At 38.8% G+C, this 72,089-nt stretch overlaps 1 long non-coding RNA gene across 1 annotated transcript; it reads left to right on the plus strand.

The window, feature by feature from the left end:
- The first annotated feature begins 4,615 nt into the window (after positions 1 to 4,615).
- Positions 4,616 to 58,075, plus strand: LOC144229864 (uncharacterized). The gene is made up of 3 exons (XR_013334639.1): positions 4,616 to 4,768; positions 6,104 to 6,246; positions 57,829 to 58,075. It is a non-coding gene; the product is annotated as an uncharacterized LOC144229864 (long non-coding RNA).
- The last annotated feature ends 14,014 nt before the right edge of the window (positions 58,076 to 72,089 follow it).

The following is a 72,089-nucleotide window of genomic DNA, read 5'->3' on the forward strand; positions in this document are numbered from 1 at the left end:
TTTTCTAAACAGTAATTCAGTATCTCTCACAACAATTTGAAAGAAATAGAAATTTTGTTGACATTTTCTTTAGTCGTAAGCGCTTTTTGAGGAAAATAATCAAAATGTTGAACAAGCACAGAGATGGGAACATCAGGTCTGTAACCAATGAATAAAAGGTTGGATGACATTACAGTCTGAGAGTTTAGCTGGAAAGAAAACACATAGCATAGGGAAATACCTTAGGGGCTGTTATATACTGGGCTCAATAGAGTAAGAGCATAGAGTACGTAATGGGCTTTGTCAAGCATTGTTAAGATTGTTTGGGGTCAGATTTTAAGGACCCTTAAGTTTCATGTTAAGAAGCTTGGGCTTATTCTCATGGGCAAAGAAAATGTAAGGTTTGGGCAAATATACGGGAACAGATGAAAGTCTCTGAAAGCCGAGTGATGGACAAGGATATTATTTTAAGTCCAGAACACCAGACATGTTGAATGCCATTGGCGTGGACAACGGGATAAGGAATGGATTTTAGCAGGAATGTTTTTTGGTACTATGCACTGTGGATACTTGTGGGGTTGGAAGTGGGCATATCAATCTTTTAAAATTTATTCTGCATGGCTGGTAAGAATATTAGCAATTGTTACCATTGATTAAATGCCTACTGTATGTCATATCAATAATTACCAGTGCTCACAACGCTGCAAGTCATTCTCCTGTTTTCTTAATAGATGCGGAGATAGGTGCTTAGAGCAGTTGAGGAAGTTGTCCAATTTTCCAAAACCATGACTACAGCCAGGTAGGTCTAGTGTCCTTTTTGGTTGGAGACTATGATTCCTAACTTCATCTCTGCTACTCCCCAGTACTGAAGTTTCTGAAACAAGTGAAAACAGGCTTACTAACTTAGATCTGTTCCTAACAAAAGCTGTGGTCAGGGAAGTGAGCTTGCGTTGTTACCTGATTGACTCTTAAGTACTATAAAAAATACACCCAGGAAGTTTATAAGTCTGTATACAGTTTGTATCCCATACTAGTGAAAACCACCACTGCAGGCCTGGTGGGAAAGACTGAAAGAGACATGATGGAGAAGCTGATCTGAGGCTCAAAACATGATCTCTGGTCACAATTTCTGGTTTTCTGCAAGTTGTTGATAGACAGTGCCTTAGCAGATGGGGGTGAGGGTTGAGGCTTAACAGTGGAAGAGCCTTTTGTTTGTTGCCAGTTGTGAGAATCATAGAAAAACACTGTTCTGCGAACATTCATCTCTACTCTTTTCCCTGGAAGAGTTTTGAAAACAGATCTAATTGTGCATTGAAACCACACTCATATTTTCTGGCCAAATACTGTACCATAAGAAACTGAGAACATAGAGGAAAATCAATTCAACTGCATACCAACTTTCTCTGAAGTCGCATCAGATAGACATTACTTCTTTATAAGTCTGGTACTTCCTCCACTGACTGACAGTGAGGTAAAATCTATCTGTAATCCATCAGTAACCCAACTGGTCATTAGGCTTCGCCGAGACTTCTACCTTCCACATTCTTACATGTCCTTATTTCATTGCATTTTATTTTTCTGCCCATGTCTTTCTTTTCTTTTAACTTTCTCCATTTTAGGGATGATTTTTAAAGTTTTATTTTCTGTTTTTTTGAAAAGGATCATCTCAAGAAGCCTGCATAGTTTCTCACACTTCATAAGTTATCCTAGTAGAAATGTTAATTGCTGGGGATGCTATTTATCTTCCATTCTGGGATGCTAAAATAAGTTTGTAATAACCATCATCAGAGCAAAAGGTGAAAAGTTATTTTGGCCCTCTTTCCCTCAAAACCTTGAGACAATAAGAATTAAGATATAAGGAATGTTAAAGTTTTTGGCATGACAAGTAGAGCTGAAAGGCACTTAGAAGTTGGATTTGAATATAGTTCTTCATCAGAGAAAATCAGATGTTGTCTTAGATAAAGAAGAATAAAGTAAGTGCAAGGTTATTTATTTTGTTGTAAAATACATTAAATTGCTTTTAATTGAATACAATTTCTAAATATACTTACCAAATTAGCTAGAATATAAGTTTAGAAGCAGATGAGGGTTTTCTTCTGTCAAAGTAATGGAATGAGGCTATAAGAGGAATAGTGTCAAAATATGTACAAACTCAATGGCCCACATAAATCAATTTTTGATCTATGTCCTTGGTCATAAGGCATTCTCCATTTTAGAAGATTGTTGCAATCTTCTTGGTGGGTATAGAAAATATTTTTCCTGCACAATAATTCAATATATATCACCAAAATTTGAAATAAATGGAAACTTGGTTGACATTTTCTTCAGACAGATGTAAAATTGTTCCTCCTAAACACTGCTAGCTTCTGCAACGAGAGAGTTCCTTAAAAATTCTTGTCAGCAAGGGCTCCTTTCTGCCTTCACAAACAATGTCCTTTCCATGCACATTCTACCAGAAGCACAGTTCAGCCACTGGACACCTGGGACCATCTCAAAGTTCAGCCCAGCCAACCTTAGTAAGGTCAGTCAATTACTGGAGGAGATTGGCAGAAGGTGGGGTGGTACCTGCCATTTGACCACAGTCCTGGCAAGCATGACTCAGTTTCTAATAGCAACAAGCTCAAAGTTCCTCTGTGGGGCAGCTTTATAATTAAATGTTAAAATAAAAGAGCTTTTCTAGGAAGGAGCACATTTCTTTCCCAAATCCCAATTTAATATTGGTTTTTAGAGCTCATAGCTTGGTAGAAAATGCAGCCTTAAGATTCTGCACATTTAAGCAGGTAGTATGTGATTAAGAAGCTGCCATGGAGGCACATCTTTTAAATCCAGTGCTTTTGTTTGCTGCATGTATGGCTTACGAACGTGGGCAATTGGATGTCGTATTCCCTCCATGTTAATACAATACTTTATCATCAGCATTTTGGTGAATTCACCCTGCAAGGATGGGGACGGAGTCTGAGGGTCCCTAGAGCTATAAGGTGATGATGTTAAGATCCCTGTGCACCGACCTGACCTCAGCATGATGGAGATGTCCCTCCTGAGAGACAGTGTGATGGAAATTCAAAATATGGGTGACCGTACAGCAGCAGGTGCAGGAAAGGATGTGGGAATAAGAAGTTCAAGGTGGGGGAGAAGCGAACCAAAGAATAGAAACGGACCAACCAGCCACAAATAAATAGAAAGGTAATAACAAAGGGATGATTTTCAGAAATTGAGGACCTTCATTATGGTTTCAGTTCTGTTCTTGAACGTTGTGTGACTTAGGACAAGGTGTTTAACGTCTCTGGGTCTCAGTTTCTCTGCTAAGCATGTTTGGACAGTATGATTCACATGGTACTTTATAATTCTAATATCCTATTCTTCTATTATCTCTACCACTAATATTTTTTTAAAGATTAAAAAAAATTTTAACATTATTTATTTTTGAGAGATGGAGAGAGACAGAGCATGAGTGGGAGAGGGGCAGAGAGAGAGGGAGACATAGAATCCAAAGCAGGGTCCAGGCTCTGAGCTGTCAGCACAGAACCTGATGTGGGGCCTGAATCCATGAACTGTGAGATCATGACCTGAGCTGAAGTAGGATGCTTAACCAACTGAGCCACCAGGCGCCCCTCCAACACTAATATTTTTATTTTAATATGTTCATAGATTTTATTTTATCAAAACACAAATGTATCTTGATTTTTGATGATATATGATAATGATTTAGCAAGAATATTAGTTAAAAAGTGGCCAAACAAAAAGACTTACAATTCACAAAGTTCTTCTTCCTTGAAAACTCACAATATGCACATATGTTCCCAACCTACCCAGTTGGAGATACTAGGGAAAATGTAGACTACAACCTGTATAGAAAAATCTGTTCCTGTAAATCAGCTAAGCTGGTTAGAAAGTGTTTTCCAAAAATTCAAGACTATGCTGTTACAATACTTACTATCTACTTTCAATGGTTACTTTATGAATATTCTAATATAAACCGGATGCTTTCCTTTGATTAATAAAATTACTAGGAAGACATTACTGGCATAGTCCAAAACTTAGGTGAAAGCCTCCTTGCTATTACCCACTGAGCCATAATTTGGAAAAGAGCAAAAAAGTAAAAATGCATATAAATCCAATGGAATAAGCCAAGAGTTTTGAATTAATAAATCACAAAAATCAATTCATCCAGACAAGGAGGCATAAACTAAAGATTCATATTGTGTTTCCATGTGGACCACTCCTTCACAGGTGTTTTAGTTTTTACTAATTAATAAGAGAGCATATGTTAATGGTATACTGAGCATTGGGCTAAATGTCAGGGGAATTTGGATTTTATTTTGGATTCTCCCATTTTTTTATTCCATGACTCTGCTCTCAAACCCTGTGCCTCTGTTTCCACATCTGTTAAAATAGAGATAATAATATTTACTTGACCAATGTGAGATTAAAATATGGACTTTATTTTATTTTTTTTAATGTTTTTATTTATTTCCAGGAGAGAGAGAGAGAGACAGCGTGAGCAGGGGAGGGCCAGAGAGAGAGGGAGTCACAGACTCTGAAACAGGCTCCAGGCTCTGAGCTGGCAGTCAGCACAGAGCCCGACGCGCGGCTCGAACCCACGAACCGCGAGATCATGACCTAAGCGAAAGTCGGACGCTTAACCGACTAAGCCACCCAGGCGTCCCTAAAATATGGACTTTAAAAGAACTAAAGCCCATGAATTTCCAGAAAATACAGGATTATTGCTATTTGACTAGGACTGAAGCTGTTGGGAAAAGTATCATCCATCAGCGTCTATAAAAGTCTTGTAAGTTTCTCAGAGCCCTTGAAAAGTTCCAGGTATGCCTATGATCTTGCAGTGGGTGGACTCACCCTTTATGCCCTCAGGCCATCCAGCTGCCCTGTGCCTTTTAGTCCCGCGGTGAGGCTGAATGCCAGGTACAAAATTGGGTTGGCAAATCCTTAAAACAGACTCTGAAACAAAATGTCTTAGAAGGACAAGTGAGAGTGTTGTTATTCCAAGTGTAACCTTCAGGCGCTGTTGAATAAGACCCTTTCTCACAGAACAAATGTAGTGTGATGATTCCCGTAGAACACAGGGCTCCCAGAGGTGAGTAAATTGGCCCACTCTGTTAAGGTGATCCCTTTGTTAGAGTGAGAGCTTCAGCCTCACCTTAAAGGCAAAGGAGACCACAATCTTCCTTCTCCATTTATGAAACAAGAATGTCAGAGGCCAAGGCTCAGCCTCTTTTGGCTGTGCTCAAGTTGCTTCTAATTCATCTCTCCCTGGCAAGGAGAGACTGGTCCCATGCCTGCAAGCCTGGCAGGTATTGGCAGCTCTCGACACCAGGGGAGTTCCCTTGAATGGGAATATTATTGAAGGAAGAACATGTGGAAGGAGGCTTTGCCCTGCACCCTTGTTCTTGGCTCTCAAACATACTATGCAGCCCATGAGAGTTATAAGCTTCAGAGTGAGTGTAGCCATTGTCATAGAATTAGGACGCTTATACTCCCAACAACTCAAACCCTTCTTGAATGTATAAATATGTTTTCACCCACTGCAAATAAGACCCTTTAGGCAAGCAAGAACTCCCTGAAATGTGAAGTAATATATTCATTCTATCATCATGGTATGAGATCAGAGGTTTATGAAAATTCCTCTCAACTCATCAAATTTCTCTGTATTTGGAGGATGCCAAGTTACTGCATATATCAGTCTTCATGGGGTTCATGGTTTTCCTTGTGGGCATGTGAAATTCACTCACAGCCCTAGGAACACTTTTGTAAGATCATATGCGTGAAGCCAGCCCTATCTGGTGTTTTTCACACCACAGAGAATTTGGCTTTTTGTTAATTGCATCTACTGTCTTAAAGCTCATTATAGACTCTTTCCTAAGTGATATTAATAGTAACGGTGGTCCTTTATTAATAATGTATAAGAACAATAGCTTTCATTAAAACAATATCAGTTAAGTGATAAGAGAAATGGTTAAGGTTGTGGTTAGGAAATGGGTCTGTGGATATCAACACTACTACATTCACTTATTCTTTCCTTTATAAAGCAGAAATAAATATAACGACTAAGATCTTCACAAAATTCTGTCACAGTTACAAAATTGCAGCCTGGTGTTTTCATTTGTAGGAGAGTTTCCTTAGTGGTATTGTGTGATGGGGCATCCCCAGGAGAAAAAACAAAGGATTATTTGCATGACGTCCCTGTGTACCCTGTGGACTTCTTTCATTCTTCCCAGGCTGGAGTCCCATCAGCAGCAAAAATGTGAGCAGGTACGCTGGTTCCTTGTCCTGATTTTGTTATGTAATGCCATGTGCCTAAATGACATCTCTGGCTCAGTTTTTCTTATCTGTGAGATGGGAAGGACTCTATCTATCTATCTATCTGAAATTTCATTTCCTTTGTAAGGTAAAACTGCACTCAGTGATGCTTTCTAAAGTGCTCTGAAAGATCACACCTCTGCTTCTGGCCTGTCTCCCACCTTATGGCTCCCACACCATTTCAATTTTTTAAAAATGTTTTTATTTATTTCTGAGACAGAGAGAGACAGCGTGAACAGGGGAGGGTCAGAGAGAGAGGAAGACACAGGCTCCAGGCTCTGAGCTAGCTGTTAGCACAGAGCCCAGTGTGGGTCTCGAACCCACGAACCGTGAGATCATGACCTGAGCCGAAGTCGGATGCTCAACCGACTGCGCCACCCAGGGGCCCCACCCCCACACCATTTCAGACACCCAGAGCCCCTCAGCTGTGTTCAGGGCATACACCTGCTCAGCGCCGCCCAGACCTCTACTCCCCGTCCTTCTTTCTACCTTCGAAAGGATAAGTCAAGATAAATGTTCTTAACGAATTCATCACAAGCTGTTTAGTGTTGTTAAAGAGTCATGGTATTCCCTCCTCTCTCCCTTCTTTCCTTTCTTCTCCTCCCTCACTTTCGTCTAAGTGGGTGTATCACACCAAAATGCACGTGAGGTAAGAGGCATAGCATAAATTACAGATACGTCACAACTATAAAATAAGTAAAACAAGGTAGGAAGCCATTATTTGAATAATGTAAGATGGATGGAGGGGAAATTATTCAAGAAAATTGAAGCTAGGGAAGCTCCTGAAATTTGGTGAAGTTTAATATTAAGCTTCCAGGCGGACAAGACAAAGAGGAAAACAGCAAAAAAGTATTTAAGGGAGACAGATTTTCCAGTCCTAATTCTTAGAAAAACTGATCATCTGCAAACTCCTAGGTGCCTAAATAAGAAAGTGGATAATGTCTTCAATTCAGGCTTTTGTTGTTACTGTTGTTAAAGTAGAGGCAGTCTCCAAACCGTAACTATATTTTGTTAAGACACATCACATATTAACCACTTAAAAAATACAAGCTGACTTCATTTATAAGGAGACTCCTGGGGCATTTGCATTTTTAGAGTAGGCTCTGATCTTGCTGAACTCTGAAGTTACTTACAAGACCGACATCTATGGTGTTAGGACATGAAAGCTGGTTTTGGAAGTAGGAATCTCTCCCATAATAACCGTTTGCTGCGCTCACTCTGGCTTTGCATTGTATATTTTCCCCATAGTGTCGGATTCAGCGTGCCTGCGAGAGTTTTATGTCCATGTCTGGTGTTTGGAATGGGGACTCAGTAATGGAGATAGAGCCTTGGAGAAAATGGCCCAGAAATCATTTACACCAAGCCGTAGCTATCATTTTCACTTCCCTTGGAAGGAGAACTCCCTGGAATTATTTCACATATAACCTCTCAAAAATATTTTAAAGCAAGCTTCATTAATCATTACTTGGCCCTTTCCTAGGCCTTGTCCCAAAGGTCTGGTGAGCTTTAAATCCCTAGTGACACCTGCTGGGCAGACCTCTGCTCACTGCGGCGGGCTTTCCATCAGCCCGCCTCTTCTTTAACATGCAAAGCTGCAGGCCTCGGGGTAAGGGGCTGGCTGCCGCCTCCTCCGCTCAAAGCCAGCCTGCTCATTTCTCATGCAGGTGACCTCTGCCAGAAAAACTCTGCACCAGAGTCTCCCCGATTGTCGCTCGGGGGTTGATTTCCACCCTGTCCAGCCCCCAGGAAACAAATGCGGACCTACCAAAGTTGGAGGGAGAGACGGCAAGGGCAGTGAGAGAGAGAAAAGACATCCAACAGCATCCGCCCCCACTCCCAGCCCCAAGTTACTCTAAGCTGCTTCTTTGTCTGAAAACTCCAAGGTGAAAGATGCTACTTGAGCCGTATGTTTTGTTCAAGCACAAACCAAATTATGCTATACTTGCTTATATCTGAACATATTGGTTTATCTTACATAGAGTTTAATTGATGCAAACTTGAACTTCAGTATGTTAGAATTTTAGAGAAAACACCATCCCTGTGATTTAGATTGCTGTGTTTTCCCTTTGAACAAAGCAAAGAGGAGCAAGGCAATTACACCTCAGCCTCTGTTTCTATCGTCCATATTCACCAGCCATTACAAAAATAGTGATTAACCTCTTGTAGTACTACCTCTGTGCCCTTTACTGTCCAACTGCAAAATTTCTTTCTGAGTCAACATCTGCATCCTTGGACAGATCAACTAGTGTGTAAAGTCCGGGTTAGCTGATCAAGCATGGCTTTGTTTGCATTTACTCACTGCGCATCCAGCACTGCGTAAGTGGTTTTGCATATTAACTAAGTGCACAGTAACCTTCCTTTACCTCCTCAGAGCTCCACCCCCTCCCACCCAGCCTCCTCGGGAAATCAGCGCTGTTACTCTCCGCGGAGGAAGCTGCCAAGAGGTTGCCATGGCAACTGTTCTGCTTTCAGCAGCTACTTTTCTGGTTTAAGGGGGGTGGGGGGGGGCGGTGGAGAAAAGAAAAAAAAAAAAAAACCTGAGGAGAACTAGGAGGCTTTCTGATCAGAGTTCAGATAAAGAGGGTCACAGTAATTTGCGGGCACTGCCTAAAATAACCCGATGGGTTAGAGAGCTCCAGCACCTGAAGCAAACTAAAAAGGTAAGCACAGTGGAAGGGCAATAATGAAATCATTTGGTAGTGGACTTAAGCTGAAGCATTTCAAATTGGTATCAGTCCATCTCATCCAGGATGCTGTTTTATGAATCTTTTCATTTTTGTCCAGAGCCAAACAAAGATGATGAGTTTTATGAGATTATAAACGGCAAGGGGGTAAAACAGCACCAGGATGGGAATCTCACATCTGAAAGTCATTTTCTAGAACTTCATTCAGCACCGGAACAATGCAGCATTCAGGCATAGTGAGCTGACAGTGCTCGGTGCGCCAGGTCAAGTCGGCCACCTCTGAGCTCCTCTCCAAGAGCGGTTTGCCAAGGTGGCCAGGGAACAGTCTCCTTTCAAAAGGAAGGTCTGGGCTGAGGCACGGAAAATTGCAACAAGTCCAAATACGGAAAGCTGGGCAAGTCAGACTGGTGGGTTTCATGGACATGCAGAGAGCGGTGCTAAAAACTCCAGGCACCTGGTTCCTGGGTTTCGGCAGCTGCCCATGAAGGAGCTGAGCAGGTCGGTGATTCCTGGCAGAAGGCGTGCAGGTCTTGGACAGGGCCAGGTGGTGAGTGATGGACCTGGGCAGCCCGTGCCTCGTCTTCCCTCTTTCTGCTACTCGCCCCCAGAGCACACCTGCTCCCCACCGCGAGCAGCTTCCCAGGGCTCCTCTGCAGTCCACCTCCTTCTGTATTATTTATTCACCAGTGATGAAAACCTACCGCCCTAACCGTCCTCACACAAGCTACTGTGTTCTGAATCTGTATAACTTTGTTCAGAACCTAGTAACAGTGCAACATCCAGATAAATCTAAAAAAGCATTATAAGGTAGGCAAAACAAGTCCAAAGAGACCAAATGGGAAAGTAACATGGAGTGTCATTCTGGTGACATTGCCATTCATGTTTGGTGACAAGATTATGAATATTCCTAGTGGAGTAGCGAGGGAAGCACTAAGATCTCAGAAGTTAACACCTCTTTGAGGACATAATGGTAGTGCAGCAAACAGTCTTGAGTCTGGAGCAAAGACAGCTGGCTCTTTGCATGTAATGAATCGTTTCTGACCTGAAATATAGCCAATCCTGCCTAACCCCCTGATATGTTCCGAAATGTGTGTCCTCCCCTCCCCATTCATATGTTGAAATCTTGACCCCCCCCAAAGATGATGATATCAGGAGGTAAGGTCTTTGGGAGGGAATATAGGCATGAGGGTGGAGCCCTAATAGGATTAGTGCCCTTGTAAAACACACTCCACAGAGGCCCCTACCTCCTTCTAGCTTGTGAGGGTACAAGAATAAATCTGCACCTGATGAGGATGCTTATCTCACCCTGGTCTCAGACTTCTAGCCTTCCAGAATTGTGTGAAAGAAATTTCTGTTGTTTATGAGCCACTCAGTCTCTGGTATTTTGTTATAGGAGCCCAACGAGATTCAGACACTCCATATTGTGGCAGAGATAATAGGTTTATTGTCAACTTTCTTTAGACTTTTCCATCTAGATCTAGCTATAGATGTAGACATAGATGTAGTCTCTGACAAGCAGAGGCATTTTTAAATAGGAAGAGGTGACAAGAGAAGGTAATAAAATATAAACCGCGGGAACAAGACATGACTAAAGCCAATTTCTCTAAAGCAGGATTCAAAATATTACACGGTTTATATCCTGAATGATCTTGGCAGATGACAAGAAAGAGTGAAACTGACGTTTGAAGACATAAAATAACATAAGGCCGAAGACCTGAAGCGTTTGATTGAAGCCAAGTAGTGCAAAGTGCTAGAAGGCACCCTGGCCGGGAACAGAGATGTGAGCTCCCGTCTCCATCGGGGCTCTCCTCAGTCGAAGCTGAGCGCTAAGAGTGAAAAAGGAGTGGGCTCTCCTGTGTATCGTTGATGTGGCTGGAGGCCCTATATTATGTAACAGTAACAGGATAGAGAATGACAGTTCCTCACAGACTACACTAAATGTGATTAAATTATCTCATCAGCTTTATACTCCTGAGTATTTGTACAATGCCAGAAAACCATCCGTTCATCTGACCTGTCTGCTAGACCCTTAGCACAGGCTCGAGGTGTGTGTTAGTGTTCAAAGAAATCCGTCCCTCAAACGGCTGATGGGACGGATACCAAGTCTGATCGATGCATCAAGTGAGTCCAAGAACGAGGCATGGAGAAATAATAGGAGAGTGGTGGAAGGTGGCATGAAAGCGAAGAGAAAATTCAGAAATTTGTTTTAGCTCTGCAACAGCTTCTATTCCATTCCTTTTTCACTGACCTGATCTAATTCAAGCAGCTCTTATCCCTGTGAAACACTGCCACCGCTGAATTTATTTTTATTTTGCCTGCTCGAAGGCAATGTAAAGCGAATTTGCGAGCACATCACCTTCAGGGAAAAGACTGCATTACTCCNCGGAACCGCCAATGAGAATGTTTTTCAGTGATGTCATACTTATACCTGCTCCTTATTATTTGCTGAGTTGTGACAATGTGGTCCTTGAGTCTCACGTTTTATTGGTTAAGAGACCTGTCATTCTGAGTGCTTCTGGAGAGTTTTAGACACTGCAGTTTCTTTACAAGCCCAGAATTTTTCAGCCTCTGCAGTTTAACAAACTGTTGGAGAATATAGAGTATTTTAAACACTGCTATCCTGAAAATGAATAAAAAAAAACAAACCCGTGATGATTTATAACTGACTTACATGCCCTCTGATATTTGGGACCATTTACAGTGTAACAGCAGCATATGCAAAGTGTGAGTTTTGGGGCACCTGGATGGCTCAGTCCATTAACCTTCTGACTTTGGCTCAGGTCATGATCTCACAGTTTGTGGGTTCGAGCCCTGCATCGGGCTCTGTGCTGACAGCTAGCTCAGAGCCTGGAGCCTGCTTCAGATTCTGTGTCTCCCTCTTCCTCTGACCCTTCCTTGATCACGCTGTCTCTGTCAGAAATAAATTTTAAAAAAAATTAAAAAGTGTGAGTTTTGTTTTAAAAAAGCCCACTTGAGCAGGACTTTTACTAATGTGTTCATACAAAGATCATGCTAAGGTTAATATTGTCATCAATGTGTAAAGGAAAACAAAATTATTCCATTTATCCTACAACAACTTATTGTCCCATTGAGAGGAACTTTCTTAAAAAGAACTAGCTCTAAAATGTACCAGTTTGTAGGACAGAAGGCATTAGAGCAAAGAAAAGCTACCTAGTTTATTTTTGTCCTAAGTGAATTTTATGTTTTAAATGAGGTTTTCATGCCATTAAAATGTGTGCCTCAGATCTCCCAGATTCCCGAGCTTTCCTGAGGAAACTCCTACAAACAGATTTGAAAACTATCCTACCTTATTTGAAGATGACAGATAAATCAGTTGTGCATGAGTTAGGAATTATTCAACCAACTGAAAAATTCTAAGAAATAGTGTGGTTCGTAGGAGATCCAAGTGTGCTCTGGAGGCCAGAACTCAGTTGGTGTTCTGATCGAAGGTGGCGAGTGGGCAAAGTCAGGTCCTCTGAGACTTGGAGAACAGAACAAAGCCATCCATGCTCAGTTGGTGAAGCAGAATGTGTACAAGGAGAGAAATAACCAGATTTTAACAGGCAGTGAGAGACTCGAAAGGATTCTTATGTGGGAAAACGGGATGAAAAAGGATGGGCATGTGTGTAACAGACCTCCTTGTGGGGATACATGTTATCATGAGATAATTTTAAAAAAGCAGGTGCACAAGTTAGCAGAGATGATGTAAATTGGGAAGAAATAGAAAGTACCAAATATTTTGAACATCCGTATCTCAAATTCTAATATGAAATATTTTTGAAATGGAAATGTCTTTGCAGCTGGACTGCATGTCTAATTGTCTGCTCAGTCGGATGAGGGGTTAACTAGATGTAAAAATTTAATTATTTAATACCTCAAATTCTTATACAAAATTGTTGTGAAACTTTGAACATTCAGTGAGAATCTTATTGTGTCAAGGACATGAAAAATATGGCCCAAAATAACATTTGGTTGTGATGAAGACTGGCGAATAAAATTCTGTCTACTAAAGTTAAAAGGACCTATAGCCATATCAATATACTTAAACTTCAACAATATCTTTACCAATAAACTGCATGCAAATTTTGATTCCAGGGATCTACCATAACATGATGATTAGTATAATGGCCTCTGATGTCGGACGGACCTGGGTTCAAATACCAGCTCCAACACTTTGTAGCTGTGCAACCTTGGTCATGTTAATTAATCTAAGTCTCAGTCTTCTTGAGGGCTAATGATGATAGCCATGTACAGGATTATTGTGCAGATTAGCCTGAGTAATGTATATGTTTTTTTAGTGTAGTGCTTGTTTCAGTAAAAATCGAGGTCCTTCGAGGACCTACCTGATCCACCACCAGGCTGACCATTTCCTTTTACTCCTGCTCATTTTCCCTCTGCTCCTGCGGTGTTGACCTTGCTACTTCCCAAACATGCCTAATGGGCTTCTGCCCTGTTGGGAGCCATTTCTGAACTCATAGGTTGAGAAAACTCCTTATGAGGTTAAAGTAAGTTGCATGGCCTCTTACCGTCAGATGGTGACCCCGATATCCACCTGTACCCAATTATTTCGGCTCAAGTACCAACCCCCAAGTCACCTTGTTAATTGGTATTAGGAGTGACTCATTCTGGCTTTGATATCTGGTTGCGCTTTGTGAAAGAATTTACTATAGGAACTTCTTCTTTTATGGTTATGGGAGTAACACTGTGTTCCTGAAAGACATGTTTTTCTTAATACCTCCCATTGAGCGATGAGTGTAACTTTTGCCTTTACTAAGCCTACGCCACCTCTGGGCTGTTTCCCATACTTTTGCATATCAATGTTCTGGAGAATCTTTACTGATCAAGGGATTTACCATCAGAATGCCATTTCTGGGCTGTTCCCCATCTTTTTGCACATCAATGTTCTGGATGGTCATTACTTATAAAAGGATTTTATCATCAGAATACCACTCCTGTGCCTTCTCCCAAACACTAAATCATAAAATAAAGTTGAGTCCCAGACAGTGCAGAGAGGCCTGGCTGGTGACCAGAAAGAATCTCACGCCTCTCTCATCCTTCCCTAGCCGACACCGTCCATCCTTCAGGGACCGCTGGACCCGGCCGGAGCGGGACTCAGGCACTGTCCCAAAGCTTTGCCTTTGCAGGTCCCGTTGGCTGGAACTCTTCTCCTCCCATGTCTAACCTCTTGACTCAGATCTCATCTTAGGTATCATCTCTCAGGAGAAATCTGACCTAACACCATATCGAAAACAGCATCCCTATGGCTCTTTCCTAATACACCGCACTGTTTCTCCATTGCTATGCATCACTACTAGATGTTACTTAATGATTGTATTTTTTATTTGTTCATCATCTCACGTAAAGGTCAGGTCCATGTGAACCGGTGGCTTTGTTCCCCTCTGTGCCCCAGAGGCTAGAACAGTGCCTGGACATAGCAGGTTTGCAAAACTCTTTGTTGACAAACACTGATAATGATGAAAACAGCACTGGGAACCATAAGTTCTTCAGGACAGTGTCATCGCAGGAATGTGGCTGTTCTGAGCAGAGAAGGGATCTGAACATTGCTGCCTCATACGACAATTTAAGATGTATACAAACTTTTCCTACTGAGCCGAGAAGTATTTCAGTTTTCCCATCACATGTAAGGGATCAAATTATAACACAATGAGAATGCATAGTCCCAGTGTTCTTTATGCAAAGGATGACAATGCTCATTAGAGTAGATGAAGTCAAGGGGAATCTGCTACAAATCACTGGGCCAGTGGACTAGAAGTTATTCGAGGGCACATCCCGGGTGGAGGGTTTTAGCTGGTATAGCTTTTCTGAGGTCTATCATTGCATTTCCCCTAAAGACTCCTGCAACCTACTTGTGTTGTTGCGTACAATCTTGGGACTTTGGATCAATAGCAATTAGAGAGCAGAATAGTAAATTCAGGACAGTGTTCAAGACATTACACAACTACACACACATTCATACACATACGAATATGTTAATACATATTAATTAATTAATACGTATTAATTAATACGTTCAGAAAATATTTTAAGATCTTTCTGTTCTGTCCCCTTCTCAGGCAATCATGATGAAAAAATAGACTCCCTTTTGGATTTCTATTTTCCTGGTAACTGAAGGACATTATGAGACAGCATAGAGCTTATGCAAGCATTAGCCCTGCTGACATTCCAAATGAGCAGATCAAATGCTACCTAATCATTCGGTTACAGCTTGGATTTGGCAGTCTTTTATAAAGTACTGAATTTGAAGGAGCATCTGCCTTTTACATCTTGGCTATGTCAGCACCTGTCGCTGCTTCTAGAAACTTCTTAACATAATAAGAGTAATATGGAATAAAATCATTGCTCACCAGAATGCTTTTTGAAAGATGATACATTTTAAAAACTACAGATTATAGAAAATTGCCTCTCTCCTCTGACACCTTCCTCTATTACTCTCAATTTTAGTTTTCCTACATTAGTTTTTCTTTAATCTGGAGACCTCACTAAAGCGCAGATTGTTTCAGAATGTCCTGAGTGGGGCATGAAATTTGGCTTTTCCTGGGTGAATCTATGTGCTGGTCTTGGACCATACTTGAATAGCACAGGTTTAGATGACATAATGCTATGTGTTTGGTTCTGGGCTTCCAAATTAGCATAAACAATTTTAATGAAGTAGTCCACTCCTCTCCCTCACATACATTCTATCATGTCTGGGTTCAGAGATTTTATTTCGAGGTAGATTCACATCCAATTGGTACCCAAGCCTTTCTGAATCTCTGTAAGAACTGTTTCTCTCTCCACCTGCACTGGGTTGGCTTGCTGGGTCCTTCCTCATCTTTCTCCCTCAAAGCTGCAATAACCTCTAATTTATCTCCCAACTCCCAAACTTATCTCCCTCTCGCCCATCTTTTATATTCTGTCACCATACTTTTCCTTTCAAAAGAATTTTTTGATGAAGTTACTTCCTTGATTGAAGACCCCTGCTGGTTCCCCATGCTTAAAATAGAGGTTGGCATGGGCTCTTGTCATCTGACAACCTGGGATGGAATCCAAGTTCCTTCCATTTCTTTTTATGTAACTTTGGGCAACTTGTTTAACTTCTGAGAGCCAAACTTTCCTCATCTGCACAACAGAGATAATACTACTTATCAGCAAAGGTGTAGATAAAGCATCTGGTACCATGTCAGCCATAATAAATGTTTAATAACCTAATTACTTTTTTCTTCATTTTCTTTCCAGTCTGACCAATTTTGCCTTCTTCAACCTCTTCTACAGATATTCTTGAACCTTATTCTTCCTGTCTTCTCTCCCTAAAGCCACACATGGACATCTCGCCCCACTGGAGATCTCATTTCCCAATACATCTGCTGAAATATCCTTCTCGTTCTCCTCCACCAGGCACATTCTCTTGGTCTTTCAGGGTACAAATCCTTTATTTTCCTCTCTAAAAGACCAAGCCACACTTGGTCTGAATTTGCCACTCCCTTCTTGTCTTCCTACACCACTGTGATAGTACCTCTTTCATAATACACTTCCTATGATGTGATGTTATGGTTTGTACCATGGATGCTTGAATATCATATTCTAGATATATATATATCTATATGATATATAGAATATGATATATAGATATATCTATCTATATATATGATATATATATCTATATGATATATAGAATATCATATTCTAGATCTAGATCTATCTATCTATCTATCTATCTATCTATCTATCTATCTATCTGAGAGAAATAATTTAGAAAGCTTTCCTAGGCCAAAGTAATAGCTTAGAGTAATAATCCCCATTTTCCAATATATTTTACTATCTTCAAGGCTCTGTTCTAAATGCTTTACATATACTTTCTTATTAGATTCCCTTGACAATCCTTTGGTGTAGGTACTATATCATCCATTTCATGGATGGAGAAAATGACATTCAGTAAATAGTCTCCCATGGTTACACAATTTAGAACTGTTAGAGTAGCAGTTTGAACCCATGTCTTTCTGACTCCAAAGTTCATCTTCTATACAGTACTATCTCACGCAATCTGCTGCCATAGCCTGGTTTCAACTTCTCAAATATAGATTAAAAACACAGCTAGAGATTTTTCCGGGAGAAGAATTTGTGATGCAGATAAAGGCACTCTCTCTGAGAGTCATATATTAACGTGGTTTGGAGACAGTAGTTATTAGGTAGATAAAACATATCTCAGAACTGTCAAATCCCCAAATCTGGACACCATTTAAATCCTTTCCTTTTTACTTATTATTTGTTTGGAAGAAGCCATTAAGTAATTCTGTTCCTGATGGAAAACTACTTTAATGATGCTTTTCTTTTTTTTTAAGCTTATTTTTATTTATTCTTTTAGAGAGAAAGAGAGAGCTAGTGGGGGAGGAGCAGAAAAAGAGGGAGGCAGAATCCCAAGTAGGCTTCGTGCTGTCAGTGCAGAGCCTAATATGGGGCTTGAACTCACAAACTGTGAGATCATGACCCGAGCTGCAAACCAGTCAGACGCTCAACTGACTGAGCCACACAGGCGCCCCATTTAATGATACTTCTCTAACTTTCAGAGATATGTTTCATTTTCACCACACAGTATTTTCATGGGCAGTCCTTACACAGATAATTTCCTTAGCTAAGTCATGTCAGAGAGTTCATTCCATAGCCTCTCGTCTCAAAGAAATCAAGCTAAAAACTAAGGCAAATCATGAAAAGTACTGTATACCCTCCAGATATTTTCAGTGGGGGAAATCTTGTCTACAAGAGCCTACTTAAAAGGAATAATTATAAAGCTAATTGCATCTGCAATTAATGACAAATTTCCAACTTGATGAGCAATTGTGATCCCAAATATGTTCAAAGCCTCTTGGTGAAGCAAATACAAACTGGTAGAAAAGTTTGGGGGCGGGGAACTCAAGGATTACACAGTGAAACATTATCTATCTATCTATCTATCTACCTACGTACCTACCTACCTATCTATCATCTTTCTACCTATCATCTATTTTACCAACCTTTTGGAAACCCTCTCAAATCTGGAGTCTGTAGAGTCTATAAGGTTTCTGAAACTGTTGAATGTACTTAGACCTGGAATACACCAGAATATTTGGAAACAAGAAATTGATAACTAGGAATATCTTACTGCTGAGACACGGTTTCCCAAAGTGTATTCTCTGGAATATTAATTCCATGGGCTAAGAGATATCAGGTGAGAAAACAAAATATTTTAAGGCCAAATTTACAGAGAAACACTGAGTCTAAAAATAGCCAACAAGTTTCTTTGCTACTGGGCTTCTCAGAATCTTTAATATGTCAATGGGTGTTAATACTCTCCCAGGATAATGTAGTTTCTGTCTTTTCAGTTTCTTTTATTTGGGTCAGGGAGTGTCTCAAAAATAGTGACCAGCAGAACAAACCCTGTAGAGCTGTGGGTAAGTGCATTTTCCCCCTAGGTTTTTGACATATTTTGTCAGGCTCTGGGCTAACATCCTACTCGCTGGTGTGCCACTATGGTAGCAGCTCTGAGAAGACATGATGTCTAGAGAGTAATTGAAGAGAAGTCCTACAATTGATCATTTACCCAAAGAAAATGAAAACACTAACTTGAAAAGATATCTGCACCCCTATGTTTAATGCAGCATTATTTGCAATAGGCTAGACATGGAAGCAACCTAAGTGTCCATCAATAGATGAGTGGATAAGGAAGATGTGGCGTGCGCGCGCACACACACACACACACACACACACACACACACACAGGAATATTACGTAACCATAAGAGCATGAGATTGTGCCATTTGAGACAACATGGATGGACTAGAGGGTATTATGCTAAGTGAAATAAGTCAGACTGAGAAAGACAAATACCATATGACTCTATTCATAACTGGAATCTAAGAAAAATACTACAAATGAATAAGGAAACGAAAAGCAGAATCAGACCTATAAATACAGGGAACAAATGGATGATTGCCAGAGAGGAGGGAGGGTAGGGGATTGCACAAAATGAATGAAAGGGAATGAGAGATACAGGCTTCCAGTTATGGAATGAATAAATTCCCAGGGATAAAAAGCACAGCATAGGGAATATAGTCAATGATATTGTAACAGCATCCTATGGTGACAGATGGTAGCTACACTTGTGGTGAACATAACGTAATGTATAAACTTGTTAAATTACAAAGCTGTATACCTGAAACTAATGTAACATTGTATGTCAACTATACTCAAATAAAAACATTAAACAACAAGTCCTACATGCCATACAAAGAGGCAAAGATAAGTAAACTTTGTTAACACCCATGGCATAGAGGGATTTCTATGATTATAAAGACTGAATATTTAAGAATTAAAGGAATCCTATATAATATCATAAACCTATTTTAAGTTAAGTGAGTTCATTTGGAGAAGCTTGAAAATTTCAAAATTTCTCCACAGTACTGCTAAGAATACTGTTAAATTTCAATTAATGTTAAATTATCACAAGGAATAATAACACATTGATGGAAATGGGGCAATTTAAATTTTATGTAATCAAACATTTATATTTCAGAAGTCAGGTTATCAAGGTCTCTATGTCACTTTCTCTTTCTTTTTGAATCTTTTCATCTCGAAATCATGACCTAAAAGTACCTTACATTGTCGGCAAAAGTAATGAAATTAAATATATTTTACTACTGTAGTAGCAGAATCACTGTATAAAGTTCTAAGCTCAAGGTTAACACGAAGCCCTAGTTTCATTACGATATTGATAAACATTACTCTCCCACTATAGGTACCTGAGAGTTGGTTGCTGTCAAAGTACTTTTTCAGTTTTATTTTTCTAGGGCATTTACCTGAAAAACTTTGGGAACAATAAAGCGTGTGACCAAGAGGAGATAAAGATATGAGTTTGGGATATAGATGTAGATCACACATAGATGTAGACTGAGTTCATCTACTCTTCCTGTTTTTGGTGGGCGAAATTTATCTTCATTGAAGATGTCCTTCTGAAAATTAACAACTTAGTTCCTCAGTTGCATTAGCCAGGTTTCAAATACTCGATAACTACATGTGTGTGGCTAATGGGTACTGCATCGGACAGTGGAGATATAAAACATTTCCATTGTTGCAGAAAATTCTACGGACAGGAATGTTTATGTTCAGATTTCAGATCCACACTGAAGTTAGGAATAGGGAAAAAGAAGAGAGGCTAACATGGCAGGATTTCATCAGCAAGTGGTGGTTTGTGAAATTATAGAAGATGGAAAAGATGTAATGTCCTAAATTCTTTTAAAGCTTAGTGATCTATAAAAAAAGAGTTTTATGCACAAGAGAGAAAAACCATAAACATGTAGAAACACAAGAAAAACTAGGTTAACCTTTAGCTCTGTATTCAACATACTTCTGCTTCTCAAATTATTATTACGGAGGAAGGGAACAAGCCCACCTGTTTCGAAGCACATCTTTTACATGACTCATCAAAATCAGAGACTCCTTTGCTCAAACTGTTTAATGCAAATCCAATTCCATAAGAGCTCTTAGGCCACTGGATTTGTCCAAAGATTATAGGTGGAGTAACCTCAAAAAGCATAGTTTCCAGCAGGGAAAGAGAAGGCAGCAAAGTAGTGGGTAAGGGGAGGACCATGGCAAATAGAAATTATAAAAATTTAAAAAATTAATTGCAAGTTCATAGTTTCCAGAGCTCCAGGGACACGACAAGAATGGGGAGAACATTACGACTGAAGAGAAGATGTAGAGAGCTTTCTGTGCTTTAGCCGAATGAAACACAGATTGAAACCAATCAAGGAAATAATTGTATAAGAGCTCACTGGAAAAACCAGTGAGCACTACTATTTTGGTTTTTAAGCAAGGGCTGAAGAGAGAAGGCAGTATAGAAAGAATGGAAGAGGGTTATATTTGAAAGAGTGTCACTAATATTCATGTATAATTTTCAATATGAAACAACTCTGAGTTTATATTTTAATGTTAACTATGTCTCATGTTAAATGTATCTAATTACAACTTCAGTGTTAAGAGATTCAGGGACAAAGATAAGTATAATTTTTCTGTGAAGACACAAAAATAAAGAGGTCTTAAAGATACAGAATTATGTTAGGATTTAAACATCAGAAGTTCATTAATTCTTCATTCATTTATTCAACAAAGATTTGCTGATCCCCTCTTTTTCTGTGATGGGCATTGTTCTAGATGCTGGGGAACAAAGCTAAGTCCATCCTCTAACGGAGTTTGCCTTCCTTTGAAGGAAGGCAGATAATAAACCAACAAATATACAGAGTGTCAGATGTTTATAAGTGCTTTGGAAAAAGTAAAGAGGGCTACAGGGGGCCAGAGATAATGGAGGCAGCAAGTACTGATGAGGGGCAGTGAAGGCTACTATTTTATATAATGTGGTCAGGGAAGGTCTCACTGAAACCATGGGGTTTGAGCAGACATCCAAAGCCAGCACGCACCCATCTAGAGGAATGTCGTTTTAAGCACAGGAATTCGTGAAGGTTCTGAAGTTGACTTTCTGTCTAATAAGCATTATGGAGTTTAGTGTGGCTGAACTTCAGTGAATGAGGTGAGAGGGGAGAAGTTCCGGTCAGACAGGAAGAAGCAGAGTGCAGAACCTTGGCCTTTGCAAAAGGATTGGGCTTTCTCTCAAAGAGATAGGAAGCCACTGCAAAGGTCTGAGCAGAAGGGCATCATTATTGGGCTCATGCTTTGCTGGTAATTTTCTGTCCTTGCATCCCATGCATGCCTTCCACAGAACCTTTAATTTGCTTGCTGCACAAATTGGAGTGGATATGTACAATTACGTCAGTGTTATGGGGTTCATTTCTACCAAATTTGGGCTATATTTAATTAATAGTAGAATTTCCATTGCATTTTTTTTTNTAGGCTCTTTCCATGTTTTAGCTATTCTGGAGAGTGCATTGCATTTTTGTAATAACATACATGTGTCTTAGTTTACATAGCAATTATCAGCAGAAGAAAATTGAATTTAGGTTTCTTTACATCTCTGAATATTGCCCTCCTCTTTCTTCAAATTAAACTCTAAGTTTTAGGTGCCTGTAGGACATTTTTTTTTGGAAAAAAAATTCCATGGACAGTTTTGGTATAAAGTGTTCAACATGTGCATGCCATGGAAAGAAATCAAAGTAAGTAGATCTTAGAAACTGTTTTGTAGTGTTCCTATTTTCTACTTTTTTTTTTTTTAAGGTTCAAGGAACTTTGGGCCAAGGGAGGGTCCAAGCAGCCACTACAAGCCCAAGCTTCTACTTCTGTTCCTCTGTTCCAACAGTTCAGGGAGGGGAAAGAAAAACAAAATAAGAAAAAAGAAGAAAGGCTTAAGAGAAATACTGGGAATTTCTCTCTTCTCCTTTTTCCAAACTGGGAAGTATTAATGCAGACTTCCAGGGATCCTGGGTGGCTCAATCAGTTAGGCGTCCGACTCTTGGTTTCAGCTCTGGTCATGATCTCACGGTTTCATGAGTTTGAGGCCTGCATTGGGCTCTGCACTATTAGTGCTGAATCTGCTTGGGATTCTCTATCTCCCTCTTTCTGCCCTTTCCCCATTTGTCTCTATCTCTCTCAAAATAAATTAACCTTAAAAAAAAAGCAGAATTCCTACATGTAAGAATTATTTCTAGTAGAAAGGAGTGGTTATAGCAAGAGGAAATCACATTTAGTTCCATAAGAAGACCTAGTTCAAAAAAAAAAAAAAAAAAAAAAGAAGTGGAAACAATTTTTTGAAGTGGAAACTATTTCAGATAATTGAATGGATAAAATTATGCAGAAAAGTATTCAGATTTTTTTCTTTCAGAACGAGAGGCAATTTTGAAGAACAGGGCAATGAAAATAAACAAATGGTATCATCCTTGATAATAAAGAAATGTTTATTTAATCAAATAGCCTTGCTTTTCCTGACTAGTAGACGTATCTTGATTTATTTTAGATACTGTTCTTGGTTGCTGGTATATTTCTTTGGGTCTACACAGTAGTATTTAATTCAAAGTGGCATGAACAGAAGTACGGGTTTCAAAGATGACCTCAAGGGTTTGAAGGTCAAATGAACTATTTAGAAACAGAGATGTAAAATTAATGTGGAAGGGGGATGGTAGGATGGACATATGGACTTGTTTCCTCATTTCTCTTTAAGATTATTTCTGGGCTGGTTTCATTTCAGACAGAAAAGCAGGCATTATCTTGCCTTTGCTTTCTTTCTTTCTTTTTTTTTTTTANAGCCACCCAGGCGCCCCTTGCCTTTGCTTTCTAACCATGTCACTGAGAATTTTAAGAGTGTATGGTTTTATGTGTGTAACTCAGTTTAGAAGATATTTGATATAGTTTAAAAACTTTTTTAAGTTTATTTATTTATTTTGAGAGACAGACAGATAGAGGAGAGAGAGAATATCCCAAGCAGGCTCCACATTGCCAGTGCAGAGCCTGATACAGGGCTGGAACTCACGAATGGTTAGATCGTGATCTGAGCCAGGATCCAGTCGGTCGCTCAACTGACTAAGCTACCCAGGGACCTCCTGGTATAGTACAGGGGGGAATTTTTAAAACAAAATTCATCCTTGCAGTTTGAAATTCCTTTTTGTTTGCTATCTAATATAATATTGAAGAAAAATGAGCTGAAAAGATTTTAATAGTCCATTCAATAACGAAAAGTGGTTTCCAGAATTAGCTTTGGAAACTCGATTTAGGAAGGTGAACAGTTAAATCTGGGATTTGGGGATAGGACTGAGAAAACCAAGTAGGCTTTGAGCCTCGGTGGGCCGTTACTGGTCTTGTCCACGCGCTTGCTCTTACAGGAGTGACATTTACAAATAAGGAACTTCCTGGGGCATCCTTCACCTAAGGACAGTGATTAAGCACATGTTTTCTCGATGAGAAAATTCCTCTCACATTTTGATATGTCCAAGATTCAAGATTGCATTTCCAGGTGTCTAGCTTCTTAAACAACATTTTCAAAGACAGCTAGATCTGCTGCATTAAAATAAAAACACTTTCGGATTCATGTATCTTTTATATTTTGTACAATTCTACATTGAGGAACAGCACATCTAGAACAGGATTTCAAAATAGCCCTTGATTGACCATCTTAACTACAACAGATCCCTGATTACTTTTGCAGTGAACGATGCAAACCCAGAAAAATCCCTAAATGGAAATCCTAGTCCTCCCGATCACCGACGCTTAACACTGTACGGTGAAGGCCACCCAAAATAAATCAGTGCCATAATTTCCATGATGACAGTCCCCAATACAGCATTTTGTTATTGTTTCCTTCAAATCACTAGGATTCTTCCCATGTGCTGTCATGTCTCTAGATAACAGCTTCATGGAGATTAAATGTGAGTTTAAATGAACTTTTACATGCCTCTATATTTTCTTCTCAGATTTTATTATTTTTAGAGGCAAGCGATGAAAGGTTATTCCCTGCAAGATTTAGCCAGTTAAACGTGCAGTATAAAAACCTGAAGCCCTGCAGTCAGACACATAAAGAGCAAAGGGGAAAATGGGAAAATGTTCCACCGAGGCTGCAGCTTTTCAGAGTATGCAGGAATGATGTCATTTGTTTTTTACAAAACCCAGTTTGAAGTTGTTCCTGCCTTTCAAGAACTGCAGCAGAGTGCATCTGTGGAGACTTCCTGCATACCGTATTTCAGGACGTTAGAGTATATGCTGCATCAAAATCCAACCAATCGCAGGGTGTAGTCTTGCCCTCCCCGGTTTTCCTCTGCTCCCCCTACCTGGAGCAAGCGTGTGGAGCCCTAGTCAGGTCCTCTGCTCAGCACCCTGTAGCTTCGTTTCAACCTCAGAGGCATCACTCTATGCCTCCAGGGGTTTAAAGGAGAACAATACCCAAATAAAAACTTCCGGTTTCACATGTGCATTCATTTCATTGACAAATAACCTAGCAAAGGTCTATCTGAGAAGTATGTTTTGATTTTGTTGTGTTTGTTTAAAAAAACTTTTTTTAATGTTTATTTACCTTTGAGAGAGAGAAAGAGACTGTGCCAGTGGGGGAGGAGCAGAGAGAGAGGGAGACAGAATCCAAGGCAGGTTCCAGGCTCTGAGCTGTCAGCACAGAGATGGGCAGAGGGCTCGAACTCACAAGCCATAAGATCATGACCTGAGCCAGAGTCAGCCGCTTAACAAACTGGGCCACCCAGGCACCCCGTGTTTGCTTTAAATTAAATGTTAGCTCTTTGCATTGGCAAGCCCTGGTATAGTACTGAACCATCGCAAGAGGTAAGGAAACAAATCCTGGGCTCTTGGACTCTCAGCGGCAGAAGCAAAACCTTCAAATTCAATATTAAGGATTGCCTTTTCACAAAGCAAACTCCATTGCTGTGTACATATTCACACGTGATGACTGGAAAATGAGCTGTGAAGTAGGTACTGCATTTTACCAGCTATATTCAAGGGATCTAAAGATTATGGTATGAAGCTGACTTACACACATAATGGTTAAGATACAGAGTGAGAAAGAGAAGTACTAGTTTAGTGAGTGTAGCACCTCGCTTTTCCTCCATATGTGTGTAGAGCATATTGACAACTATGGTATCTGTGTGGGGGTTCTTTGGTTGTGAGCGGCAGAAACAGAACTCTGGCTAATTGAAGCCAAAAAGATGTTTACTGGAAACTCACAGAATGGAAGGAAGGCTGAATTGCTGACCCAGAAATGACAGGGGCTGCCATGGGGTCTCTGTAGCAGGAACTGCTTCTGGGGACTCAGTGCCCTGCTTCTCTGCTGAATGATGTCCAAGCTTCCTCTCCTCTCCTCTCATCATTCTGCCTAAGGGACAAAGTTCCGGGAAAGACTGTCCTGTTGGCTCATTGTTCACATGCCTGTCTGTTGGCTTGTGAGGGCCCTTGCTTGACTGACACAGGGACACCTCACAAAGGGACAGGAGACAACTCCTTCAAAGGAGTTGGGGGTACTGTTTCTAAAAGGGGAAATGGACACTGCTCTTCCCTATCATCATGACCACTGCCTTGGGTCAGGGCCTCAGAATTCCTTTCCTGGCTGAACAATCCTCCTTTCACCTCATCTTTAAGGTCTTTTAATGGCTCACTATCTGTAAGTGACAAACCAGGAACTTTGGAAAATGAAGACAGGTTCAAATGATAATTACACCAATAAGAGGCATAAACCAGGACCATCTTTGGCAAACTGGGATGTGTGGCCATCCTCCTTTTATCACAAACTTCGACTTCTCTGTACTGGATGAATAACTACACTATTCTTTAAGACTTCACAACTTCAAGGAAAACTAGAGAACTCTTTAAGGATAGAAACTTTATTTTTCTAGGTTACCAGAATCTTATTTTCTGGGCTAACTAGACTTTGTGAACCTATAAATCCTGTGGGCAGTCTTTCGGTTAGATACAACCTTCTGATTTCAGGAAAGCTGGAATTGGGCTGTAACCTTCTGACCTTGTGCATACAGAGAGATATACCCTGGATTGTCTTTTCCAAGGTCTGCTCTGTCCACGGGAGAAATCACAAGGGTGTGTTATTGGTCCCCATTTGTGCTCAGATCATGTCCCAAGGTCCTTCCTTAAGCAATATCTTCCTCGTAAAACAGAGTTTTAAAAATTCCTGAATTTTTCTGCATAGTTGCATCACAGAATAAGGATCAAAGAGGTTTCCTAGATCAAGCAGAACCCCAAGCGGATTCCTTCTAGGTCTCTCTGAAGGCCTGGCTGACAGACTAATGACTTGTGCTTTAATCCACACGGATGCCCTTTCTGCTTCCAGCTGGGTGCTGTGAGAACGGGGAACCCGAGCCTAATGAGCCACAATGGGCTACACGAGAGCTCTGTGATCAAGGCCCAGGCTTTCAGGGTAGACCAGTGCCCCAAAGCCAAATACATCCCGTACCAGAAACCAGGTCATCTGTCCTGTTGTTCTTATCATTCTGTTTCCCTCTCTCCGAAATGTTTTATCTTTCTATCAGTCATTCTAGAGCACCACTCAGTCATCGTTTCAGTTCTGGAGCAGGACTTTTAGCCCTTCTTGTAACCCTGTTGGCTCCCTGTGCATAACTTATGGTGCAGAAAACAAAGCATAGGATGCGACTGAAATAGGAGATTTTATCTAAGTCGCAAGCATCATCACAAGTACTGCACCAGAGCAATGTTATGGAAAATTGTGGTGAAAAAGGAAAATGAGTAATTTTTATATTATGTGGACAGATATGGCTTTTTATTTCTATAATGTTTCATTTATAATACTCAATTGTTTGAGAGAAAAATGAATGAACTGTGGAAGAAAAGAGAGGAAGATAATTTTATGCAAGGGGTGAGCAACTATTAGCCATCTAGGAAGTATGGTAGAGAGATGACCTCACTCTTTGGAAGTAACATAAATGAAAATGCAGTGGGAAGTGATGTGTAATTGAGAAACCCAGCTGAGGGCAGAGGAGAGTAGTTCTTAAGCTAGAAAGTTGAAAAGTTTTTGGTAAAAGAATACATGCATCAGCACCCATCAGACATCAAGTTCTACTAAAGAAGAAAAAAATATATTTTCCTATTAGAAATTCTATAATATTTCACATTTTCTGTTGTTCCTGTTGTTGCTGAAGATCATTGTTTCCACACTCTTACTTGAACCGTTATTCTCAGAGTCTGTGTCTATATGATCAGAGGTAAGGTGAAAGATGACTAATTGTCTGCATAATTCAATCAGTGTCATTGGCAACACGTTTTTCAACTCCTCCCCTCCCGGTGTCTTCCTCCCCCTGACTCTTTTCCCTAGTAGCATTCTTGATTTTTTTTTTTTTAAATCTTGAATTATTTGACTAATTGTTTTCTGTAACTCATGTTACCTGTATATACAGGGCTGGACTGACTCAGTAAGAGTTCCTTAAAAATCTCCACATCTGCAGAGGGTATCATGGAGAAAAAAGAAAGAGACACCTATCCATTGGTTGTGCTGGTTACTTAGCTCAAATTTTTGAAATACTTAATATTTTAAAATGGTGCTTACATATAAAAGCATCTGCACATTCATGTATTAGAACTAGCTTATTTATATGTATTTAATTTTTCTCTATTTAACTTCATATAACCATAAGGCCACTAAAGATCATCAAATGTTTAGGTTTTCTTCCCCCCTTTATATTTTTTGACTTAATTAAAAACAGAAAACAAATAATGTGCTGTCTCTTTCTCTTTCTCTCTTTTAGGGTTTAACTTCTGTGAGGGCAGGATCTGTATACATTCTGTACTTAAAATAAATATTGAAACTTAGTTCCCTGTTTACAGTTCAGTAGGGCTCACTTAATAGGTCAAATCCAGTGTTGAATCCTTAAAAAGAAATCTTTCCATCTCCCTGAAAATGTCTTTCTAGTAAAACTTGTTTGTTAAATAACTAGAACTCCCTTAACACATAAAACATAACCCTGATCGTTGCTCTTTCCCTCTGAGGTGATGATAAATTGCTGAGGAATAAAAGCCTTCATACTAACAACAGAGGAAAGTTATATCCCATCATTTTGTTTACCAGCTGTCTTTACAATTCTATAATAACCCTAGCCCACAGTAAAAAATTTTTTTTTTGTTCAGAGATAGCAAACTAGATGAGAAACAAATGATCTCTGCTGAAATTAATTTAAGCAGGGGGACAGGCTGGAAAGAAGGATTTGAGCCAGAAACTTACCTATATCTCAGGCATGATATCCGGTGACCACATACTCGGTGCTGAAACACAACTCAGGAGCATTACATCATCATGACAAACTTTCATTGGCTGAAGAAACCCCAAGGATAAGACAGGCTTTTAAGGTGCTGTGTGAAAACTCCTGTTGGTTCCTTATCGAGCTATTGCCAAAATATTGAAAGACAGACTTTTTTGCACTAATATTGTCATGGCTGAACTTACAAAACATTGTTAACCATTTCTTGTGCATGTTCATCTCCCCTTTAGTCAATAGTTTTATATTTAACTCTAACCTGTTGGGAGACTTTTTGTTTCTCTAAAATTTTTTTTTAAAAAAATCTTTGTTTTTATGCAGCTTGTTTTTATTGAAGGTATACAGTATCACTCTGTGACTGCCTCTTGTTTCCCCTGTTACTCTTCAGGCCACTTTTCCTATTTTGAAACTACATTTGAATCAATAAATCCAGTTTCCTCTCTATTACTTACTCAGTCTTTATTCTCTGTAGGCAAAGAAGGCCAGCACCCACAGATTCAAGACAGCATAAGTGTATTTATTTATTGTGAGCAATTTAATTGGAACTAGTGCACAAAGCCCTTACTTCCTCATTATTCATTTTCATTGTTAGTTGTTTTTTTTTTCTATTGAACTCTATGAGTTATTTATGTAGTGCTCATTACCATGGTGATTTAGAGACCTAAACCATGTGTGAGATTTCAGTCACTGAGTAAAAGCGAGGGAGCAATGGTCAGAGTCCGTGCACCACTTCTGTGTCCAACCCTGCTGCCTGGGGTGACTGCTGATGGAGGGGCAAGTCCTCTCTTTGTAAAAAGGGGAACATTTTAACAATTAGATTGGTGATTCAGGAAATGACAATATCATATTACTTGTAAGTGTCAACCTCTCTCTCTTTCCCTCTCTGTCTTTGTCTGTTTGTCCATCTGTCTATGGCCCTCTTTTTATCCCCTTCTCTTAAATTTTGGAGTGCAGAGAAGGACCAGGATGATGACAAGGGTCATCTGAATTAGTGTCTTCTCAAGAGTCTCTTGCTTGCTCTCTTTTAAAAACTTGACTCTTAAGACAGGTAAATACACACACAAACTAATGCCCTATAAAATTCCCAAAGCTGGGAACTGAAAAATATGTTATTAGAGCTTGTCTGGCCTGCTCAGCTCTATTGTGAATATTTTCCTCCTCCTCTCATACTGTCCACAGCCACGTGACTTCGAGGTGGCCAATCTATCTGTTTCAAGAGGAGTGGCTGCAGAGAATCTGAACTCCAGGCTGATCCTTTCACTACTCCTCCTCAGACTCCTGTGTGGCAAGAATAACTAATGATCATTTTCCCATAATGTAGAATAATACTAAACACTCAAGAACCTAGATTAGCGTTCTGAGATAGTTAGGAACATTTCTAACAGTGTTCAGAAGGACAGAGAGAAAAGAGAACTCTTTCTAATTTTGTCCCTGCTAAGAAGAAGGAAGAGAAGTACCAGTCAAGGGCTCTCATTGTAGCTAGGATCAACAAATTCAAATGAGTCACGTTCCTTGCCCTCAAGATGTTTCATACAAGTGGGGGTACAACATTAATCCACAATTACTGCTACAGTCTGATAAAAATATGATAGGTAGATATAGATTGGTGGGCATCTAAATGAGACTGGAAGATTCTAGAAGAGGCATTTGAGTTGAATTTTGAAGTAGGACTTAGTTATCTGAAAAAAGAAAGCGAAGAATCCCATTGAGAAAACAGAATGGCAAGGAAAGGAAGAATGGATAGCATGAAATGACAGCAAATGGTTTTTGGTGTATGGAAGAAAAGAGCAGTGTGGAAAATAAGACTACTCAAATCATGGAGGGCTTTGCAAGCTAAACTAAGGGATATGGACTTTAACTTGAGAGCCACTGAAGGCCGTTGAGGATCTATAGTCAGATTTGCCACTAAGCTGTATTAGTCTAGTGGTAGTATGGAACAGGTGGGGATGGAATGGAACCAGGAATATGAGTTAGCTTGTATATCAGTTGCAGGGAACAGATGGCACTTTCAAAGGGCTTAACTGAAGAGAGATTACTAACGGGCTATTTACAGGGTATAGACAGGGTTAAGGGAATCGACAAAGGATGGTAGAGCACCCAGAGAATCACAACAGCAGGAAGCTGTTACTACCCTATGCCTATTACCAGAGAACGACTCCAATGGGAAGCCAGAGAGAAGGAAAGCTAGAAGTTACAGTAATTATAGGTTGGTCTCTTGGGGCATAGAGATGGGTAAAGAAACAGAAAGTATCTTGCAATGGGAGGATGATGGAAATAAAGAGTAACTAGTGTGGCTGCCTAGCATAGTAGTCCAAGAGAGAAACCATCAAGATCTCAACCAAGGCTGTGGAGCTGGAGAAAGTAAACCGATATGAGACCTTTTAAGGAGATGGACTCAATAGTACTGGTGAGTGTGTGTGGAAGGGGGAGGGGAAGGATGGGAGAGAAAGACACAGAGAGAGAGAGAGAGAGAGAGACAGAGAGAGAATATGGAAACTTCTAGGTAGGACAATTTGTGGATTGTTTTTTTTAGTCCTGACAAATGGATGAACAGTTGTTTGCTCACTGGTGAAAAAGACTTCATAGATATATGCTAGCTGCAGTCTAAGAAAAGTTACATTTGAATGCTTCTGGGATCTCTAGATAGAAATGTCTAGAGCTGAGAAGGGAAATTGAGGATCAGAGATGGGCTGGCACGCTGAGAAGACATGGGTATGTTGAGACCCAGGCTGTGGATGAGGTCACCCAGTGAGAACGTGCATAATGTACAGAGAAAGGAGGTGCTGTGTGAGCCTGGGGACACTGACATTTAAGGGGCAGCTGTAGTAGAGAAGCTCAGGAAGGAAAATAGAAAAAAAAAAATGTTCAGACAGGAGAAAAATGAAACACAGAAAAGAGCAGTGTTGTCTGGAGGACAATTCAGGAAAGAAGTCTAGTGAGCTAAAGATAGTAAAAATACCCATTGCTCTGAATGTAATATAGAGATCACAGGTAATGCTGGGAAGAAGAGGTTTGGTACATGAGTTTGAAAACTGCCCATGGGCCAAATCTGGCCTGCCACCTGTTTGTGTACGGTTGGTAACTTAAGAATGTTGTTGTATTTTTAAATGGTTGAAAAAATAAAAACAATACAATAATATTTTGCCATCCATAAGCATTATATTACATTCAAATTTAAGTGTCCATAAGAAGTTCCATTGGAATGCATCTAATATCACCTGTTCATAGATGTATTGTCTGCGTTGGTTTTCATGCTGTAACAGCAAAGCTGAGTAGTTGCAACACAAACTGTATGGCCTGCAAAACCGAACACATTTGCCATCTGGGCCTTTGAGGAAAAAGTTTGCTGACCCCTGCTTAGCAGAAGGGTAGTGCTGAGACCCAGTTATGGTGGAAGGCGTGATGAATACATGATGAGAAATCAAAGAGCTCAAGCACAGAGGTCTTCTGCGGAACTTGGCTATGAAAGAAAGGAAAGAATTAGAACGGTTGTTGGAAATAGTGGCAGAGTTGAGGTTTCCGTTTGTTTCCTGCGTTTTATTAATGGGAGATAAAACTTCTTGTTTGGGACAGGGTGAGATAAAGATATTTTAAAAGTTTGCAAGAAAGGAGAGGGAATAACTGAGAAACAGGTCCTGTAGCACACGAGAACAAATGGAAAAGTTTGCCCCTTCAGAGGTGATGGGGAAGGCAGATCCGGAAGCCCTGTGCTTCTCAGGGAAGCTAGAAGCAGAGCCATTTGCTGAAGCCTGAAGAGAGTGTTAACACTTCCGGAGTTTGAAGGAGGAAGCGAAATGTTTGAGATTGAGGAAAATGGGAAAGGAAATTGAACAGACACATAGGCAGCATGAATCTGTGGTGATACCAAATTAACCTTGTTGGGTTTCTTCAGCCGGAATAGGGGTTGGAATACGTGCTTGAGTGGAGAAATGAAACAGTTCTATCAGTTGAAATTCGGGGTCTTGTAAGGTAGGTGTGGCAGCGGTAGTCGTTTAAGGATAAGGGTAAGAAATTTCTACAAGGGAGGGGTCGTAGGTTCCTCCCTTATTTTCTGCTAGCACGTGTTGTCACCTGGTAGATGTACCAGCTTTGTGCTGATTGGACTTGTCTTATGAATAGCTGGGGAGGGACTAATGTGAGAAGAAAATCAACTTTCGGGGATTGGAGTTCCCACGGAGTTTAAAGGGTAGGGTAGCGGGGCTGAAAATGTAGGAGTCTAGAAGTATTGGTGGTAAAAAGTGGGGTTTGGACTGTCTGGATGGCCTCGTGCATTCGTCGGCCTGGGCTGCCCTAGCAAAATACCACAGACTGAGTGGCTTAAACAACAGAAATGTATTTTCCCATAAGTGTGGAAGCTGGAAGGTCAAGGTCAAGGTGCTGGCAGGATTGGTTTCTCCTGAGGTCTGCCTGCTTGGCATTCAGATCGTTGCCTTCTCTGTGTCCCCACGTGGCCTCTCTTTGGTCTACTCACATCCCTTGGTGTCTCTTTCTCTTCCTTTACGGACATCGGCCCTACTGGGTTAGGGCTCCACTCTTATGAACTCATTTAACTTTAATTATCTCCTTAAAGGCCATCTCCAAGTACAGCCACACTGGACATTCAGGCCTCAACATATAAACTTGGTGGGGGTGGGCCACTAACACCTAGCCACTAACAATTTGGCCACTCATACCTAGGCAGAATGTGGCTTAGGAGAGTGAGTTGCTGAGATAAAGATGAGTGAAGATTATCAGAATTGAGGCAACCTTCAAAAAACTATTACTCTCACAATACTGTGACCTCACATTTTCTGATTAGTTTTTTTGAATTATCATGTTTAATGGGGTTTTGACTAAATTTGCAAAGTGAAGCTATTAGAATAATAATAAACACCAGTAATGATAATTAAATATAATTACTATGTTTATTTATAAAACATGCAATATTTATCTACGAAACTTGGAAATAAGCTAAAACATTTCCCATAAAAAAAATCCAACATTTTAGTTCAAGTTGAAAAGTCTCTCTTTCTGTATATGTATATATGTCATAATATATGTATACGTGTATGTATGTGTGTTTGTGTATCCACAGAGCTAACACTTTTTTTTTTCTGGCTCTGGATAAGCTTGTTTGAAGGTAAATGTAATTGACATGAAAATTCACATGGGATAGTCTATTTTTTTAAATGGGATAGCAAGAGTTTTATATGTAATAATCCAATGCTTCAAATGGTCAGTGACGTGCTTAGTTTGTGTTTTTTATGTACTTATATGGCACCTATTTTCACAGCTGATAAATGCCAGAGAAACCTAATTAGGAATTATTTTTAGTGTCATTTCTCTAAAGAGGAATGTGCGGCTTCAGAACAATATATAATTAGCCAAAGATTAGCAAGACGCTGGCAGGAAAGAGTTTACCACCATTTTTGGCTACCTCTTTCATTCGCACATATTTAATTATTTCTTTCTCTAAGTAAATGACATTTTTTTAAGGTTGTCTCATTAGACACATCTTCCCTAAGAGGCACAAAACGTGTTTTAAAGTAAAGAAGGTAAGGTATTGTCTAGTGAATTACTTGTTAGTCTTCATCTCAGAAACGGGGCAAGGAATACCACCCAAATCCGTGGCTCCAGGTCTCATGAACTGGAGACTAGACTATGGGAATGTCCCTTCACTGCTCAGGCTCAACAGCTCATAAGGCTCAGAGGGGTTTGGTACAACCTCTTCTCTCTCAACTCCGATGTGCCAATAACCTTTGCTTTCCAAGAATTCTAAGGATGTCCAGAGAGGCAATTCTGATAGTTATAGTCCTTGATTCTGTAAGATACCAAGGATACATCATGGCATATAATTTACTGGAAACATTGAATTCTGAAGGCTGCTTTTGTATACAAGTGTGTCTGCATATGTCAAAATGTTTCATGCAAAGTCTCAAAACTAGATTAATTGTATTTGATTTACTTCATACCTATCCAAGATGAGAAAACAGTAGGATACAACCATTAATCAGATATAATCAGTATTGAAATGATTAGAAACCACTGGACTGAGAGCTGTTACAAATAGATTAAAATGATCTATTTTTTAAAAATCATTTAGTGAGGAATAATTGAGGTTATAGAAGTAAAAATTTAAACTGTGTAAAAATGGAAGGGATAAATTCAGTTATAAAAAATTTAAAAAAGTCTGAAATTTAACAAATGCCTTGAAAGAGTAAACAAACAAAACTGAGGGTCCTGTCACTAGATTCTGCCTCAGAGATAGAGTAATGTGGTGCAAAAATAAAGTTCTCCAAAAATTCTTGAACTATATTCTAGGCAACATAACATGATTATAAAAATCCTAAAACACTTGCAAGACATTCGTAACCAGTATTTCTTGGCTCCAACTCTAACAGATATTGAGCAGTTTAAAGATAAGTTCTGAGGCATGCCATTTATGGAAGTTTCTAAGTATAAACTTTCTCATTAGGCCAAGAATGCACATGCTTTAAGAGCCTGGAAAGAAACAGATTGGAGAAAAGAATAAAATAGAAAAGACTGTATCAACACTAGAATGTATCTGGATTACTAAGATTCTATTTAATGGATACACAAAACAAGGTAAATTTAAAAATCAGTGGCAGAGAACTGGGAGCTCTATCCAATTGCTTTTAAAATTTGAATCTGGAACAAGAATAAAGAGACAAACTTAGGACTGAAAGTTAATCAATGAAAAACCCACCCTAAATATTTTCCCCATTGCTATATTGTTTTTAATTGAAAAGGAAAATGATTCTCTAAACATTATGAATTTAATTCTTTTTTTCTGGATACTGAGCATACTAATCTTATTTCCATTTTATCTTCTGAATGAAGTTTCTAACCTAGCCGAGAACAGCAAAACTAATAGTTTAGCCACCCCGATTGCTTTATATATACATATATATGTATATATATGTGTATTTATATATATATATGTATATGCATATGTATATATGCATACATAAATGTGGGGGTGCTTACCTGCCTTGCCCACTTCTCTTACTGCCCTCTGTCCTATAGCGAACATGGTTTTTTTAAAGTTTAAAAATATTATTACTACAGAATCTACAGATGTGATGCAATCCCTATCATACTACCAATATTTTTTTCACAGTACCAGGATAAATAATCCTAAAATTTGTATGAAGCCATAAAAGACCTTAAATAACCAAAACAATCTTGAGAAAGAGCAAAGCTAGAGATCCAGATTTCAAGATATACTACAAAGCTGTAGCAATCAAAACAATCTGGTACTGGCACAAAAACAGATGTATAGATCAATGAAACAGAATAGAGAGCCCAGAAATAAACCCACACGTATATGGTCAATTAATCTATGACAAGGAAAGCAAGAATACACACTGGGGGAAAGACAGTCTCTTCACCAAATGGTGTTGGGTAAACTGGACCGCTACATGCAAAGAATGAAACTGAACCACTTTCTTACACCATACATGAAAATAAACTCAAAATAGATTAAATATCTAAATGTGAGACTGAAAACCATAAAATTCCTAAAAGAACACATAGGCAGTAATCTCTTGGACTTTGGCTTTAGCAAAATATTTATGGGTATGCCTCCAGAAAGGAAAGGGAAACATAAGCAAACAACAGAGATTATACCAAAATAAAAAGCTTTTGCACAGCAAAGAAACCATCAACCAAATGAAAGGCAACTTACTGAATGAGAGAAGATAATTGCAAATGATATATCTGATAAGGAGTTAATGTCCAAAATAAATAAAGAACTTCTACAACTCAACACCAAAAATCCCCAAATGGTCTGATTAAAACATAGGCAGAGGATCTGAATAGACTTATTTTTTCAAGGAAGACATACAGATGATCAACAGACACATGAAGAGATGCTCAATAACACTCACCATCAGGAAAACACAAATCAAAACTGCCAATAAGATATCACCTCACATCAGTCAGAATGGCTAGTATCAAAAATATAAGAAATAACAAATGTCGGTGAGGATGTGGACAAAAGGGAACATTTATACACTGTTAGAAGGAATGTGAATTGGTGCAATCACTGTGGAAAACTGTAGGGAGTTTCCTCAAAAAATTAAAAATAGAAACACCACACAATCCAGTTATTCCACTATTGGGTATTTACCCAAAGAAAACAAAAGCCCTGATACGAAAAGATACCTGCACCCCATATGTTTTTATTATAGCATGATTTACAATAGCCAATATTATAAATCAACATAAGAGATGATATGGAAACAACCTAAGGGCCCATTGACAGATAAATGGATAAATAAGATGTAGTATATACATACACTAGAATATTATTCAGCCATAAAAAATAAGATCTCATCATTTGTGACAACATGATGGACCTAGAGGTATTATGTTTAATCAAATAATCAAATCAAACAATCAGACAGAAAAAAGACAAATACCATATGATTTCACTTATAGGTGATATCTAAAAAACAAGACAAACAAACAGAAACAGACTCATAAATATATGAAACAAACTGGTAGTTGCCAGGGGGATAGATGAAATAGGTAAAAAGGTTAAGAGGTACACACCTCTAGTTACAAAACAATAAGTCTTGGAGATGAAAGTACAGCATAGGGAATGAATAATATTGTAATAATGTTGTGTGGTGACATTACATAATGTATAGACTTGTGAATCACTATGCTGCATACCTGGAGCTAATATAACATTGTGTGTCAACTATACTTCAATAAAAACTTAAAAGTGTATTTATTATTACATTTTAACAAATTAGCTAAAACTTAATCTTCGAAGGTTCCAGGTGCTTTGGAATGAATTGGGAAATTACTTGGGGAAAATAGGAGGTTCCTTACTGAATTCGGGGAAGCCTGGATCTTAAGACACTTTGTGGTTAATTTCCAAACATTACCGTCTGCAATTTCTCCAGAAATCTCCCTTCACCTTGGACTCAGATGCATGATTATTGAATCTTTCTAGGATCATGTGATGCATAAAGTTATTAATCTATACTAGATGTTATTCAAACTTACTCAAGAGGTTTCAGACTCTAAAACTGCTTACATTTGTTCTGCAAGTTTGCCTTGGCATTCATGTTCTATAGGGGAAGTCTTATGTTTCCCAATTTTAGGGTGACAAGTTCAAAGCAGGCATTCTTTATGGACTAAATCCAGCTTTCCCAGGAAGGTTTACCTGTCTCCTCATCTGTGCCGTACAATATACCAGAGAAGTTGGACTTCTCTGATGTGGTTGCCTGTTAAGTATTTTATTTTTAGTTGTGGCCTCAATGGGCATTACAGAAGCAAGCATCTTCTGAGGCTTGAATTCCAGTAGCAGCAGGGATGTATATGAAATTGAGATTTGTCCTTACCGAGGGATTACCTCTCATCAGTGACTAATGGAAACTTTTTGTCAAAGAGAAATCAAGGTATTACTTATATAGTGATGGTCTGTTTATCCAGTGCAGCTATATTTGGAGAGTTCATTTCTAATGTTCATTTCTTTTGTCAGGAAGGACTTTCTGTCATTTATTTGAGAATGTAGTACTTTCCTTACCTACCACACATCAACCAAACACCACATCTTCCCTTACACAGCATCCATCAAACAACAGTAGAGTCAAGGAAAGAAAGAGAGAGAGAGAGAGAGAGAGAGAGAGGAGGGGGAATAAAAGGAAACCTCCCACATAACTGGCAGTCTGCTTAGAAAAAGCTCATGCTGCATTAGACCGTTGTATTAGAAGCCATTGTTAGAAACACAGGCAAGAAGGGTGGTGCTTACACTGTTTATCCCTACTAATAACTAGGAATAATATATAACTTTAAACTCTATATTTTAAAAGAATATGGCTCAGCTTATTTATCAAATATAACAAATGGAACTCTTGCTGTACGTATTACAAATAACTACATTAAAGCAATGCTTGACCAGGAAGAAACCATGGCATATACATGATCTCAGAATTTACCAGAAGGCATGTTAGTTCATTTTCCTAATAATTCCTTATTAATTAATTAATTAGTTAGTTAATTAATTTATTCATTCATTCATTCATTCATTCATTCAAAAACACCAACGGACAAAGTAGTCTAACACATTAACTAATTAAGTGAGGTACAGATTAGAATTATGACATTTACAAACTTGTACAATTATGACTTTATAATTACTGACTATCGGGAGTGCACTGAGTCCTATGAGAGCCAAAGCAATAAACTGGAAAGAGTTTGTTTTCCTGCTAGAAGTATATTCTGTAGTTTCCTTTTTGGTAATTACAATTACACATTGGCTGTAATAGTTAACTAGTTATACTTGACTTTATTATACTAAAGGTCATTTTACTAGATATACTATATGCTAAGATTAATTTTATATTTGATTCAGTATTATATATATATATATGGATGGTAACACAGATACTAGACTTTCATCTGATTCCTATTATATCCTGCATAGCTTTAAACCACAATGCAAAGCATTGGTTTCTTGTTGTTAATTTAGTTCTAGAAGACTGACCAAGGTACTGCAGTAGTTGCTTTGATGTTGTTGATGCAGAATAATGCATTTGGCTTTGGAAAAAAGTACATTTATTTGGAATATATTTAGTGTGGGATTCCATGCAGCTAAAGATGCTACAGATGAGAAAATTTGTATGTCAAGTCATGAAAGATAATCTAATATCATAACTGAATTATTATAATTTAATTATCAAACATAATTTAATTATTATAAAAAAGGTAATAATATAATATCCACAATAATATTTACTTAGTAGGGTCAGAGTTATCTGAAAGCCAAACATCTGTATGGAAAACACCTTGGATCTGTATGGATCTTCACAGGATCTGTAACATACTAGCTTGTATTTTACCTAGGATAGTATACCTGGGAGAAAAGAAGAAAATGAACATTTATTAAATACTTACTGTGATCTAGATATCACATTGGGTGTTGAATGTGCTTTGGTGCAATTAATGCTCTCCTCAACAATGGTAGGTAAAGAAGATATGCAATTGATCATGGTCAAGGATTCAGGATTTAAGCAGATCTGTTTTCAAAAGCTGTATGGTAATGCTTCTCCATTTAAATACACCAAAAACCACTTTAAAGATCATTAAATTGGTTAAAAGTTGTAAGAAAAATGAATGCTTCTCTTTTTATGGTGTATTTTTGAATATTTCCAGTAGTAATGATTAGAAGCTGAATACAGCTAAATGGTATATAAACATATATAATTTGCTTCTTCTTAAAGAGCATGTTTTATGTCATGAATTCACAAACTAATTACAATACTAGATTTATCTATTAATTTCCAAAAGAAGGTAAATACAGTTATGGTGAGAGTATATAAATACCAACTTACTTGGCCCTAGTGGAGATTGTCCTCAATAAACAAAGCATTTAATATCCACTACCAACTCATTCTTCAAGCACTGACTCTCTTGACTGCTTTGAAGCTCTCTATCAGATCCCTCAGACACCTCAGGGTCTTCTTTCCCCCCAAGTTTGTTAGGAACTCGATTTTTTCTAATGTTTCATTTCCAATCATCTCTTTCCAGTTTTATAATTTCACAATTAACTCATTAGAGCCACAACTCTGGATTTATTGTAGTGTTTGTTGATGAGTGCCTATATTTTTTCGTGTATTTATTGCTTCATATAGTGAATGATTCATTTATTCAGCACACAACTATTGAGTGCTAATCATGTGCAAGGCTCTAATCTGGATGTTCCAGGAGATATAAAGATGATTGTTAATTGATGCTGCCTTCAAGAAAGTTAGTTACTATCTGATGGGCAAAATAAGCATAGGGAGATCAGACTATAACTCAAATCAGGATTAGATTAAACTAATGGAGACTAGAGAAGGTGAACCTTCCCTACAGATATACCGTTGTATCTTGAGATAAATAAAAAGTAAAAATCCTGGGTTTTTTGTACCTGAGTAAATAGGGAAGAAGTGATAGATGTGTAATCTTTGATCATGTGATACTAAAAACAAAACAAACCCATAAAACAAGGCTATATGTGTCTATTTCATTCCCTACCCTGACCTCTAACTTCTTAGGCTGTATCTTCTGGGAAGAGACTGTTATTTACCTGAGTTTTTCTATAGTTTTACTATGATGTGTCTAGATTATAAAGATGACACATAATTCCACTTTTCTTTTTAGCAGAAGAGGACTTCAACTTATCTTGGGGGTCTCAAAGGAGCTAGCAATACATAAATTCTATATTATTATTCTCACTTAAGATTATATAGTTTGAAACTAATATGATTCCCCCCCCTCAAACTGTCACTTGAGTTAGGATTATATTCAGTTAGGTTAATGAAATATAACATACATAAAATATGACATAGCTTTAGGAGATAACATTTGAATGCAATTTTTGTAATTTATTACAATCGTAGGATGAATATAGTGTTAGCCTCATTTTGGGTGATTTATTTAGATAACTTGAATATAGATTAGGTCTTTAAATTTTCTTCCCTTTCTATATATTGCTAAAATCATACATAAACTCCATGCATTCTTTTGTCAGTTCAGACTAGGTCATGTTGTGGTAACAAATACTCCTAAGAGCTTATTGACCACAAAGGTTTATTTCTTATTTTAATCATTTGCCCATCAGGAGTTGACTGGAGACCTTGGCTCATGTATCCTTACTCCAGGACCAAGGCTGATGGAGTTGACCTCATTTTGAAGGCTGTTGTTTGCCAATGCAGGTGGAAAGAGAGTGTAGTAAATTCTGTACTCTTTTTTTTTTTAGTTGAGATATAATTGACATATAATATTTTATTAGTTTCAGGTGTATAATGATTCAATATATGCATATATTGCAAATGATCACTACAGTAAATCCAGTTAACATTCATCATCACATATGGTTACAACATTTTTTATAATGGGAACCTTTTCTTTTTTGAGAGAGAGACTGTGTGCAAGAGTGTGTAAGTGGGGGGGCGAGAGGGGAGACAAAGGGAGAGTCAAAGAGAGAATCTTAAGCGGCATCCATGCCCAGCATAGAGCCTGATGCAGAGCTCAATCTCATGACCATGAGATCATGACCTGAGCTGAAATTAAGAGTCAGAGGCTTAATGGACGGAGCCACCCAGGCACCTCAAGATATCATTTTTTTGATGAATGAGTAATATTCCACTGTGTACATATACCAAATCTTCTTTATCCATTCATCAGGAGATGAACATTTGGGATTGTTCCATAATTTGACTATCGTTGATAGTGTTGCTATACATATTGGGGTGCATGTGCCCCTTAGAATCATTATTTTTGTATCCCTTGGATAAATACACAGTAGTGCAGTTGCTGGGTTGTAGGGTAGTTCTATTTTTAACTTTTTGAGGAACTTCCATACTATTTTCCAGAGTGTCTGTACCCGTTTGCATTCCTATCAACAGTGTAAGAGGGTTCTCCTTTCTCCACATCCTTAACAACATCTGTTTTTTTTTTAAGTTGTTAATTTTAACCATTATGACAGGTGTGAGGTGGTATCTCATTGTGGTTTTGATTTGTATTTCCCTGATGATGAGTGATGTTGACTATTTTTTCATGTGTCTGTTAGCCATTTGTACGTCTTCTTTGGAGAAGTATCTGTTCATGTCTTCTGCCCATTTATTAACTGGATTACTTATTTTTTGGCTGTTGAGTTTGGTAAGTTCTTTATAGATTTTGGATACTAGCCCTTTATCCGATATGTCATTTGTCATATGTCATATGGAATGTCTTCTTCCATTGTGTAGGCTGCCTTTTAGTTTAGTTTAGTTTTGTTTTGTTTTTTTTCTTCACTGTGCAGAAGATTTATATTTTGATGAAATCCCAATAGTTCATTTTGGCTTTTGTTTCCCCTGCTTCTGAGACGGGTCTATTAAGAGGTTGCTATGGCCGAGATCAAAGAAGTTGCTGCCTATGTTCTCCTCTACGATTTGGATGGTTTCCTGTCTCACATTTAGGTCTTTCATCCGTTTTGAATTTGTTTTTGTGTATAGTGTAAGAAAGTGGTCCGGTTTCATTTTTCTGCACATTGCTGTCCAGTTTTCCAACATGATTTGTTGAAGGGACTGTCTTTTTCCATTGGATATTCCTTCCTGCTTTCTTGACGATTTGTTGACCACATAGTTGTAGGTCCATTTCTGGGTTCTGTAACTTTTTTTATTTAAAATTTTTAATGTTTATTTTATTTTTGAGAGAGAGATACAGAGTGTGAGCAGGGGAGGGGCAGAGACCGAGGGAGGCACAGAATCTGAAACAGGCTCCAGGCTCTGAGATGTCAGCAGAGCCCAATGTGGGGCTCCAACCCACAAACTGTGAGATCATGACCTAAGCAAAGTCAGACACGCTTAACCGACTGGGCCACCCAGCTGCCCCTGTATTAACTCTAAAAGCTTCCCAGAGGTGACACACAGCACTTCTAGAGCAGAACACATGGGGAGAAAGCAAGCTCAATCCTACCATGTACTCTGAAGGAGAACCACAAATATTTGGTGAACAGCACTAATGATAACACAATTGTATTTTTAGTTTCTGAAAATAGTAAAAACTTATAAAGCAAATCTAGTATGTAAATCAGCACATCAGTGTGGAAAGCTATCCAGGTACGCAAACAGAGCATCGTTAGGAGTTTTCTCAGCTGCCCTTTGCAGCAAACCTCTTCCTCCTCACAGTGAGTGAGTTAGCCACACTCACTGTCTTTGATTGGTCCCTTCTCATTTCTCAGCAGCCCATTCTAATCCTATTATTTTCTTTTTATTCGCTCTGTTGGAACCACAATGGCCTCCTTTTTTTTATTTTTTTTTTTTAACCTCTGTGAATATGTTGAGCACAGTTGCATCTTAGGACTCCCCTCTCTCCTGCCACCTACTTTACCTGTTGATTTACATGGAGGCTGAGGGTCTGTCTGGAAACAACCCGGTCTACCCCTGGACTCTTATATTTGGACATATGCAATTTTGGTTGATAAGTAGGGTCAAACCTGGTAGAAGTAGAATTGCAAGGAAAAAATGGAGGCATCGAAAAGTAAAATGAAGAAGTTATTAAATAGAATAAGCTTGACCAAACAACAAAGCCTGAGTGTTGGAGAGAAGAGGTGTTCTGGGTATTCCAAGGCAGCTGATGGGGAAGTTCATTCCAATCCAGCCACTGCAATGTACATATGCATCCTGAGAGATCGGCATGTGTACCTGTGTACGCATGTGCATAAATAAAACCTGTCACATGGTGGGAGAAGTGGCCATGCTATGGAAAGTTTGCAACAGCCCCGGGCTAGTGCTCCAGTTCACGGAGGCTAGGTTCTGTTGGCACCTGGGTGGCAGTACTGGAAATGGGAGAAAAGTTATGGTCTCAGAATAACAGCTATGGGGACTCTTGAGTCTGGGCTTACAGAGTCCCTGCTCAGCTAGCCATGGAAGGGAGGGAAGAAGCAGCATTGCTAACCACTGTGACATTTTGATGTTCAAGAAATATATTTCAAGAGGACCCCCCTGAGAACAATGGATGGAGAGCTGAGAGTAAGTGAGATGTGGAGCTCTGGGGTGACATTGCAGCACCATCCTTGCACATAGCAGAGCTGTAGCCCATCTGGTAGTAGTACCATCAGGACCCAACATGGTCGCCTCTACCCTAAGAACCTGGGGATATTTTGTCACCTTTCCTAAGGCCTCAGCTTTTTTTGTGATCAGCCCCTTGGCACCCAGGTGCCATACCATCGCATCTGAGATCCTTAACTTTTGGCTAGGCTCCTGCCACTTGAGGAACCATTGCCACTCTCCTGCCTTGCACATACCCTTGTCACAGCAAAGCTAATTCTCCTTTCCCTTGGAATCACTCCCCATACATCTACTTTGCACTTAAAAACATAAGCCTTATTTTCATTCAGCAAACGTTATACTGCCCACATGGGAACCTTCGGTGACCTATATTATTCTGTTCTGCCCATTTTGGAGAATGTCTGCATGGCATTGCCACTTTGGGTACTAAAGACGGAGATCATCTTTAAATGGGGCTGGCATTATCATAGACAGTTTGATAATGTGATACAGATACAGAGTGGGAACTGTGGAAATAATACAAAAATTGGGTGTTAGGGGTGCCTGGGTGGCTCAGTCAGTTAGGCATCTGACTTTGGCTCAGGTCATGATCTCACAGTTTGTGAGTTTGAGCCCTGCACTAACAGTGTGGAGCTTGCCTGTGATTCTCTCTCTCCCTCTCTCTCTTCCCCTTGCCCCTTGTGCTTTCCCTCTCTTTCAAAATAAATAAATAAATAAATCGGGTGTTAGACTTAAAATCAACTCAGATTTTGTGCTAAACTCACAAAAGCACAGTGTCTTGAAAAGGTTTCATAGCAATCTGCACAAAGTAAAGCATCCTCAGTATATTTTTTAAAACAGTATACAAGATATCCTTCACTTAATGCAACTGCCTAGATTCTTCCTCTCATCTCCTCCTTTACCTTCCCTTCTCTCTTCTTTCTCTTTACTTTCCCTCTTCTCTTCATTTCTTCCCAAACTTCTGATCCTGGAATTCCAGGAGACAAACTTTCTTGGGCTTTTTCTTTTAATATATGTAAGCTTGTATAATGGTTTAAAATACCTCTTAGTCTTTTGGATGATTTCGCTTTTTCCTTTAATGGTTCTTTTCTGGTCCTTCTTATTCTCTGTTGATCTTTGAGACTTCACATACAATTTCATTAATTTGTAGTTGTTTTACACTTGCCCAATGAAGTGCTCTTTTGGTCTAAAAATGGTGCATTTTATACTTTTTAAGTCACATTTAGGGACCCAAGAATATATTTTAATGATTATTTCACTTTAAAAGTTCTGGTTCAATAGAAGTAACTGTGCAAAAGTGACACCAGAGTCTTTCAAGTTTTGGCAAAGACTATTGTTTTACAGTGAGGAAAGAGCTCTCAATTCTAGGGAATGTAAAGTATTGGTCTATTACATCTGAAGTTCAGTGTGTCCAGCATACTGGAGTATGTTGTTGAGAATCTTTTTTTTTTTTTTTAATGTTTTATTTATTTCTAGGAGAGAGAGAGACAGCGTGAGCAGGGGAGGGTCAAAGAGAAAGGGAGTCACAGACTCCGAAACAGGCTCCAGGCTCTGAGCTGGCAGGTAGCACAGAGCCCGACGCGGGGCTCGAACCCATGAACTGTGAGATCATGACCTAAGCAAAAGTTGGACGCTTAACCGACTAAGCCACTCAGGCGCCCCTGTTGTTGAGAATCTTAAATACTCTATCTCTTTAGCTTATTCCTGTGTTTATACTCATTTAGACACCATTAAAGAATAAATGTGCTTACTCTTTTAGGATAAAGACAGTCAGCTTGATCTCACACTTGATTTTACATGACCATTAGATCAGGTAGAAACAAAACCAAGTGTAATCAAATTCATAGTTCTCAGTACATGTGCCCTTGTGAATCTTTAATAAGACCCACCCAAAGGCAAATATATCTTGAGCATTGTTTGAAATACACAATGTAGAATAAAATTAAACAGATGTACATCTCATTAAGTCATAAAATCCTGATTTAGCAAGCTCCATGTAAAGCTGGCTACTCATGAAAGATCAAATGAAAGTTAGATCTTTGTACTTTTGATCCTTGACATGAGTGTCCAGTTTATGGAAACAATGTCAATCTATGGATTAATTAATTTATTTGTTCTGCAAATACTAAGGCACTATATTAGTTTTGTATTACTGCTGTAATGAATTGTCACAAACTTAGTCACTGAAAATAACATAGATATATGATCTTAGAGTTCTGTATGTCAGAACTCTGACATGGTCACCCTGCACTAAAATGAAGGTGTTGGCAAGACTATATTCCTTTCTGGAGACTCTCGGGGAGATTCTATTTCATTGTCTTTTCCAGCTTTTTGAAGCTGCTACATTCCTTGGCTTATGACCCTCCTCCCCCATATTCAGAGCCAGAAATGTTGCATCTCTTTTTAACCTTTCTCTTATCATCACATCCTTCCCTCTGATGAAAGCCTGAAAAAAGTTCTCTGCTTTTAAGATTCATGTGATTAATTGAGTCCACCTGGATAACCCAGGACAGTCTGCCTATCTCAAGATCTATACCCTTAATCACATCTGCATTGTCTCTTTTACAGTATAAGGTAACATATTGACAGGTTCTGGGGATTAGGGTGTGGAAAATTTTGGGGACCATCATTCTATCTACCATAGCTACTAACATGTTTCATTCCTTTTTCCCAGGAACTAGTCATACAAAGCAAAAAACAAAAAACAAAAACACAAGGTCTTACTTCCTGGAGCTTTTATTATTAGAGGATGAATGGTAAGCCAAGACCTTGATGCATCTGTGTAAAAATATGTAGCAATCATTTAGGTAACAAATCCATCACTGGAGGGGGTGCCTGGGTGGCTCAGTTGGTTAAATAAACCCATCACTGGGCCAGGTTAAATTGAGTGGTGTGAAAAAGACCATGGTTTGGAGGCAGGGCACATCTGGGTTCCAATTCTCAGCCAATAGCTTAACTGAGAGAAAAAACTGGAATCTGCTGAATCTTGCTGAGCCCAGTTTCTTTAACTATAAATAGGGGAAAATATCACCCATCGAGCAGGACTGTTATTGAGGATTAAATGAACTTGCATATGCAAAACGCACAGTGCCCAGGCATAGAGTGAATGCTCAAAAAAATATCATTTCTCTTCCTTAAAGAAGATGTCATTATATGAAATTTGGAAACATGACTCCAAGTTCAAACAACAGGACTGTTTTCAGTTGGTGTTATTTAGAAGCATGAAGAAAATCTCCCTGAGTCTAATTTATCTTTTATCACATTTCCTGAAACTTCAGTACTAGAAATATGTTCTTTTGGCTTATGGTTCACTTTCTAAGTGTGCTCATTAAATATAGAGTTGTTATCAAGAAGGATAAAGCATGAAGCTGTTATAAGTAATTGCCACTGAAATGTGAATTTGTCAAAGGAGGCTGATTAAGTTAGGGGTCATTTTGTTTTGAGCAAACCAGAGAAGAGAAAATAAGTTTATGTGATAGTCCAACTCTTAAGAAGGGAAGACCTGATTGAGGTGCCAAAGTCAGTAGCCTCTGGATTTCTCTTTTGTGAAGAGGGAACTTAATGGATGAAGAAAGTGAGAAGGAAAACAAGAGAGATTTGAGTCCACATTTCCCCACTGCTCTCTGTATCTAAAGATGTCCCTGCTGGCTTGATTCATTAGACATCATCTATTTAGGGGACAATCAATAGTAATGAAAGGTAATCTTAGTTATATTATAGTATTGAGCACAAACTTATACTTCTATTCTAGGATAATACTTCTACTGAATGAATATTGAGTTTAAAAGTATCCATATGGGGTTTGGAGCCAGGCAGATTTCTTTAAAATAATTTTTTAAAATGTTTTATTTATTTCTGAGAGAGACAGAAAGACAGCGTGAGCAGGGGAGGTTCAGAGAGAGAGGGAGGCACAGAATCTGAAGCAGGCTCCAGGCTCTGAGCTAGCTGTCAGCACAGAGCCCGGCGTAGGGCTCAAACCCACGAACCATGAGATCATGACCTGGGCCAAAGTCGGATGCTTAACTGGCTGAGCCACCCAGGCGCCCTGGAGCCAGGTAGATTTCTGAGAGTTTATTTCCTGGGGCAAAGGGAAGGTGACCATGCCAGGTTCAGGCATGACTTTCATCTCTGTGAAGATGGAAGCTAAGCAAGCAGAGGAACAGAACAACCTGGCTGGGTCCTGGGGAGAGGGGACACTATGGAACCAGGTACTACCACGGGGGCCATTATGGGAGAGAGACATGAGGATGTGAGTCCAGAAGACTGGATTTAGACCAGGAGCTTAGTTCTGAGGATGAGACAGGTGGGTTGCTTGTATTATGACAGAGGACAAAGTAAACACAGACATTAGAGGTTCATTTCAATTAACGACGAGAAGGCTGAGTTAAATTTCTAACACTGGGATCTGTGTTTGATAATGATTCCTATATTATTGGGAGATACGCATTTCACAAGGAAAGACAGTGAGCAAGGTAACACAAAAGACTTCTGGTTACGTGACGATTGTGGGCAAATGAATGGGTTTACATGAGTTACAGGAACAGGTTTGGAAAGTTGCTGCTGGCAGATGGGGATACAGGCTGTGACATACATTAGAGAATAAACACTAAGGTAAGGACGCATGGAGAGGAACTGTTCTGAGAAAGAGGCAGTATGAAAGAAAGCTAAGTGTGGAGGCTCTGGGTTAATGCCCCAGGGCTCCAGGGCTCTCAGTTCCTCACCTGCCATATGGCCATAAAAATGATATCTTATAGGTTTGTGATGAAATCAAGATGAGATAATGCCTGTGAAGCACTTCATGTAGTGGCTGATGTCGTAAATAAGCACTCAATACAGTTTAGGTACTACCATTTATTTTAATGATTCTGTGCCACAGAGCTATTTCTCTACTTCCTCTAGGGGCTGAGACTTGGGATTGCTGAGTGTTGGTATTCAGACCTTCAGGCATCTGAAGGGAGGATAGAGGGCNTTTTGTGAAGAGGGAACTTAATGGATGAAGAAAGTGAGAAGGAAAACAAGAGAGATTTGAGTCCACATTTCCCCACTGCTCTCTGTATCTAAAGATGTCCCTGCTGGCTTGATTCATTAGACATCATCTATTTAGGGGACAATCAATAGTAATGAAAGGTAATCTTAGTTATATTATAGTATTGAGCACAAACTTATACTTCTATTCTAGGATAATACTTCTACTGAATGAATATTGAGTTTAAAAGTATCCATATGGGGTTTGGAGCCAGGCAGATTTCTTTAAAATAATTTTTTAAAATGTTTTATTTATTTCTGAGAGAGACAGAAAGACAGCGTGAGCAGGGGAGGTTCAGAGAGAGAGGGAGGCACAGAATCTGAAGCAGGCTCCAGGCTCTGAGCTAGCTGTCAGCACAGAGCCCGGCGTAGGGCTCAAACCCACGAACCATGAGATCATGACCTGGGCCAAAGTCGGATGCTTAACTGGCTGAGCCACCCAGGCGCCCTGGAGCCAGGTAGATTTCTGAGAGTTTATTTCCTGGGGCAAAGGGAAGGTGACCATGCCAGGTTCAGGCATGACTTTCATCTCTGTGAAGATGGAAGCTAAGCAAGCAGAGGAACAGAACAACCTGGCTGGGTCCTGGGGAGAGGGGACACTATGGAACCAGGTACTACCACGGGGGCCATTATGGGAGAGAGACATGAGGATGTGAGTCCAGAAGACTGGATTTAGACCAGGAGCTTAGTTCTGAGGATGAGACAGGTGGGTTGCTTGTATTATGACAGAGGACAAAGTAAACACAGACATTAGAGGTTCATTTCAATTAACGACGAGAAGGCTGAGTTAAATTTCTAACACTGGGATCTGTGTTTGATAATGATTCCTATCTTATTGGGAGATACGCATTTCACAAGGAAAGACAGTGAGCAAGGTAACACAAAAGACTTCTGGTTACGTGACGATTGTGGGCAAATGAATGGGTTTACATGAGTTACAGGAACAGGTTTGGAAAGTTGCTGCTGGCAGATGGGGATACAGGCTGTGACATACATTAGAGAATAAACACTAAGGTAAGGACGCATGGAGAGGAACTGTTCTGAGAAAGAGGCAGTATGAAAGAAAGCTAAGTGTGGAGGCTCTGGGTTAATGCCCCAGGGCTCCAGGGCTCTCAGTTCCTCACCTGCCATATGGCCATAAAAATGATATCTTATAGGTTTGTGATGAAATCAAGATGAGATAATGCCTGTGAAGCACTTCATGTAGTGGCTGATGTCGTAAATAAGCACTCAATACAGTTTAGGTACTACCATTTATTTTAATGATTCTGTGCCACAGAGCTATTTCTCTACTTCCTCTAGGGGCTGAGACTTGGGATTGCTGAGTGTTGGTATTCAGACCTTCAGGCATCTGAAGGGAGGATAGAGGGCAGCTTACACTCTCACTTTACCCTATTGACTTTCTCCTATTGGGGATTAAAATTTAAGTTGGAGTACAGCAGTTTGCATGGATAGTCCTTTCTTCCAAATATTATCATAGGGAGGTATCTTCTTTTCTTTTTAGGTTTATTTTATTTATTGAGACAGAGAGAGACAGAGACAGAGAGACAGAGAGAGCAAGCAAAGGCAGGGCAGAGAGGAAGAGAGGGGGAGGCAGAGAATCCCAAGCAGGCTTCAGGCTGCCAGCACAGAGTCCGACCCTGAGATCTGGACCTGAGCCAAAATCAAGAGTGAGATGCTTAACCAACTGAGCCACCCAGGCACCCCAGATGAGAGTCATCGTTTTTCTTGCTCCATCATGAAATTAATGTCATAAATCTACTAATCACTCCCATCAAGTACTTGAAGGGCACATACATATTAGGTGCTCATGGACACTCAGAGGAAAGAGGGTAAGCAAAAGTTGACATGCTCTAAAAGAATCTGCAGTGGAGAAATTATCTAGGAAATGATAACCCCTAAAGTTTGTGACACCTACTCCAGATATTTTAATAAATATTGTTAAGATATCCAGCTTATTTTCCTTCTAATATTATCATGGAGTCAATTATAATACCAAATTTTCCTAGAGTAGCATACTGTTTCTATCAAGAATAATGACAAATCCCCTATCACTTTCATTCACAAGTTTGTCTCTATATATAATCACTATTAAAATCATAAGCTTGAGTGGAAAAAAGAAAAAAATATGAATGGCAAATCATACAGAGAAATCAAATTGGTTCAGCACATAAAATATTCCATTTTCAAATGCCTTGCAATATAAATGAAATAGATTGAGTAGTGCTATTTTCAAGGCTGTCCCCTATTCAGCATTTATGATGAACTCTCTTGAAATAAGAGAGAACATTCAGTTTTTACTGAAGTGTTCCTGGTATTTCTTAAGGAGATGACTTTCAGGGACTTTATATAAGAAATAAATACCAAAGAAATCTATGGCCAGATTGTTTTAATGATTAGGTAAACCTTAAATCTTGAAGAATTTAAATTAGAGTCTTGATTTTTTTTTAAAGTGCTAAGAGGCTGTAGGTTATTAGTAAATTTCTTTTTGAGAGAAGTTCAGCCGTTTGCACATATAAATAAATATTTTACATGCAAAGAAATTCAATTTGCCATTTCTGATCCTATGTATATATTTGAATCCACTAAATCTATTAATAAGTGAATACATATTTATTGTATACTTGTTATATAACCAGTTCTGTGACAGGTGCTGTGAAGTTTAAGATACAAATCAATTATAGATTATAATCCTTATCCTATAGGAGCTTTAAATACTATACAATAAACTATTTGTAAAAAAAAAAAAAATACACAAGAAGCCTATGGAAAAAAATAAATAAATACTGTTCAGAAAGCAATCATGGAAGAGTATATATAGTAAAATCTTGCCTGGTGAAGGTTAAACTATAAGACCAGTAGAGTTAAGAAATGAAGAGGTCACTGTGATTCATAGTACTCCAGGAAGACTTCCTGAAGGAGGCTGCACTTATGCTGCAAAAGAGTATCATGTGGGGGACAGTGGTATTCTAGACCTGAGATAGGCTAACAGGAGTTGAATGTGACACCAGTGAAAAGAGTGAGAAGAGAGGCCTGGCCGTGAGGAAATAGTGGGAAAACACTGGATCTGTAAGATAAAACCAGTGTATGGAGGGCCTAGAGGTATAAGTTGAAAAGCAATAGCCAGGTGTCTTTCAGAGCTCCACCTGGCCTAGCCTGTGAGGTCATCTAAAACAGATGCCATTACTGAAACCTGTAACTTCCACAATAAATCCCAGGAATAAAAGTTACAGCACAGGGCATATAGTCAATGGTATTGCTGAATCACTGCTGTACACCTAAAACTAATGTAGCATTAGGTGCCAGCTATACTTAAATTAAAAAAAAAAAAAAAAAGACATGTGTGAAAATAACTGTTTTCAAAAAACTAAATAGATACCATTATTTATGTACAACTTGAACTTGGATACTGACAAATAAAGATTATGCACTTAAAATGTTTTTTTAAAGCCTTGTTATCATGTAAGTAAGCCATGTGAATTACTTATTTTTAAATCTCCTCACACTGCAATATATACAGATAAAATGATATGATGCTTATTTACTTCAGAATAATCTGACAGTAGGAGAGGAAAGTAGGTGAGGATAGAGATGAAACAATTGGTCATGAGTTGGTAACTGTTGAAGCTGAATTGTGGGCACATGAAATTTGCTATACAATTCTATCTATTTTTTTGTTTGAAATTTTCCATAACAAAACAATTTTTAAAACATCCTCATACTTTATCTGTATGATGCATCATTTTTTTTCTCTCGTTAGTTAACATACAGCCTGGTCTTGGTCTCAGGAGTAGATTCCAGTGATTCATCACTTACATTCAACACCCAGTGCTCATCCCAACGAGTGTCCTCCTCAAAGCTCATCACCCATATCCCCACCCCCATCAACCCTCAGTCTGTTCTCTGTATTTAAGAGTTTCTTATGGTTTGTCTCCCTTTCTGTTTTTCTTATTTTTCCTACCCTTCCTCTATGATGATCTGTTAAGTTTCTCAAATTCCACATATGTGTGAAGTCATGAGATATTTGTCTTTCTCTGACTTATTTTGCTTAGCATAATACCCTCCAGTTCCACATTGTTGCAAATGGTAAGATTTCATTCTTTTCCATCATTGAGTAGTAGTCCAGTGTGTGTGTGTGTGTGTGTGTGTGTGTGTGTGTGTGTGTTTAAAGTTTTTTTTTAACTTTTTAAAAAAGTTTATTCATTTATTATTTCAAGGGGAGAGAGAGGGAGCACACATGCACCAGTGAGAGAAGGAGATACAGAATCCAAAGCAGGCTCAAGGCTCCAAGACATCAGCAGACAGACAGACTGACATGGGGCTCAAACCCACAAACTGTGAGATCATGACCTAAGCCAAAGTCAGAAGCTCAACCAACTGAGCTATGTAGGCGCCCCATATAAACCACATCTTCTTAATCCATTCATCAGTTGGTGGATGTTTTGGCTCTTCCCATAATTTCGCTATTGTTGATAGCATAAGCTATAGACATTGGGTTCCATGTGCCTGTTCTAATCAGCACTCCTATATCCTTTGGATAAATTCCTAGTAGTGCAACTGCTGGGTTGTAGGGTAGTTCCACTTTTAATTTTTTGAGGAACCTCCATACTGTTTTCCCAGAGCGACTGCACCAGTTTGCATTTCCCCCGAACAGTGTAAGAGGGTTTCCCCTTTCTCTACATGCTCATCAACATTTGTTATTTCTGGAATTGTTAATTTTAACCATTCAGACAGGTTTGAGGTAGTATCTCATTATGGTTTTTATTTGCATTTCCTTGATGATGAGCAATGTTAAGCATCTTTTCACGTGTCTGTTTGCCATCTGAATGTCTTCTGTAGAAGAGTGACTTTCAAGTTTTCTGCCCATTTCTTCACTGGGTTTTTTTGTTTTTTTGAGTATTGAGTTTGGTAACTTCGTTATAGATTTTGGATACTAACCCTTTATCTGACATATCATTTGCAAATATCTTCTCCCATTCTGTTGGTTGCCTTTTAGTTTTTTTGATTGTTTTCATTTTTGTGCAGAAGCTTTTTATCTTGATGAGCTGCTAATGGTTCATTTTTGCTTTTATTTCCCTTGCCTTCAGAGACATGTCAAGTAAGACGTTGCTGTGGCTGAGGTCAAAGAGGTTGCTGCCTGTTTTCTCCTGTAAGATTCTGATGGTTTCCTGTCTCACATTTAGGTCTTTCATTCATTTCGAATTTATTTTTGTGTGTGGTGTGAGAAATTGATCTAGTTTCATTCTTCGGCATGTTGCTGTCCAGTTCTCCCAGCACCATTTGCTAGAGACTGTCTTTTTTCCATTGGATACTCTTTCTTGTTTCGTCAGAGATTAGTTGGTCATGTATTTATGGGTCAATTTCTGGGTTCTCTATTCTGTTCCACTGATCTGAGTGTCAATACCATGTTTTTATGCCAATACCATACTGCCTTGATTACAGCTTTGTAACACAGGCTAAAGTCCAAGATTGTGATGCCTCCAGCTTTGGTTTTCTTTTTCAACATTACTTTGGGTATTCAGGGTCTTTTGTTTCATACAAATTTTAGGATTGTTTGTTCTAGCTCTGTGAAGAATGCTGGTTCTATTTTGATTGGGATTGCATTGAATGTGTAGATTGCTTTGGATATTATCTTCATTATAACAATATTTATTCTTCCAGTATATGATACATCATCCTTGTGAAATTGATGTCCATCTTTCCTACAAAATTTTCTGACTCCCCAATGTTATATAAAACCAGAAAAATATCTACAGGACATTAAAGGCACTTCCCCCTCCCCCCCTCCGAAGGAAGGAGAACATGAAAAAACATTTCTTCAACCATCTATTATAATAATTTATTTACAATGCCTATTACCTTTTAAAGGAGTAGGGCCTTAGCCTGGCTAACTTTTAATCTTGTATATATGGTTTACTTCAATGCTTTGCATGGGGAATGCACAAATCCTCTTTATCTTATAGTTTTGTTGAACAAGTATCAGTGCAGGACACTTACTCTGATTTGGTGTGCCTTGCTAAGTGTTGGGATCAGTATTCACATGCAGTCACCTGTTAATGGCTCTCTAGTTAAATCATATTTTTCTGATGATGATCAGTTATGTACCAATTATATAAAAATTATTTCCTGTGCAGTGGAGCTGACCCTTAACTGCTGATTAATATAGTCAATGAACAATTCACTAATTTGGAGGGCTCTTGGGGAAATACATTTGGCTTGGATTAGAATCCCAACTCTGCCTCTATGAGCACTTCAGGAAAATTATTTCACATGTTTGGGCTTCATTTTCATCTGTAACTAGACTAAAACTATTTACCTCACTGAGTTGTTTAGACAATTAAATCAGGCTTGCCTCTGCCAGATTCACAGACTCTCTTATTCTCTCTTGACCCCACTTCTATCAATTTTTACCTCTATCACTCTACTGAAAAGCACCATGACCTTCACTTTGGTAATTCTAAAAGAACTCTCTTTTCTTAACAGTTCTATCATCGTTCCCTTGGACAGATGCATACCTATCACCTTCACTTGACTTGGGTCTTTACTCAAATTCATTTGCTCAGTATGACTGACTATCCAATTCAAAATTTTAGCCTCTATTCCTATATTTCATATTCTTGTTTCCTGCTGTTCTCAGCAGTTGGCACTACTTAATATATTTTACTTATTTTTCTTGTTTACTTTCTGCCTTATCTCCTCCTTGCCTGCCTCTACCTCTCCTCCCACATTAAACTCCATGAAGTCAGGCACTGTTATCTATTGTTTTTATTGTGTGTTGTTATTGCTTAAAACAGTTGGTAGTGCATAGTGAGTATTCCACAAATATCTGTAGAATAAATGAGTGGAGGAGACAATGTATTTGTGCCAGAAAAGTATCTGCACATAATAGATGTTGAACACAAAATGACTTATTCTTTCCTTTTTCATAAAACAGAACATTGAAATAATTGTTTCAATTAATGTTGATAATAATTCTGGATGAATTAGATCCCTAAGCTAGCACCCCAACAATTCAGTGAAATGACATTAAATATTGTCACAGATATTATGATTTTAAAAATTCATTAATTTGTATTTTCCACACACATTTATTGAGCGTGTATCATGTAGCAGGCATTGATCTGGGCATCTCTAGTGAAGGGGAATAAAGTGTATTGCTGCGTTTAAGGAGTTCCCAGCCTAGTGGGGAGACAGACACAAAAAGAAATCAATACATCATAGTAAATATATAATCATGGAAATATGAAGGACAAGGGGCCCTCAACCCATTCTGAGAGGCTCATAAAGATCTCCAGAAGAGACAATAATTGAAATAACTGTTAAAAATGAGCATGAATTAGGGGAGCAGAGGACAGAAAGGCAGGCCACACACGGAAACTTGCTTAAGCAATGAACTAGGTGAGAAAAGGTATATGTGTGTTGTGTGTGTGTGTGTGTTTGGTGAATGGGGCAGTTGGGGTTAGATTTAGCACTGATAGATATTTAAGTGTAATGTGGCTGGATGCTTATTTTTGTTATGCCTTTCTTCTCATACTTTCTCTTTGTGACTAATTTATAGGTTCAGTATAATATATAGGTATTACATTTCATCTATAGTCATCTTCAGCCATACTTTCTTACACCTTAAAATACTCTTTCTCTGGGATCAGGACTCTTTCAAGTATATAATCACTACATGAGAAGATAATTTTTATAGTTATAATGATCACTTAAGACATGTAGAGATGACTAAGGAAAGTTAAACATTCAGACTGAAAAAAAATTGATTTGATGTGTGGAGGGAAAAAAAATCCTCTTGCTTAGTTTTTCCAGAAGTCAGTGTATAAAAAACCAAATTGTTTAATATGGAATTTTGCATGTAGAGAAAGAACTTTGCTTGAACTGCCTAAAAGAAGCCAAATGAGACTTGTAAAAACAAAAGTCTAATACTTTGGTAAGTCACAATTAGGTACAATTTTGGAAATTAAGAGTTTGAAAATTAAAAGCCATGGATATTCAAAGAGAGACCTTTTAAAACCATTTTATAAAAAAGGAAGAGTGTTGACATTTTTATTTAATTGAGAAAAATGATCTTGTGTTGGTTAAAAAGGAAAATTGTGATACTTATATAGTGTCTTTGTGCAACTCTTATTAGAGGCAGCTTATTAAGCTTCTTAAGACAGCAGTGTTGAAAATACCATCTTCTGAGTGTTTATCACAAAAACACTGTCAGGCAAACACACATAAACCTATATTAAATCTATTTTGTAAGTGAGGAAAAAAAATGCATTTCAAAGGAGACTCACACAGCATTCCAAGTGGGATACAGTAAGCCAGGTCATCAGAGAGCTACTGTGATTTGAAGTTGATTTAGTCCTCTTCATCAGGAGCTCTGATAACCTGTTTTACTATTCTAGAAGATTGCTAGTTGTTCCCCATAATCTGTTTCTCCCTTTGTCCTGAGATCCTAATGTATATCCATCAGCTAAATTTCCTTGCATCTTTGCTGCTATGTGTGGCCTTCTGACTATGTTTGAACCAAGGGGATATGAGCAGAAGTTATTTCTCTCCACCTTGACTCTTTCCTTCCTTTCTTTTTTTTTCCAGGAAAATGGGTGTGTCCCTGGTGCTGTTTTGCCTGAGAAGACAAGGATAGTACCTTATGGATGATAAAGGTAGAAGACTGAGCTGCCCGGCCAGTCTGTACTGGCCAATCTGTTGTGTATGAAAACTTCACAACAGTTTTCACAACAATTTCACAATACTTCAGTGATTGCATTGGTAGTTTCCTTAATTAATACAATTAGATATATTTCTTTGTGACTAATTCTTAGAAGGTCCAGACAATTGATAAGGTCAGCAAACTAAGTAAATTATTGAAGACAGTATATCTAAAAGTAGCACTAAATTAATAAAATATAAAAAGAACTAATATTCTCCTTTGTTTTTAGTTTGTAAGTAATTCATCAGTAACTTTTTTTAAAGTTTGTTTGTTTTGAGAGAGAGAGAACATGCATGAATGAGCACATGAGTGGAGGAAGGGCAGATAGATAGATAGAGAGAGAGAGAGAAAAAGAGAGAGAGAGAGAGAGAGATTCCTAAGTAGGCTCCATGCTTTCCATTGAGCCATACATAGGGCTTGATCTCATGAATCTGTGAGGTCATGACCTGGGCTGAAATCAAGAGTTTGGAGGCTTAACTGACTGAGCGACCCAGGTGCCCCTCATCAGTAACTTTTAAAACAAATATTTGAACACATTCTGTGTCTAGATTTTATTCATATTAAAGCACTTCTTTTCAATATCATTTAAACATTTTTTCTGATCTCAAGGTACATATATTCCAGGATAGAGAGAAGATACTAAATAAGTAAATTAAAAATGTGCAATAAAACTTCTGATTTTGAGAGGCACACCACTGAGTTCTCCCTTTGAATAAAGACCTCCCTCAGCTAGTAAGAAGTGTGTACTTCAGTCACAGAGCTGCAAGGGGATGACTTTTGCCAACAACCAAGATGAGAATGGAAAGTAATTATTTCCCAGTCAAGCTGCCAAATGAGAACGCAGCAGGTCAACACCTGATTATAGTCTTGTGAGACGCTAGGCTAAGCCAACCTTAGACTTCTGACCCACAGAAATTGTGAAGCAATAAACCTGTGTTGTTTTAAGCAACTAAGATTTTTATAATTTTTTACACAGCAGTAAAAAAACAAATGGAAAACCAATAGAATTACCGATTGTGATGCATTTTATGAAAATAACAACCCCAAACCCCACACCAATCCAAAATACTACATAACTAATTCAGTTTTGCACCCCTGTGGATGAAATCTTCATTCACTCCTCTCAAGTTATTTTCCTACAGTTAAGGATGCAGTTCAGGATAAGATGATAGAATTATTCATACAATAATTGAATTATATAGCAACAATGATAGCAAAACAGCCCATCTTATATTACATCTCCATCTGGATAGCTGCTTCTAATAGAAATTTCTTTGTAATCTGGTCTTCTTTATTTTTTTAAATAATCAGGTGTACAACAAAATTATGTGAACCATTTTTGCTTATTTTTTAAATAAGCTATTGCACTTTGAGGCGCATGTGTGGCTCAGTTGATTAAGTGTCCAACTCTTGATTTCAGCTCTGTTCACGATCTCGTGGTTTGTGAGAAAGAGCCCTGGGTTGGGCTCTGAACTGCAGTGTGGAGCCTTCTTGGGATTCTCTCCCTCTTGCTCTTTCTCTGCCCCTCTTCCCCCGCTCTCTCTCTCTCTCTCTCAAAATAAATAAATAAATGTTAATAAAATAAGCTATTGCAATATGACCCAGCAAATTGTAAAAATGAAGATACGGGGAAAAATAAACACTTACAGTCTGTGGAAATTCTGTTCTAACATTAAAAAAAATCCTAGTATTTCTTGTCCTTAGAAACCATATAAAAAAGACATTTTTATTCAAATATAAACACAAAATATTTATAACTAGATACAACTAAAATTACTTGGAAAATATTCCATTTAATTAACAACCTGTGGTTTGGAGGTTTAGAACATCATGAATTTATTAAGAAAAGTCTTATTTCCCTGGGTGAATATCAAAACTCATTCTTCTCTAAGGGCATGTCTACATAACAGCAACATTTTGTTTCTGTACAAATGCGAATGGAAACATACCTGGGTGCAAATTTCTTAACAAGAAGGCTGTTAACTTACATGGAGCACTTTACTTATTAGTTTCTCAGATTCAATCTCTATCACAAGAGATTCTGATTCAGCAGGTTTGGGCAAAGACAAGGTTTCAGAAATGGGAATGAAGGAAAGTGGCAAGCCTGTGCCTCTGAGTTTTTATGAAGTCTTCTTGAGGATGCAAGTTTGTGACCTACTTTCTTCAGTTTATTGAGTCTCACTACAGTACGTCTGATGAGAGAAGCAATGGTTTCGAGCTTCTGTGATGCTATAATCCAAGGAGCCATTTCCTGTCACCATCTTTTAAATGAAATTTGCTGTTTCAAGTTCCATGAAGTCTCAGTAATTGATATCAATTATGTCCCTACTTAGTAGATCTTTTCTCCATTGGTGAATTTAAATTCCTAAAACATAGAAGAGAATGGAAAGAAACAACTATGTGTGTGTGTGTGTGTGTGCATGCACACGTGCACACACGTGTGTGTACACACATCAATGGTTGGGTGGATGACAGTAGGAAAAAAAATCGTTAGCTACTGTAACTGAAACATCCATGCCTGGCTATCCACCTTGTACTTAATCTTCAAGTCACTGCCCCTATGAAGTATCCTTCATTTCTTGGCAAAACCATGCTCCACTTTATCTTGGCTCTCCTAGCACCCTGTACATAACTCTCCCATATGTGTCATGGTATTTTATAGCTGTCCTTCACCTCTGGTAGGGATTTCACCCAGTCTGCCTGTGCAATCCTGAGTTCTTAGCACAGTATGCGGTATGGAGGAGGTTCTCAACACATGAAAGAAATTGGACTTGAAAAGTACCAGAAAGGAGTGAAAGTAGAAAAATATGTGGGTGAGAAAGAAGAAAGGGCATATCGGATAATATCAACCTTGATAACTTTTTTGGACTTCCTATTGATTTAGAGTTTGTTGCTTGAGGCTATTTTTTATTCCAGTCATTTCCCCCTATTTCTCCCACTTTACTTCTCATCCTACCATCCTGATATACAAAGTTTTAAAACTGATGATGGGCTTAATAGCTTTCCCAAAGTGGATAGAATTGTTCGAAGTCCAAACAATTATAACTGTCTTCTTTCACACTTTATTCAGTAGTAAAAGTAGATGTAACCACTATCCTAGTGTGCATATGGATAAATGAAAGAGTATATTCTTTTAAGAGGGCATGACACACTGACATTTGCTGAGCATTTATTATATCCTAGGCACTGTGTTGAACACGTACTTAGATTATTTCATGAGTCCTTCTATTAACCTATGAGGCAGGAATTATATTATTTCACAAAGGAGAAAGTAATATTACAGGGGTTGCAGAAATGGCCCAAGGTCTCACAGCTGGTGAACAGTGGAGCCAAAATTTGAATGCAGATCTATCCTAATAAATTTTAGTGTCTTGTAGCCTAGACTGAGTTCATTTGCAAGGGATACAGTAGAGAGCCGCCTATGCATTTTAACATATCAGAGCGGATGCGCCTGCTGTGGGGAAGGTCTAGCCTAACCCAACTCATTTATTTTGCTTTGCATACTATGAATTTTTAGCACCTTCTCATACAAGCTACCCACCTTATACTCAAACTGTAATCTCCAAATTCTTGGCCAGTAAATATCTCCCACAACTAAAAATGCCCCATTTCTACTCTTAGAACATTTTAGCTTTATTTTATAAAATGCATTAATATATTTGATTTCAATGTCCCATCTTGACAGTGATTTGAATTAATATGCAAGATTTCCATACATATGAGGATTTAGCTTACATACCATCATCTATATTCATACCACATTAATCATTTCAATCTAATCTGTGAAATAAATCTTATATTCTAAACAGGACTATTTCCATTCCCTAAAGAAATCAGGTGAGTTTTTTTGTCCCTATATCCTTCCTCACCAATTTTTCTGAAACACCTTTAAATATATGTCTAGCAAAATACTGTCCATCTTTCAAGGATCCACTAGAAAGTGCTCATTTCTCTGCATTGAGTAAACATCAGGGGAAAAAAAAAAGATGCTGACACTTCATAGTCCCACCCAGATTCCTGGTGACTTTCAACCTTAAAGTCATGTGGATTGTAATGAATTTGCGATACATTTGAAATAAAGCAAACTTGCTTGCTATAAAGAATGGGAATACAGAGAATATGACTCAAGGCTCTGAAAGACAGATTGCTAAAAATTAATTGGGCTTCAGCTCCTAGTCAGCAGGTAAGTTGTTGGGTGGAATATCACTCCTATAAAGGAACTGAACTACCAGAGAGAGTAAATAGGCTAATGGCACAGAGAAGAAACAAGGTCCTGAGGTGCAGGGACAAAAAAAAGAGATGAACAGAGAATGGTGTACTGAGACATCACTCCAGCTCTGTACCTCTTGGCTACATCTGGTTTGTACATTAATTTGTTCATTCAATCAGTAATTCATTGAGCATTTATTATCATTTATGTATCAAGAATTAATAGGCATAAAATGAATAAAATGCATTTCCTTAGATGAATAAGAAAGATATATATTAGGGATTTGAATTAAATAGTATTATTCAATATTTTTCATGAAAGGACATTGAGTGGACACCATTGGTACTTTTATGTATCACTAACTCACACCGCTTGCACCAAGACATCATGAAGGACCAAAGACCATGCCTGCCTGCTTCCATATTTCTGAGTTAGAGTTCTCTGATGAGGATCAGCTGGCCCTGAGGCACTTGTCTAGGTAATTCTTCCGCGTGACACATGTTGAATTAAAGTGATGGCTTGTCAAAATCATTTGAACTGTTAGAGGTGAAAAAGGTTGGGGACAAGGGGGTAGAATGGAAGTCTTCAGATTCCAGTTCTGGAATTCCATTATGGACTGTGATGTGAACCTTCCAACACGTTTCCTGCCCTGATTGATGATGGGGCAGGAAATGGATAGGGCCTATCTAACAAGTCAGGGAAGGAAGTGTGGGCATAAGTGATCTCAGCTGTCAGCTGGAGTAGACAGAGGGACAAGGACAGTTCTGCTGCCACTTCCTCCATAAAGCCCTTACAATCGCCCAAACTGGAGTGCTGGTTTATCACACTTCATTTACATCACTTGCTACTTGCCTTATACTTGGACTGTGATGAGAGAGGACGCAGCAGTGCCTGGTCCTCAGGCCAGAAGGGGTTAAAGAAAACTCATTGCACTTCAAATATTAGTCCTGGAAAAAAATCAGGTAGTCTAGAATCTGTGCCCTTCACAAACTCATGTGTCATTGATCTGAAACTTCCAAAGGAGAGGGATGGGGGACGCATATCAGGAGCTTGGGCAAGGGTGGTGGTGGTTGTTTTCCTAGGAGACTCACTCAACATAGCGGAGTCATTTGTTAGAGATTCTGGCACAGGAAAGAAGGAAGTGATAAGGTCCAGAGACCCTGGACCTTACAAACTATGCAGACTTGAAGGGTGGGCCTGTGATTTTAAAGAATAATACTGGATTGTTATTATTATAAGATGGAGATGATGATTTTCATGCCTTAAGAATTTACCTCTCTCTTCCTCATGCCCACTTCACTGTGTTGAGAGTGGATCCTGAGTAGAGAATGTAGGCAGACTACAGAATTAAATGTAGGCAAGGCTGAATCCTGGTGGTGTTAGATGGGTCCTATGCCTGCACTGAATTCTCCTTCCTGGCATATGCATACAGGCTCTAGGTTTAGAGGGTTCTTGGGGCAACCTCAGCTGAACCTACATGGTCTTGCTCCTGCTCAGCTCCATCCTCATCTCGAAACATCTGACTTCTTGTCCATCCAACTACAGCCTCAAGTCAGGCCAAACGTGTCCATCAAGGCCTTTGCACATAATATGACCCTTGCCTAGAAAGCTCTTCTTGAAAATGTCCACACAGTTTATTCCCTCACTGTATGACTCCTTTCAAGTTTCATCTTATTGGAGGAGACATCACCCTTTCTCCCTATTCTCTTCATTTTCCCCCATAGCCCTTTTTTGGGGCCTATCACTCTATGTATTTCTTTGTTCATTTTCTGTTTCTCCACACCACCCTGAGGGCAAGGGTTTTGCTTTGTTCAATGCTGTGTTCTCAGGACCTAGAGTGGTGCTTGGCACATAGGAGGTGCCCTGTACATATAAGATGAATGTATGGCTGGCCATCAAAATTTAGATGTAGGATGTAGGTAATGACCAAGACCTACCAAACGGTGGGACCACGGTATTTGTCATGCTGTGTGTTTTAGGATTCTTTTAGGAAAACATGATGGGCCTGAGTCTACCCTGCGGGGCTGTTAAGAGACACATCCACAAAGAGCTGTGGCAGGCGGACACAGGAGAAGCAAAGCAGAGGTGACATGTTGCGTCATCTCTGATGGTACACAAGCAGTTTATATTGCTAGATTAGAAGCTTCCTGGAGGTGCTTATGTCACACTTACGTTATCTTAATAGCAACTAGCCCAAGGCTATACATACATACATATTCGATAACACTGAATGAATAATTTGATACTCAATTACCAAGCTACATAGTTGGGAATTATTTAAAGAATATCTGTATCTCCTTAAAATTACAGCTTGGGTTTAGATTTATTATAAAATGAACTATTATTCCATTTCAGGAATGAGATAGCGTTAACCTGAAACATGAGCCCACATAATATTCAATCAGATAACCGGAATATTCTGCCAAAGGACTGTGAGAATTAACTGAGTCACCACTTGGGAGGCATTTAAAATGACTGGATGCATAATAAGATCCCAGTGATGAGAAGCAGTTAGTAGTAGTGGTGGTGTTCTGTGGGGAGTCCGTGTGTGTGTGTGTGTGTGTGTGTGTGTGTGTGTGTAGTTGTGTATTGTCTTCTCAGAGAGAAGGTTTTTACAGTAGAAGCCATGTAACATATTTGTATGCACAAGGAAGAGGCTCAATACAAATATTTTGGATAAATGAATCAATTATTCCATTTGAAGAAGTTTTCTTTTTTTTTTTTTAATGTTTTTATTTATTTCTAGGAGACAGAGAGAGACAGCGTGAGCAGGGGAGGGTCAGAGAGAGAGGGAGTCACAGACCGAAACAGGCTTCAGGCTCCGAACTGGCAGTCAGCACTGAGCCCGACGCGGGGCTCGAACCCACGAACCGCGAGATCATGACCTAAGCGAAAGTCGGACGCTTAACCGACTAAGCCACCCAGGCGCCCCTGAAGAAGTTTTCTACCTGCAAAAAGCTTTGGAATGGTATTGCTGCTACTATGGGCAGAGAGAGACAGAGAAGGGAGGGAAAACTTAGTTGTGTGCTGGAGAATGTGGGCTTTCGGGTCTGACACTGCTGGGCTTCAGTCCCATGCACTGGTTGTGCTTATGTGGAAAAATTACCCAATCTTTCTAGGATTCAGCTCCCCTGTCTATAAAATGTATAACAGGAACAAGAACACGCCCCTCACAACTTTTTCAAGGACTACATGAGAAAGTATGGTGCAATATGCCCAGCGCAGTTCTTGCACTTTATTTTGCCAATTATTATAATTATTTTTTAAATGTTTATTATTTTGAGAGACAGAGTGAGAGCAGAGGAGGGGCAGAGAGAGAGGGAAAGAGAGAATCCCAAGCAGGCTCCACACTGTCAGCGCAGAGCCTGACACGGGGCTCAAACTCATGAACCGTGAGATCATGACCTGAGCCGAAATCAAGAGTCAGATGCTTAACTCACTGAGACACCCAGGTGTTCCAGCCAATTATTATAATTATAATCACTTAGGAATTCAGAGTTGTATCTTAGAAGAAGAACATATTTAACAATCTTAACATATACCTCTTTCTTCCTCTTACAGTTTACAGCATTATGTACACCAACAATAAAACAGATTAAGTCAATATTTCTGCTTCATTCATTTGGAAATGCATCATGTTCTGTTTTGGGCCCACTCCTGAATTCTTGTCTTACATTATTATGAAGAATTTCACTTGTTTGGCTTGTAATCCACAAATGAGGTTAGCAGTTGGTGGGAAGACTGTGCCTCTGATTAGGTTAGAGTCCCAGCTGTGTCAGCTCTGTCCCTTATATTGGACATCCTGGTTCTGGAAAAAGTGACTTGACTGAGCTGCAGGCACCACATTCTAAATTGGGGGCCCAGTCTCCCTATTTCTACCAGCGACAGAACCAGGCAGGTCCATAAGCTGTCTGGAAAGCCATTTCCTCATTTGTAAAACAAACACAACAACCTCAAGAGCTCTCAAAGGCCTGTTGTGAGATGTAAATGGGCTAATGTATGTGTGAGTGCTTGGTAAGCTGTCAAGTGTGGGATAATTACAAGGTAATATATGACTAATAAATCAACAATGATTTATTGATTGATGCCAGAGTGAGCGACTAATTTCATCAGAGCCTAAGGCATTCAGGAAGTTATATTTGTGTAGTATTTTCACAATTCCAAGGGCTTGCATTAAAATACATTTTAAAAAATGATTAATTTGAGAGAACCATCTCAAAGATACCATAGGCTCCCTTATATGAAGTCTCACACAGGGATCTCCTTTTTGGCTATTCATCATCTTTGGGATTTCTGCTTATTTCATGTTAACCTTAAAGAAAAATAACTAGTTTTTGGTTTAGCTGTTATCTCCTATGAGAGAGTTGTGAAAGAATATTTGCTACTCAGATGGTTGAGACAAACCGAAATATACATTCGGTTCTCTATTAAGGACACATAGTGGCCACGATCAAAAAGAAAAATGTAGGGGCACCTGAGCGGCTCAGTCAGTTAAGCATCTGACTTCAGCTCAGGTCATGATCTTGCGATTGGTGGGTTTGAGCCCTGCATCGGGCTCTGTGCTGACAGCCAGCTCAGAGCCTGGAGCCTGCTTCTGATTCTGTGTCTCCCTCTCTCTCTGACCCTCCCCTGCTCACGCTGTCTGTCTGTCTCTCTCAAAAAAATAAATTAAACATTAAAAAAATTATCTTCTTAAAAAAAAAAGAAAAATGTGGTGGCATATAACCTGTAGTCATTTCAAAGATGATAAAAGCGTTGCCACAGACTGAATACATTGAGCAATAGAGAAATCAGATGTTATCAAATGCTTCTGTTACCCATGATTTAAAAATAATCATCACGTAGGGGCGCCTGGGTGGCTTAGTCGGTTAAGCGTCCGACTTTCGCTTAGGTCATGATCTCGCGGTTCCTGGGTTCGAGCCCCGCGTCGGGCTCTGTGCTGACAGCCAGCTCAGAGCCTGGAGCCTGCTTCTGATTCTGTGTCTCCCTCTCTCTCTGACCCTCCCCTGCTCACGCTGTCTCTCTCTCTCTCTCTCCTAGAAATAAATAAAAATATTCTTAAAAAAATCATCATCATGTATGCAGTATAACTGGTCATTTTTCTCTGACATCTAAGTCTATTACCAATGTAATGACCAAACTTATAACACAATGAGAATCAAAACACTATTGATATAGTAAATGTGGGAATAATTATGTTGACATATTTTTAAGGCCCACATGTTTTTTGTGTTGTATCCTTACCGTTAATAATTTCTACTATAGGTTTCTGTCTCTCATGAGAGTTAATATATGCTGAGAACAAATTTCTTAAAACATAATTTCAGAGCAGGGTGTCATATACCACTGAAATAGGGGAAAACTCCTGAAAAATAAGATCCATGAAAATATCAGCATCTGCTTTCCTAGATGGAGAGCTAAAAGCATAAAATTATAGAACTTGCAAACATATTTTCTTTTTTTTTTTTGTATGAAAAATTTCAAGCATACACAAAATGAAGTACAAGGAGTCTCAATATAGGCATTACTCAGATTCCAAAATTATCAAAACTTTGCCGTTTGGACTTCCTCCATCCCTCCCTTTTCACTCTTCTTCCTTCCCTTATTTCCTGTCCTTCCTTCCTTCCTTCCTTCCTTCCTTTACTTGGCTCAAGAATTTTAAAGCAAATCCCAGGTATTATGCCATCTTACTCCTACATACTTCAGTATGCATCTCTACAAAATGTGAGATTTTTCTATGTAACCACAGTGTCATTTTGACATATAATTAATGTAAAAATCTTATTTTCTTATAATTCAGCAATCATTCCATACAAAATTTCCTATACCTTTTCAAAAATGTCTTTTTTAATTTAATCAGTTTGAATCAAACCAAATGAATCCAATGTCCACAAATCACATTTGGCTGTTTTAGCTCTGCAGCTATTTTGAGCCTCCCCTCCAGCCCTTTTCACACAACGGACTTATTACTAAAACTGGATTTATTGTTGTAGAATTCCTCAAATTTTGGATTTGTCTGCTTACTTTCTTGTGGTATCATTTAATTGTTCCTCTGTCTTCCATAAGTTCTATAAGTGAAAATCCACTCTAGAAGCTTGAACAGATTTAGGTATACAATTTTTTGCTGGAGTTTTTAATACAAAATGCTATGGGCTTCATGTTATGTTGTATCAGGAGAAACCACATTTCTGGTTTCCTGTGTTCAGTGGGATAGCCAGACCCTTCATTGTAAAGTTCTGATGGACTTTTCATCTAATGGTTTCATCTACTGATGATTATTGCTTAAATCAATTACTTCATCAAGGGCTACGTAATATGGTTTCTAATTCTATCATTCCACTACATATGTGTTGGCTGCAATTGATTTAAAAAAAAAAAAAAAACAACTTTCTCACATCATTTAGGATTATTTGGTTATCCTGAAACACAGCTTTTACAGAAAGACAAGATAAATGTCTCCTTTTCTTCTAATTGCCAGTTTTCAGAGTAGTAGCTAGTGCTGCCAAATCCACCGTTTGAGTCTAGCTTTGCTCTCCATTTTCATTGCCACAGCCTTGGTTCTGGCCCACATTGCCCTTTGATTGTACTAATGCTGTAACTTCAATAATTTCTTCACCTAAATTTGTTTCCATTCTCCCTCTATTGGTCTGTTACTACCAAAATGGTGCCGCTAGACCTGCAACAGATTCTGACTGACTTCAGAATGAAAGCCGGTATCCTTCGGTAGGACACTTGAAACCCTGTGATTGCCTGTCAACCCACCTATCACTCTCAACAGCCACCACACTCCAAGAACATAAGGAAGCCCAACAAACATGTCTTGAATTTTTCTTCATGCTTCTTATAGATCCCCTTAAATGGCAATACCATCTCTCAATTGTTTTCTCCATAAATCCCACTGATGCTTCAAGACTCAATTCTTATGCAACTTTTCCAGTGAAGCCTTATTTGAACCAATCTCCTAACATCTCTTACCACAAAGGATCACTCTCTCTGAACTGCCATGACATTTCCAATAACCTTGATTTGGACAACTATTGCTATAGCCATCTTTCTACTTGGTTGCACATGTGGATATTCCTTAAACTAAATCACACATTCTAAGAAGTTTTGCTTGTGTAACCTTTCTATCCCTTCTAGTAGTGGTGCTCAGAATATATTATGGGATTATTTTGCATGTGATCCCTTTTGATTCACTGCCTTTAGGTCCATTATGTTCAGTTAGCATAATGAAAAATAGTTACATTTTGATAATCATGACCAAATATTTTATCAAAATGTATTGAGTACTTAGGAATCAGGCAACATGTTTAATGCTTTACAGGTCTCACTGTACTTATTCATCATAACTTCTCTGTGGAATGTGTTCTGCTATTATCTCCATTTTATCAAAGAGGAAACTAAGATTTAGAGAAATGACTTAACTTGCCAACACATAAACCTGTGAAAGGAAGAAGCATGATTCAAATCCAGCATTTCTGAAAAAGACCTATATCTACAACGTCCCATTAAACACCTCCCTCCCCAAGACTGTGGAAGGGAAGAACTGGTTTGAGGTGTGAGAAAGTCATTACACACTGATTACTTGGTATGGGCTCCATGAATTCAAAAACAACATTTTGTGTATTTGTGGGTTTACTAAGGATAATAATTCCTGTAGTGGACACTTAAAGGTAAGCCTAGGAATACCATAAAATGGTAAAGAAATCAAAAGTGTAAGAAAAGTAAGTATTTAAAAAGAAGTTTTCTGAATTCATTAGGGATTTTCCATCACTTTTAAAATTTAGATTTCCTAGTATACTAAAATTTAGATTTTAGATTTCCTAGTATACTGACATATACCATGTAAAGAAGATGAAGTAGTAGTTCTAAGAGAGAAACTACACAAACTTTAAATTTTGGCACATCTATTCAATAACTATATCAATGAATATTCTGTGCCAAGTGTTGTGAGAGATACAAAATTATATAAAATGTCTACACGTTGCTTATAATCTAATAGAGAGGATAAGAAATACACTTAGAAGTGGACAAAAGCTAGCAATAACCCATCACTGCTATAGTGAGGTCCCAGTTCCAGTCATAACTTCTGTGGGAACTCTCTGGAAAGAGAGAAAATGCCATGCTATTGATGCATAGTAGGTGGATTTTTGTTGAAGAAAACAACTGGTTGCAAAGTTAAAGAAATATGGACGGTTTTCCTGTGATCAAATTTATATCTTATGTAATTATTTAAAAGACCAAAAAAAAAATCACTTTTCTGTGCCTTAGGCTCAGTTAGTTAACTAATCAGTATGTCCAGTTTGGTTGGAATTATATAAGAAAGTGATGCAGTTTTCAGACATCTCCACCACTCCAATAATTACAAGCGATGAGGTCTGTCAATGAGGAGCTTTTAATACTGTCATAGTGAAAACCTTAACTCAATCTGGTGTATGAGTACTCTATGAGATGCAGCTTCATGTTTAACAATAACAAAAAACTAAAATACACTGTTGTGATGGACTGAGAGTAATTCTGGGTTTGCCTTCTACTTTTTAAGAACTAGCTGTTGTTGAGATTCTGTACAAGTCGCTCAATGTCTGTTATTTAAATTGAGTAGCTAGGTTACTTTTAAAGTCTCTTCTGTCAGTTAAATTATGTCATTAAATATCATCTCATTTAAGCGCAGGCTAAGAATGAGAAGATAGTGGTGAGTTCTCTGATTAGTGCACGTCTGTGTAAAGGTTTATCATTGTATGGCAAAAAGAAATGTAATGTTCCCACTCTTACAGTTAGATCACACTTTCCTGCTGCTATTTAGATTTTCAGCAGTTATATTAAGAAAGGAAGTATTTCTTTTTGCAGAAATGAATAAATAGGACAGAATTAATTCATCTAACAAGTATTTATCTCTTAAGCACCTAATATGTACCAGGTGCTGTGTCAGGTGCTGAGGAACACAATAGTGTACAGACAAGGTCTCTGCTTTCATGGAGCTTCTGGTTTGGGGAGAAGGGTAAAATAAGGCATAAGATGCTGCCATGGGGCTATTTCTGTCCTTGTTTCTTCTCGTAAAGGTGAAAAGAACATGAGGACTACTAAGTAACTATACCCTTAAGGAAGGGAAAGACCACTCATGAATCAGATGCCAGGAGTAAATAATTTCTGCCATAACCAGCATCAGCTTCTGTTAAAGAAAAACATATTCTATGACACTTGTTAAAAATGCTGAGGTAGACTTTGTTCAGGACCATGGTGATAGGTGTAAACACCACTGCAATGGGATTTTATAGAACGGGAGAGAGACAGGAAATTGAGAGAGACTCAATTCCAAATGCAGCACTGGCAAGTAGGAATTTATGGCCAAGGAGCAGAGTGGGGGTTAGTAGATAAGTGGGATCAGGAGTAAGGAGGGATTTTGGCTAAACTGACCCATCAGGATTCTTTGCTAATGACAGGTCGGGATGATCAGTCATCACCTGAGGGATGGTGGAAGTTGAGGAACCTAGTCAGATAGGGAGGGTGATCAGATATTGGGGGCTCTGATGAAACTGACTTAACGGGGGTTTTTCTAAAATGAAATTTATGTGGAAGTTTCCAGATGGGCCTAGGGAAGTTCAGGAGTCTGACTAAAGTTTGGTTAAATGAAGAATTTTTGCACTACCACTCACTTCCAGCCTATAAAATACTGGAGATTCAAGAGAAAGCATGAATGAGAGTGAGGAAGGGAAGAAGGGAGGGAGGAAGGGAGGGAGAGAGGGAGAGGATGAGAGAGAGGGAGAGAGAGAGAATGAAAATCCATTAGAAATAGTTGTCAGGAGCTTTAAGAGAACCAGAGGTCTTGACACATGTATCTCGGAAGAGAACTAATGTTTCACTCCTGCCGAGAAACTATGGATGGGGGTGTCCCTGTCTGATAGCAAAGAGAAAAATAACTGTTTTGGGAAAAGCTTC

Source organism: Crocuta crocuta, unplaced genomic scaffold, assembly GCF_008692635.1.
Source record: "Crocuta crocuta isolate KB4526 unplaced genomic scaffold, BGI_CrCroc_1.0 scaffold60, whole genome shotgun sequence".
NCBI classification, from domain to species: Eukaryota; Metazoa; Chordata; class Mammalia; order Carnivora; family Hyaenidae; genus Crocuta; species Crocuta crocuta.